The sequence below is a fragment of the Oreochromis aureus genome, linkage group 7 (genome assembly GCF_013358895.1).
Source record: "Oreochromis aureus strain Israel breed Guangdong linkage group 7, ZZ_aureus, whole genome shotgun sequence".
In the NCBI taxonomy this organism is placed as follows: domain Eukaryota; kingdom Metazoa; phylum Chordata; class Actinopteri; order Cichliformes; family Cichlidae; genus Oreochromis; species Oreochromis aureus.
This window is the reverse complement of record NC_052948.1, coordinates 51862162-51933969: the sequence shown is the minus strand read 5'-3', so window position 1 is coordinate 51933969 and position 71808 is coordinate 51862162. Positions and strand designations below refer to the sequence as shown.

Here is a 71808-nt window from a genome sequence, read left to right as displayed (position 1 = left end):
TTTCACGTGGTATTCTAATAAGATTGATTCATGTTTGTGGCTGTAATGTGACAAAATGTGGAAAAGTTCATACTTTTGCAAGAATACTTTTGCAAGCCATTGTATCTAATAAGCCAATACATTGCAGAGACTCTAGTCTATGTCTGGTCTAAGTAGATACAGTCTCATGCACGGATGTAGATGTTGACTCAAATCTGCAAAGTGCTGCTTTAAACATATATATTAAAACTTAATGTGTGTAATTTATTAGAATGCCATCCATTGCTCCTGTTTCTTCGTGCCCATGTGTGACCTTTTCTTGGGTGTAGTGGTGGGTGAGCTGATATACCAGTTAATAAATGAATACCATCTAGACAGAGAAGTGAAAGAGGAGCAGAGGGAAGAGAAAGAAAGTTCAAAGTTTCTAATAGCACAACCAATAAAGATGCCTGTGAGAATTTCGTTCTATAGTTATGTCGCTGTGCCTTTGGCCTTTTATGCATCACCATAACTAACCACACTTTTTTGTTATGTTAAAATCTAAGCCTTTGATCAGTGTTCATGACAGCATTTACCCTTGTGTCATCTTGTCACATATAGAAATTGTTTCTCCCAAAATTATAGCCATTGTTTTTCTTATTCATTTGACTGCACTTAGCCCTTTCATTTCTACTTGAAGCACAAAACTATTTCCTTCATGCTGTGGGTGACAAAACAAAAGTATCAGCTCACTGGAAAAAAATAAAAAGCAAAAGCAAAAGGCAGTCTGACATGAAGCAATACTTGAAAAGTCCCTTGTTTATTGCCATCTTAGGTAGAAGAAACCTTCAAATCAAACGTTAATACACACCCTTTTTTGCTGCAGTTTCTTTTTCCACGGAACTCTGTCACTTTTGTAAGGTTGCTGAGCTTTTTTCCTTTGCACACACAAAAACACACACATAAGCACACTTACAGCATTGTAAAATGTATTATTTGTGTACATTGCGAAACTGTCACTACTTGCCTACACATGTTAGCAACTCGATACCCTGTTACCTAATTAATAGACTATGTGTAAATAATTACAAAACGCAAAGATTTGGTTTGAAAGAGACACAAATTCAGAAAGAGACACAAATTCCTATGGGCTTGTATCAGGAACGGTATCCAGAGTTAAAAAATCTGGATGCCCTGACCTCCCTGCTGTGTGGTCCCGTGTGTGAATAAGGGAAGCAGCAGAAAGTACCTTTAAAAGACTATGTGGTAATATTAACTGTGGTATTCTGCTTTGACTTTCCAATATCCATGAGCACTCCTTTACCAAGTCTTTTATAGGTTCACTGATAGGTAGAACTTTTTGCAATTGGCAACCTAGAAATTGGATATACGATAGAAACATAGTCCAATAAGATCAGCCATTTGTGCCCAAATTAAATGATGCCTTATCAGTGTGTCAAACTCAAAAAGACATGGAGTGCCAATAAAATTTGGCTTGTGGCTAGACATGCATTTTGTCAGGGGTATATTGTTCCAGATTACAGGGTAGGCTGAACAGTTACTAGCTATTGTACTAACTAGGTTTAATACAAAAGTATAACTATATTAATACCAGTGTTGGGACTAACGCGTTATTAAGTAACGCGTTACAGTAACTACGTTATTATTGTGGTAACGAGCACGGTAACTAGTTATTATGCCAAAACCAGGAACGCGTTACTCGTTACTGGGATTTAGATAGGCTCGTTACTCGTTACTTCGTGTGGTGGATATCGCGGAGCTTCCACAGATTCAATAACATTAGCAAGTGGTGGAGGCCAGCAGGTGGATGAAGGAAAAGGGAGGCAAGAGGAGAGACCCGAAGCAGCCGCCGGTCCGCGTGTCAGGTGAACTGAACTTCAGGTAAGAAGTTATGACCTGCAGTCTATCTGGGTCAGATATAAACCAAGTTTAGGTGGAGTTTATTTTCGTTATGCTGACATTTTCGTACTGCGTGCTAGCTAGCATGACGGAGTTTCTATACAGCTGGGTGGGTGCTATGTTACTGATGTTGAACTTTATTTTGTTCATACGGTTAATTATTAGAGTTGCCAACCGTCCCGTAAAAAACAGAATCGTCTGGTATTCAGAGAAAATATTACGCGTTTCGTACTGAGGTGAAAAGGAACACAGTTTGTCCCGGACTTCAGCTACAATGAAAAAGACACAAAGCTGAAGCTGCACAGCTGCCTCTTCTTCTCTCATTCTCTCCTGTTTCTACTTCAATCACGAAACTGATCAATGATCAGCTGATCGGCTTTTCTCTCTTGTTTATTTATCGCCCACTTTGCGCCAGAAAGAGGAAACCAGCGGATGTCGCGTTAAACAACAGCAGCACGTTTAAGCTTGATCAGCTGTTGTTAGAATTTATTTAATATTAATTTCTAGTATCAGCTGATGTTTGCTGGAGCCACAGCTGTAAAGCTGCTGGTCATGATATCGGTTTGGTTATCTGGTGAGAGGGAAACATGAAGATGAGACCAGGAGATGTCCTTACTGAATCATCAGAGCTGAACAGGTGATGGAGAAACAGGTTTACCTTTTAGGTGACATGGATGAGTTGAAGGGAAGTTATGAACTGTTTCTGAGAGACAAATAACACCAGCATCCTTTTCTACGTAGCTGACAGCTGGTAACTGTGCAGGGGCGGATCTAGCAAAGTTATGCCAGGGGGCCAGGTAGGGCATTAACAGGGAAAGAGGGGCACAAGGAAATACTTTTCTTACTTATTCTCATTTAAAATGTCTTGCTTTTAAAAAAATAATTATCTGAGTCTTACAACAAACAATTGATAGATTGATACATATATACCATCAGAACAGTGTACATCACTGTCACAACAGTGTTTATTGTCATTCAAAGGCTTTATGATTTTTCCTATAATGGTGGGCCGGTCTCTAGTCAAAATGCCCGGGACGATTTTTTTGTCTCAGTCCAGCTCTGTATGCAGCTCATCTGCAGTCTGGTGTTACCTACATCTTCCTATTCAGAAGGCAGAATTTCTAAGTTCTGAGTACAATCAAAAGCACCACGACTGCAGTTTTTGTGTTGGATGTAAAAGCAGGCTAGAATCATGGCGGCGGTCAACGACGGTCCAGGCGTGATTTCTCTCGTGAAATGTGCACATTATTTTTCCTTTCTATTGGTAGGTGGCACAGTGCACGTGTGGCAAGTAAGCAAGCTAGAAGACTGGCAGTCTTGCTGGGTATCCAGTTACGGAAGCAACACATTAACAAGAGAATTCTGAGTAAAACCAAAGTTACTTTCCCTAGTAACTAGTTACTCTGAAAGTAACGAGTAACTTGAAGTAACTGAGTTACTTTTTTAGAGAAGTAACTAGTAATGTAACTAAGTTACTAATTTAAAGTAACTTACCCAACACTGATTAATACAGTTAATACAAATACAATAATTATTTCAGAGCTTTGCATATGTTGTTGATATTCATGAAATAGACATGCCATCTAAATTTACAATAAGTCTAAAACAAAGATGCTTTACCAAGGATCTGGAATTAAGAAATAGACATAATCCATCCATCTATTTATTTTCTTAAATGTGTATCCAGCCTATTCCAGGTGGCAATGGGCAAGAGCCAGTAAAACTCTTGACACATCCATTACAGGGCTAACACAGAGTACAGAGATAATGGATACTCCAGAATTTACAGGTAGATGTTTGGCTTAAGGAGAATACATATATACCCCAGCTACAACAAGAGCGTACAAAATCAAATGCTGATTAGTCACAAAGTTATCACATGGTTCACCTCAATGAGGAAGAAGCACAAAGGAAATATAGAAGATCAAAGGTGCACTCCTGAAAAGTGTAGACATTGGCTACAGTATACAGTTTTTAGCACTACAACAAGGATCTTTGTATGTTATGACTTCTGTCTTCTCCATGGTAGGGGCTTAACTGAAGGACCAACAACAACAGCAGAAACATAAAGAAGAGTAGTTCACAGCTGGCCCCCTGGTGAAAGCACACAGCTACATCATGAAAATATTGATCTGCAAAGCTCCACTAGTACCTATGGACCACCATCAAACCATAGCATACATTAACCATGCTCAAACTCAGAGTTCAACAACTAAGACAATGCAGAGGTTGAAAAATCCAAAGGACGGATGATGATTCCAGATGTTATCAGATTCTTTCTGACGTTAATAATAATTATATTAACGTTATGATAACATATAACGTTAATGATCTTAAAATCTGGATCCAAAATGGGTGACATTTACCCTTTTCTCATCACACAGTGACCACATTATAAAACCACTCTAGACTCAGTTGGGAATGCAAGTTCTCATCCACTGATTTTTTGAAATACAGTTGTATTTTATTTAAACTATTATTTTTAGATCTAAGAATGACTAACATCCAGACCTCTGTCACGTCACTGCTGGGTACAGTCAAGGCTTTAATTAAATGAAACATTTTCTCCTCTCTTAAGGAACATGAACACCCAGAGATTATTTTTCACTTTCAGTTTACACTCTTAGGCACAAAAGCAAACCCTTTTAGTCCACATGCCAACATGTTACAAAATGGTTTGGTATCTCAGTTTATAAAGTGTCTGTTTTTCTTTTGTAATTAGAAGCATAAACCTCATGTTATTTTTTAGGGTGTAAAGCCTCTCTGTTTTTAGGTTTTATATATTTTTGCTTGGTTTTATCATCTCAAAAAGATCAGCCCAAATAAAACTATTACTATGATGATCAGGATTTTACAATTAAACCCAGTAATGTCCTGTCACAGTGCAGTAAAGCCAATACGTGCTCCTTTTAAGTAACAATAATGTGCACATATAGCCACATGGCACAGCAGTTGTGACTTCATTATCACTGAATGAAATAGATAAGCGTCCTGTGTTCTTCTTCTAACACGTCAGCTGTTACACACAGATTTCAGGTTTATAGAGTAGAACTGTTTGTAGTAACAGAACCCTGAATCCTATGATCCATCAGATATATCAGTACTTTTTTTGTTATTAAGATGTCTGTGATTTACACACAAAAGTTAAGTTTTAGTATTAAAGAGGATATTTTAAGAGGATATTAAAAAAATTTACTTTTTAGGAGGCTATACAAGCTCTCTTCCTCAATGGTGTATTTTAAAGGTCGGTATGTCCTCGTTTTTCTCCTCTTGTAAGTTTATTTCTAGAAATAAGACAGAGAGGATTTTCTATCCAGTAAACGATGACTGTGAGTATCATGATGGACTGTTACCAGTCACACTACAGAAAACAGCTGTTAAAGATCGCAGCATAGTGATTTTCCACTTTCTTTTTTGAGAAATATCTCTGTCCACATGAAAAAACAATAAAACAAGGTCAGAGCCTGTCAAAAGCAGGGCAAAGGAATAGGTAACGTTATAATTTTAGCCATATAGAAATAATGGCCAAACAGAAGCACACATACAAAAATACCATGCACAGTCTGGAAAAAAAAAAGACTTTTAAGTTACAAGACACAACTTCCGTTTTCCTGAGTTTGTGAAAATTTTCACCTTGGAAGGAATTTATCACTTTTCAGTGACATGAAAAGCTTTTTCTCTGTGACATAAAAGCTTTTCACATGCTAAACAGCTTAGGAACAGCTACACTTACCATAATACCTGTGTATGAAAGAACAAGGCCTGTGTGGCCTTTTTTTTCTAACCATCAGTCTGTGATTGATTATGGTGATATGCTGTATATGTACACCACCTCCTCAGTTTTATGGTGTCTTGATTCATAGAGCTGTACCATGCATCCCTGTGTTTTATTACAAATGCAAAGCCTCTGACTCTCTGACTCACCATTGCATTCTTTATGACTTTGTGGGCTCGCTACGACTGACCACTTCCAGAACAGCACTGGTATATAATTCTTTATAAAGTGATAGTAGGTAAACTTCCAATTCACTTTAGTAACCTTTTCTGTTCTAGTACTAATGGTTACCAGATATGATCCTCATGCCTTTTGATGTGTCTAGTGTTCTAACAGATCTGGGGAAAACTAGTTTTTGTTACTATCCACTGTAAATATGTAAATTAAAACATGCTTTTATTTATTGTTGAAGTGAGTAGCACAGTAAAGTAGATGTTGTTGCTGTTTTTAAGAGATATCTTGAATTTGAATGGGTGCTACCTTGGTCAGGTCTCGCTTCTAAGAGAATTTTGATCTCAATGAGGCTTCCTGAATTCTTCTTCTTCTTCCTGGTCCCTTTAGGGTTACCACAGCAGATCATCTGTCTCCATCTCACCCTATCCCTAGCATCCTCTTCTGTCACATCAACCCTCTGCATTGCTTCCTTCACTACGTTCACGAATCTTCTTTGTGGTTTTCTTCTATTCCTCCTGCCTGGCAACTAAATCTTCAACATCCCTTGTCTGATAAATCTATCCCCATCCCTCCTCTACATATATTGTTTGTCTGCTTGCCTATTAATTCCTCTTATCAGTTCTCTTTGCACTTCCGCTACAATCAGCGAATTTCAGTTTGTGTGCTGGAGGAGAAAAATAGTGGCGCAGTCTGCAGCATGGATATGTACATTACTTTAATTTTTTTTATTGCACAAAAGGACAAGAGTGTGACGGTAAAATGCAAATTGCATCCACAACAGAAACAACAAAAACTAACACAATTTCTGCACTTTGCAAACATGCTAACACCTGCTAACGCTAAGTCTGCCAAGAACCCAGAGTTATGTTAAAGCTTAGTGACTGCTAACCCCAACACAGCAACCAGACCCTGAACTTCAACATGTAACAAAATTATGAGGAGTCAGTCTGTAGCCGCCATTTCTACCTGTTCATGTGTCTCCAGTGGAATCACTGTGCCAATTGCTCTGAAGCCTCTTTCACTGGTTTTCATCTTTGTTTTGCGCTCTTGGCTTTGTGTTCATGTCTAAATCCTAAGAGAAGGATCATATGTGTGTCCTCTTTATAATAGGGATTTGTATTGGTGTGTGGGACTGTATCCTATAGGTTTATATTATTAGCTGGTAATTATGAGACAATGTGTTTCAGGTCATTTTATGAAGAAATGTGAAAAGTAATGTAAAGAGTAGCAGGTCTACAACAAATTACTTTCTCCTGGGAGTAACTAAGTAACATATTGCACTACTTTAGGAAAGTGCTCTGTGTAATATGTGTAATACATAAAATATTTTGAGTAATGATGTCAACACTGATCACAACAAAGAGGGGAAATAACTCCAACATGGCCAAACATTTGATCATGGTACTGATAAGGGGAACTGGTGAGGAATCGAATCGATAAGTGATATTGATAATGGAATTCACTAAATGCTTATCAACTCCCATCCCTACTCATTCACCTTTACTACCTCTGCTCCTTGTAGTCTGTCTTGCTTCTACTGACTGCCATTCCTCTTTTCTCCAGACCACACCTCCACCTCTTCAGGCTCTCTTCCAACTCCTCCCACCACTCACTGCAGAATTTTCTGGTTAACTAAAGGTAGTAATAATAATAAGGCAATTTAATCTAACTGATTTAGATTTGACAGCTTTGCTCCAAAGGCTTTCCTTATCCTATTTTAGAGGCACCATCAAAAAGGGCACTGCAGAAAGCAGTAAAACACCTCTCCTGACTGCCTGCACCTCTCCCTCGGAGACACTAAGAAACCTGTATGGAAAAAAACAACAACAACAAAATGTTTATTTAAAGAAATGTTGTTAAAATGAACTCTATTTTTTCAGGTAAAACTTAGGGTAACAGGGTAACTTTAAATCTGATAATAATCTGAACGCAGACTACACAGAATCATTTAGCTAACCCTCTTGTCTGCTTTGGACTATTTGCCTCTCTTGATCTCCAGCATCTTGATGTCCCTGTTCACAGTTGCTTCATTCTCTTCTGCAACCACCCAAAACTTCCCTGCTCTTTGTTGTCCTAATTTAAGATTTGCTCCATCTGGCCCCTAGCTAGAATGACATCATCATAACAGATGGTTTAAAAATGAGTTAAGATGGTCAGCACCTTTTCATGTGTGTTTAGTCATCTGTTTCTTATGGATGCGACTGTATCATTACCCCAATTAGGCAAGCCCTTAGAGACAGATTACCAAAAATAGAAAAAGACTGATATCTGTTCAAATGAAAAGAGTTAGGAATTACTTTATTGGTGTGGTTGGTGGAAAGAACATTCCCATGAGATTCACTAAGATGCAGATAGTGGCATTGTTATATAAACCTTGTAATGTCTCAGGTGGTTACCATTGTGAGAATTTTCAGTTTGAAAGAACGCCAAGGACAATAAAGGTTAGAGCTATTTACTCAAAATAATACTCCTACAGCTGTTTCACAGATATGTGTATACTCAATGCACATGCTCAGGTTAAGTTGTTTAACCAGTGATGTCTATCAGTGCTCAATTACCACCGCTGAAAAAAAGAAAAGCATATTCTGCATCAAAATATTGGTAATGACATTTTTGAAGCCCGGAGAAGAATATCAGTGCATCAGATCTTACAAAGGCTTAAACTTCAGAGACGGGTGTTTGACATTTGGACTCCCTCTTTGGCATGACCTTTGCAGCAGTTCACCAAACATATCTAGTGTCAATCTAACCGGTTGCCTCTGAAATTTGAATTCACATTCCTGCTGACTAGCGTGACTGGGAGAAAAGCAGAGTGTTTTATAAAGGATGTGACAGCAGAACAAAAGCAAGGCTCATCAGTGTAAAAAGTTCAACTGTAGATATAGTCTACGATCTGATGTTATGAAATGGCATAACGCCAGAACAAAATGGAATTTTTCCTAAACATTGGTACCTGTCATCTGTAGATAATGAGAAAGAAACAACAGGCAGAAATGAAAGAAAAAAATGTTAATGATGATCTATAAGATCAGAAAAAGATAGATCCATCCATCTATTGGTGCATCTTAGATCTATCTATCTATGAGATCAGTAAAAGTAAGAACAAAGTGTAACAACACTCTCCATGCCCACAGCGACACAATACTAATAAAATGTTAAATATAACAAGCCCATACAAAGCAGGTAGAACTTTTTTTCCTGCAAGATTAAATGTATTCAATATTAAATGCTTTATTCCGCTGGTCACTTAATGTTGAACGACTGTTGCAGTGCAGAAAAGTGACATGAAATGTTAAGCCACAGCTCCACTGTGTGGTGAAGTAATAAACCTGTAGTTTTAACTATGTCTTGACAAGACTTCTGAGGAGTAAGCAAAATGCACAACATCTGAGAGAAAAAAAAGGTTGAGGTGGATAACAAGCCGGACTTTGCACTTCAGCTAAACTAAACTGTTTGTTAAAGAAGGTGAGAAGAAAAGAGCATTTAGCCTGATGTTCACATCACTTTCGAATCAACAGCTATCCAAACAAACATCTTTCATCGTTCAGAGCTATTTACCTTCAGATAAAATCATATTGCATTCTTGGGGAACAGGTTTGTTTGGAGTTATTCCAGCAGCCAAATGCATTGGCGGATGCTCAGACAGGTTAAACACCTGTATTCAAAAAATCTTACACAATGCCTCATTGTCTTCATATCACCATTCAATACGACTTTTAGTTGGCTTATGTCACCTCAGCTGCCTGCGCAATGTGATAGTTCTGTTGCATTGTCAGAGGCTAGTAGTAAACATGTTTTCATACCTTAACTGTACAACAAGGTCTTCGATTGGAATATTACTGCACTAAAAACATTACATGCACTGAGTAACTATGTGTTGAGTGCGCCTGATTATAATCCTCTGTGTTTCCTGTTTCATTGTCACACTCAATCATAACTCAGACAAATTCAATTTGTCGCACCTCTTTCGGCCCAGAGTGGCAGTCAACAACAGCATGAACTTTTCTTTTTTTAATTTCTACTATAATGATGGATTTTAATATGTCAGATCTTCTTAAATCTAACTCATTTTGACAATAGGGACATGTGTTTTTAAGTCCTTTGCTGCACACCAACATTCCAACTGTACTGTGCACAGCCCTATAGTCGTTTTCTGGTATTCCAGTTATCCGCAGGCCTTGCCAATATTCCGAAAATGCACCAGGAAGTAAGACTTTCAGTAAATCAAAATTTTAAGCACATCGTTAAAAACTCGTTAGACAATTACTACCTTCAGCATGTCTGCAAAGCTCAGGGTTTCTTAATTTTCTACTGAGTAATACCAAATGAAAATGAAAACAAAAACCTAATGTGGTTTCATGTTACAACTGTTTCGTTAGCAACGAGATTATACACAGATAAAAACAAGATTTGACTTCTCCCCTCAGCCCCACCCAGTCACAGTTGATAGCTGCCCTTTAGTAAGCCTGGTTATGCCACATGTTTCTTTCACTTAAAAGGGAGATTTCTCTCTCACTGTTGCCAAGTGCTTGCTCATAGGGTGTTATCTGAATGTTATAGTGTTATCTGCCCTGAGGTGACTGCTGTTGAGATTTGGCAACATGTAAATAAAATTGAATTAATTTGAATTGAGATACCCACATTTAACAACAGCAACACAAATCACCCCCAAAATATTTAAAAATCAAGCAGAAAATGCACAAGCCCGATTCTGAAAGGCCTGGAATGACATGTAAAATGTAAATAAAACAACTGATTGCTATGATTTGCAAATCTCTGGAGCCCATATTTTATTCACAAGAGAATACAGAAAAAACATATAAAATGTTTAAAATGAAAATGTTTTAATTTGATCGCAGCAATACATTTCAAAAAACGGTCATGTTTTCCACTCTGTAGCATTCCCTTTTCCTTAGACAACAGTCCATGAATATCTGGAGGAGGAAGTTGCTGGACTTTTAGCAGAGGAAAGTTCCCCCAGTCTCCCCATCCATCCAAATGTATAGAACTTTGGATGCTCTTTGTCATATTTTTTTTCTCGAGATGTGCCAAACTTGGTGAAAGGTCTATAGACTATGCAGGCCAGTTGAGCAACCGCTCAACAAAGAATCTGTGATGTTGTAATCAGTGTTGGGTAAGTTACTTTAAATTAGTAACTTAGTTACATTACTAGTTACTTCTATCAAAAGTAACTCAGTTACTTCAAGTTACTCGTTACTTTCAGAGTAACTAGTTACTAGGGAAAGTAACTTTGGTTTTACTCAGAATTCTCTTGTTAATGTGTTGCTTCCGTAACTGGATACCCAGCCAGATTGCCAGTCTTCTAGCTTGCTTACTTGCCACAAGTGCACTGTGCCACCTACCAATAGAAAGGAAAAAATAATGTGCACATTTCCACGAGAGAAATCCCACGCCTGGACCGTCGTTGACCGCCGCATGATTCTAGCCTGCTTTTTACATCCAACACAAAAACTGCAGTCGTGGTGCTTTCGATTGTACTCAGAACTCGGAAATTCTGCCTTCTGAATAGGAAGATGTAGGTAACACCAGACTGCAGATGAGCTGCATACAGAGCTGGACTGGGACAAAAAAATCGTCCCAGGCATTTTGACTAGAGACCGGCCCACCATTATAGGAAAAATCATAAAGCCTTTGAATGAAAATAAACACTGTTGTGACAGTGATGTACACTGTTCTGATGGTATATATGTATCAATCTATCAATTGTTTGTTGTAAGACTCAGATAATTATTTATTAAAAGCTAGACATTTTAAATGAGAATAAGAATGAAAAGTATTTCCTTGTGCCCCCCTTTCTCTGTTAATGCCCTACCTGGCCCCCTGGCAACACTTTGCTAGACCCGCCCCTGCACAATTACCAGCTGTCAGCTACTTAGAAAAGGATCCTGGTGTTATTTGTCTCTCAGAAACAATTCATAACTTCCCTTCAACTCATCCATGTCACCTAAAAGGTAAACCTGTTTCTCCATCACCTGTTCAGCTCTGATGATTCAGTAAGGACATCTCCTGGTTTCATCTGCATGTTTCCCTCTCACCAGATAACCAAACCGACATCATGACCAGCAGCTTTACAGCTGTGGCTCCAGCAAACAGGAGAGGGAGAGAATGAGAGATGAAGGCAGCTGTGCAGCGTAAACACAGAATAACTCCAGCTTTGTGTCTTTTTCATTGTAGCTGAATTACGGGACAAACTGTTCCTTTTCACCTCAATTCGAAACGCGTAATATTTTCTCTGAATACGAGACGATTCCGTTTTTTACAGGAAGGTTGGCAACTCTAATAATTAACCGTATGAATAAAATAAAGTTCAACATCAGTAACATAGCACCCACACAGCTGTATAGAAACTCCGTCATAGCTAGCACGCAAAACGAAAAAGTCAGCACAACGAAAATAAACTCCACCTAAACTTGGTTTATATCTGACCCAGATAGACTGCAGGTCATAACTTCTTACCTGAAGTTCAGTTCACCTGACACTCGGACCGCGGCCGCTTGGGGTCTCTCCTCTTGCCTCCTTTTCCTTCATCCACCTGCTGGCCTCCACCACTTGCTAATGTTACTGAATCTGTGGAAGCTCCGCGATATCCACCACACGAAGTAACGAATAACGAGCCTATCTAAATCCCAGTAACGAGTCACGCGTTCCTGGTTTTGGCATAATAACTAGTTACCGTGCTCGTTACCACAATAATAACGTAGTTACTGTAATGCGTTACTTAATAACGCGTTAGTCCCAACACTGGTTGTAATACATATTTCGGTTGTGCTTGTACTTCCCCACATGCATCCACACGCATTTAAAAATGACAACTATGCACTGTGACAAGTGTCATCTTTATTACAGGTCAAAAGGTTCAGGACACAATGAAAAACTGATAAGAGCAGGTTAAGAAGACAGAAATGACACAATCATGACACAGCAATATTTGAACATTGCTTGCAGGCATGCTTAAAGCATCATTGTTTTACGTGAGAACTTTTGGGGAAAAAAAGTTTCTCAGTAGAGCTGCAATTAGGTCAACAGGTTATCATTCCATTAGACACTGGGAAACTTTAGCTTTAGCAATCATCACAGCTCTCAGGGGTATCCTATGAAGAGACATGTCAGAGGAACAGGTAATAGAGATGTGGAAAGAACATAAAGACTGCATCAGCAAGATCTAATATCCCAAGTTACTACATTGCTTTGTTTCTTAGTTCATTCTTGATTCTGCAGTTTATTTCAGTTGCATTAGAGCTCTGAAGCTTTAAACTGGAAGACCTAAGGGGTATATCGTGAAGCATGATGATGAATGGATTAGTGAGAAATGCTGAGCTTAAAGTCCAGTTCATTCAGTTTTGTTTATGCTAAACCAATTCAGAATAGTCAAACTACAGGTCCCTCAGTATTAGAAAGAAACCCCCAACAATCAGGCAATTGCCTATGAGCAAGCACTTGGTGTCAGTGGGAAGGAAAAACTTCCTGTTAACAGAAAGAAACCAGCAGAACTAGGCTCAGGGAAAGGCAGCCATCTGGAATTGGTTGGGGGGAATGAGGGGAAAAAAAAAAATAAAAACAGGAGCATAGGGAGACTGGACAAAAAAAGGAGACACAATTTAATGACATGCAGTAGGACTATATAAGCACATGCGGAGTGAAAAGATGAGAGTGGATCATGGAAAGTTCTCCAGCGGCCTAGTCCTATTGCAGCATAACTAAGAGACAATTCAGGGTCACCTGATCCAGCACTAACTGCAAGCTTTATCACAAAGCAAGTTTTAAGCCTATAATCTTAAAGGTAGAGAGGGTGACTGCCTTCTGACTCAAAAGTAGTTCAACAGGAGATGGGCCAGATAGCTGAAAGTTCTCTCCCCTTTGTGCTAAGAGAAATTCCACAACTAAGGCTGAACTGCGAAGCACTGTACCGGGATGATGTGGTCCTATGAGGTCTCAAAAATATGATGGGGCCTGATTATTCAAGATCTTGCATGGGAGGAGAAGGAAGTTCAATTCAATTCTAAATTTGACAACAAGCCAGTGAAGAGAAGCTGATATGTGAGAATTATGGCCTCTCTTTCTAGTCTTAATACTACTAGTGTTGTGTTTTGGATCAGGTAACTATTAGGACATCCTGACAATATGAAATTGCAAAAATCCACCCTAGAAGTAATGACTGCACTCACTTCTCACTGAAACTCTTCAAATAAACTATTCCTCTGTAAATGATTTGAACCACTTTGTTGGGAAAATAAAAGGAATATTGTAAATTGGTATATAATCAGCTACAGCAGCTGGTTCAAGTAAAGACTGTTAAGGTAATGGTTTAATTACAGAAACCTTGAATCCTATTAACAAAGAAAAAGTGATGATCATATTTAAAATCAATAGTTTAAAGGAAAAAATGATTTTAACTTAGCCAATAGAGATCAATAGGAGAAAAGTCCAAATAATTATTATGCTCTATGTGATGACACACTCCAATGGTTAAATTTTTTTGTAACTACATTTGTTAAGTCCTTACTACTTTGAACTAAGGAGATACAAGTTTCAACAGAGCTGTGGTTCTTTGTCAGCTTGACTGCCGTGCTGAAAACAAGCCTAGGGTTATTTCTATGATTCCTTTTCTGTCTTTCATATTCTGGAATGCTATTCCCCTCCAGCCTATATGCTCTTTGCTTTAAGGTATATTATATTAGTGGTTCAAACTAGTCAGATTAGTTGCTCTCTTTTTCAGAGGAGCCAATTGTTCCTCTATGTTGTCCTATGCAGTGACCGCGCTGCACTATATGCTATATACTGCACCCTAACTAGATCAAGGATGTGATTACAACAGTTAGTACCCTCATTTACATTTTAAGACAAGCTACATTAATCTAACAATTAAATCAACGCACGGTTGAGGCTGTTGTTTTCAGCATCTACATGAATGTTAAAGTTGTTCACTATAATTATTTTATCTGAATTGAGCACAAAATCATATAACAAGTCTAAGAAAAACATCATCATAACAACAATAAAACAGTTTTTTTCCAGTTGGGCTGCAAATGGCCGCCAAAGTCTTTGGGTGACAATTAACATAGACAAGCCTAGAAAGACTGCTACCACTCCTCATCATCAGCCTGTGCTTTAGGGCTTTTACAGTTAGTATGACTTGAGGGGGTTAAACTAACTATTCAGGTTTCTGTAAGCCAAGGTACTAAATCAATATGTGAATTAATTGCAAAATCATTTACTAACATAGACGCAAACCTGGTCTTTAAGTGATGACGTGATAAACCCAGATCAAACTACTCTGGGTTTATTAAGGCTGTTGTCTTTTTAACACGTTTTAATGCTTTGTATCTTGTTCTATTTAATCTGAACAAGCCCCTAAAAAAGGCAGTGATCACTGTCGGCCTCAGTTTTTATTACCACTTTTCATTTTAAAGCTCAGTTTTTAAAACCTTACGATGTAACTACAGCTCAGATCATCAGCAATAAATGAATGATTAACCTCGTATTGCGGATTCATTTTCTCAGTTGTTCTCCTGATTGACGTTTGGTCTGTTTACAGCATCCTACCATACAATGGCATTTGTCCCTAACCATCGGGAACCCTCACGTTAACTTTTATCGAGTGGAGAAAAGTTAGCCATCCTCCAGCTTTACTGTGTGTTTTTATATTATGCTAACCATAGCTGTGTAGCTAGCCACCACGTAGCACATCATTATATACCAGCTAGCCCAACTTAAGTAACCCTACAAAGGTCATTACTATTTAGTTTTCTGTCTTCATTTATGTAGGAAGCATATCAGAGCTGTACATTTGAATTTTTTCAGAAATTCCTCAATCAGAACATGGTATATTTTTGGGGGTGTAGAAACTAGCGAGCTAACTTCATGCTAACTTCTAACTCCGTTAAATTTCATAAATTGTGTTTTCGTCTATGTTAAACTTAATTGTTACCCCCTGTAGAACAGCCACACCAATCATTTTATTAAAGATTAAAGAATTTAGATAGTTTTTAATTCTCAGTGATGCTGCAGTGTTCATTTGACTTACGTATATGTAGAGAGAGAGAGAGAGAGAGAGAGAGAGATTGAGAAAGGAGGCCGGGGACTGTCAGTACCACAGTCCAGGATGAGACAACAGAAAGGCTGGGGTCCACCACCAGGCAAGACCCCAGGTGCAGGTCCCCACCCCCCCAGGGTGGACGAGAATGACCGTGCAAAGATCCTATGGGACTTCCAGCCGATGAGCAAAATGGTGTTGGTTAACCAGCCAGATATAGTCGTGGTGGACAAGCAGAAGAAGACAGCCATAGTGATAGACGTAGCAAAACCGAATGACAGCAACATCAGGAAGACGGAACGTGAGAAGCTGGAGAAGTACCAAGGGCTCAGAGAAGAGCTCGAGAGGATGTGGAGGGTGAAGGTTACAGTGGTCCCAGTGGTAATCAGAACGCTAGGTGCAGTGACTCCCAAGCTAGGCGAGTGCCTCCAGCAGATCCCAGGAACAGCATCCGAGATCTCTGTCCAGAAGAGAGCAGTCTGTGCAGGACCCTCAAGCTCTCAGGCCCTCACCCTAACCCGCAGGAGTGACCGAAAAATTATATACATATACTGTATATATATATATATATTAGGGGTGCAACAATACTCATATCGATATTGAACCATTCGATAACCGTGTTTTCGGTTCGGTACGCATATGTATCGAACAATACAAAACGTTTAATTTATTTTGTCAACTTTTCTTCTGACGATGCTGTCTGTGTTGAGCGCTCAGTGGATCTGCGTTCGACTTCTCCGCCTAGGATGCACTGTCGAGTGCAGATCCACTGAGCGCAGCACAAGCTAGCAAGACAGAAGCTAAGCTCATTGCAACATGGCAATTGAGCCTCCCCCACCCTCATTCAGATCTGGCGTTTGGAACTATCTTGGTTTTCATGTGAAGCATGACCCTGATGGTAAGCGCGTCATGGACAAAAGTAAAACAGTATGTCGGATGTACCACGCAATGCTCAATTGGTGGGAACTAGTGCGTTAGCGCAGTTAGCTTGTTAACGTGTTGACACCGTCCAGCCCCACGCACGGGGCGATCCGTGGTAACTCGTTAACGGAGATTTGCCGCATTATGGCGTTAATGTCATTTTAACGAGATTAACACTGACAGCACTAGTGGGAACACAACAAATATGACTGCACATTTACGCCAACATCATCCTAGTGCAAAGACAAGTGGGAGCAGACAAAAACAACAAGCACGCATGCTACAAACTTTACCCGAGTCATTTAGACAGCCGTCAGCACATGATTCTCCGTATGGGGACCTGATATGTTTAATATGCTGCTGAGAATATAGCCCGGAAGAAGGGTATGGTATAGCTTTTATTTTGGAAAGAGCCATTTCTCTGTAATAAACTCTCTTTTCCAAAGATGAGTGATTTCTCAATCAGATAGATTTATTTTTTTAATTATTTTGTTGTTTCAGCAACATTAAATTTAAAAACTGTACTTTTGAAATAAAATATATATTTATAATTTTAATAAATGACAAATTAAAAAGGCATGAACATTTTTTGTATCGAAAAAATATCGAACCGTGACACCAAAGTATCGAACCGAACCGTGAATTTTGTGTATCGTTGCACCCCTAATATATATATATATATATATATGTGTGTGTGTGTGTGTGTGTTTGTATGTGTGTGCGTGTGGATGTGGATTCTCTACTGAAGAAATACATGCAACCTGGTGTGCTATATCTTACTAAAAACATGAAAGAAAACCCTTTAATGTTTCAGTCGATCCAGCTTATTGTTTAACAGAGCTAATGTGCAGCAGTGACATTATCAGCACTGAGGGTGCACCAAGCAGCAAAATAAATATTTTAACTCAAGTTAGCCTGATTATTTTATTTCTTCCTGTGATTAACAAGCTGTCCATTCATTCAGACTTCGAGGCAGCAGTTTATCTCGGCTTCAAGATCCTTTTGCGACAGCATGTGATAATTTCAGAGTTGCAAGAGTTGTTTTTCTTGCCATACAATGACTCATCATTGGTTGACGCAGTCATTTCCCCTGAAAAAAATCCCCAAGCGTTCCTTCTACACTCGCCAGATCTGGACAAGATCAAGACCAGAGGCAATAAGATTGCATTGTTGTACTATGTGAAAGGTGATAGAGACAAGTTCTTCAATGAAGGAGTTTCATAAAAGAAAAAAAAAAAAGAAATAATGTGTGCTATGCTTGCAGAAGGTAAGCATAGCACACATTATTGTCACAAAGACAACTGAAAGAAGAACCTATGATATGTCAGAATACATGGAAGCTATTTTAAGAAGAAATGAACAGTGGTGTTCTGTGCTGGCTTGCCTTTTGAATGTGCCACAAGCACAAAATGTTTAAAACCACTACTTGACTGAATTAAGGTTATGCAACTGTGGAGGGCATTTCAATAGCAATGGCATAGATTTTGGTGTGTAAAACAGCAAAAAGCATAAAAAGTACCTGTACAAGGCCACCTGCCCTTTTAATAAAAAAAAAAAAGATATGTAGGTGAATAATTACCTAATTCTTCTTTTCTTTTGTTGACTAATCAACTTTTCTGAAACACTGATTACTGAACAAATTGTTTACAAACACATGCATCTGCTTAGGGACATTGCCCATTTTACATCAAGAAGAAAACTTTGCTTTTAGTTTGCAATTAGTAATTACAAACAAATCAATGCATAATTTTTATGACCAAAATAAATGAAAATGACTTTAAAGTTCTGTGTGTAGGAAAACAGAAAGGAACGCTGGGACAAATGCAAGTGTATAAAATAACAAAGGTCTCAGTAGTACTGTTTCAAAACATGAGAATGTTTAGATACGATAAACAGGTTGGGGATAGGAAGGGTGATAGGATGTCAGCTTACGTGTCATTTGTGAAATTTAAATTAAAGCTAACTTGTAAGGTTTACTCCATATGTGGCCAGTCTCTACTCACATACATAAAACATGACTAGGCGAAAATGGCCACAGCAACATGGTGGCTTTCACAAACTGGTGCCCACTCCTGTGTATTTTAAATGTACTGCAGGTTTATGACATAGTATTAATTTGTTGAAAAATGTAATTGTGTAGAATTCTTTTTCTTCTATCAAATAACCTTAAAAATAAACAAATCAGTGCTATTTTTTCTCAAAAAACGACTTACTGTAGCTTTAAAGTTTTGTCCATGGGAAACCAGGAAGGAAAGCTTGAAAAAAATGCCAAGCATATAACTTAAGAACGGTCTCATTATTACTATTTCGAAACAGGAGAATGTTTAGATACGATAAACAAGCTGTCAAAAACACTTAGAAAGGAAGTGATAACCTGTCAGCTTGTGTGTAATTACGTAAGCTGACAGGTTATTTTGAATAGATATGAGGTGTTCCATGAAATTTTAGCTTGCACTTTAGTGAGAACACACTTCCCAGTGTGACAGCTCTAATTTTAAGACACACGAGAATTTTAGCCTAAATCTTTCACACTACATGAGCAAGTGAAGAATAAATAAAACCAGATATTAAACATCTACTTGCAAAAAGCTAAGTCTACATGCAAATTTGAAATAAGGTCAACCAAGCTCCAAGGTACTCTGTTTTTAGGATCATATGTTAACAGACCAATAAAACTGCTTGCAGCCAAAGGGGGACAAAAGCAAAGAATAACACATACAATGAGTTCTAAGTGATCTTGCAAGAATGCTGACATTAGAGAACTAATTGGTTAGTAGGCAGCTGGTTAGTATGTGATAACTTTGCATCGTGAGAATGACCTGCTCCAGTTTGCATGTAGTGTACCCCGGTAAGACAATAATCTCCTTCGTAACACTGTAAAGGGAGGGTCAACTATGACGTTAATTCGCTAAGCTGGAATTCTTGCTTCATACTACAAGCCTCTAGAGTCACCCTATGAATTCAGGTGTAAATTCATTATTAATCAATGTAATGTGTAAGTTAGGGTGACCATATTTTGATTTCCAAAAAAGAGGACACTTGGCCCAGTCATGAAGAATAATACAATAATACATACAGTTTGTTTGAAGAAAACTTGGACATATTTAAACAATGCCCTCTCTGTGAGGTTAATGAATGGTGAAATAAAAAATGTCATATAGGCTTTTACAAGTCAACCAGTGCAAAAAAAAACCCAGGACGCTTGGTCACCCTAGTGTAAGTTTCATATGAGGCATGTCTTCACTGTCATTTACGCTGCAGTGTTAAACTGCTCAGAGCACATTGTAATTGGGAAAACAGATAAACGTGTAAAAAAGCACTGTCTATTGACCAAACACTTCTCTTGGACAATAGCTTTGCCAATATTAAATGATCCCATTGAGCTCTATGACAGATCATTAGAGGGTTTTTAGTTTATAGAGACTGTCTAAACCTTTTGGCTTTCCCTAAAGACCATCATGAGAGAAACAGATTCTCAGAGCAGGACTCTTTGCTCAATCGTAACCATTTCATTATACCAAAACAATTCTTAAAATCCTAAATTTCACTATTACACTTTTTACCCCTAAATTAGTTTCTTTTCCTATTTCCAGGATCGTATAACATTGTCTGGGTTGGTGCTGTAAAAAATGAGGCTACAACACCCAGAAAGTTGATTCTATTCATTTATTCAGCGTTTTCAGTGGGAGAAACGTTTCATCACTCATTCAAGTTACTTCTTCAGTCCAAAGCAACACTGAATAACAGTGGGCCATGAGGTCAGTTTCTTGGTCATTAATATGCAAATTATCATGACCACTGATCAATGACCATGAATACCAAAGCTGGTATTTTAATAGTAGTCCCATCTACTTCTGTCCTAATGCAAGAACCTATTACACAGTGTACGTTCTTTTTTCCAGAACTTGCTATAGTAACAGTAGTACTTTTATATTGCTGATTTATTGGCTATTGTGTAGAAATGCATGCCTGGACTTGTTAATGTTTGTAATTGGTTATGTGTCGCCAATAACTCCTATTATATATGTGTGCACACCTCGTACTTTATTAGAGCAAGCCTAAATTCCAGTTGAGTTACCAACTAACATCTTACTCACGGTTTTGTCAGCATGCAGATTTGTGATCAGGTGAGGCAGGTATGGCAGGCTTGAGGCCTGAGACACTGGTTGCTTTCTTTCACTTGCATTTTCAAGTTATTGCAGGAGATGAGCCAATGGCAGAAATAGGGAGGCTGAATATTCTAAAGAGAAAGTTTTTCAATTCAATTCAATTCAATTCAATTTTATTTATATAGCGCCAAATCACAACAAAAGTCGCCTCAAGGCGCTTTATATTGTACACTAGATAGCCCAACAATCATATGACCCCCTATGAGCAAGCACTTTGGCGACAGTGGGAAGGAAAAACTCCCTTTTAACAGGAAGAAACCTCCGGCAGAACCAGGCTCAGGGAGGGGCGGCCATCTGCTGCGACCGGTTGGGGTGAAAGAAGGAAAACAGGATGAAAGACATGCTGTGGAAGAGAGACAGAGATTAATAACAGATATGAGTCGATGCAGAGAGGTCTATTAACACATAGTGAGTGAGAAAGGTGACTGGAAAGGAAAAACTCAATGCATCATGGGAATCCCCGGCAGCCTACGCCTATTGCAGCATAACTAAGGGAGGATTCAGGGTCACCTGGTCCAGCCCTAACTATATGCTTTAGCAAAAAGGAAAGTTTTAAGCCTAATCTTGAAAGTAGAGATCGTGTCTGTCTCCTGAATCCAAACTGGAAGCTGGTTCCACAGAAGAGGGGCCTGAAAACTGACGATATTACATCTGTGGGATGATTATTGGTAATTTTTTCTCTAATAATAAAAATTTTATTTGTGAAGAAGTTCATGAAGTCATTACTAGTTAACGTTAAAGGGATTGTTGGCTCAGTAGAGCTCTGACTTTTTGTCAGCCTGGCTACAGTGCTGAAGAGAAACCTGGGGTTGTTCTTATTTTCTTCAATCAGTGACGAATAGTAAGATGTTCTGGCTTTGCGGAGGGCTTTCTTATAAAGCAGCATGTGAGCCTGAAAGTGAGCCTTTATTACCTGAAAAAAGTCCAAAGGGGTAAATACGTAGAAATCCAACAGTCTGATAGAGCCTATCCCAGCTGTCTTAGGGCGAGAGGCAGGGTACACCCTGGACAGGTTGCTAGTCTGTCGAAGGGCTAACACACCAATCGCACTCACATTCATTCTCCCATTCACACCTATTGGCAATTTAGTGTTTCCAATTAACCTAACCCCACTAACTGCATGTCTTTGGACTGTGGGAGGAAGCTTGAGTACCTGAGGAGAACCCACACAAACATGGGGAGAACATGCAAACTCTACAGGTTATTGTAATAACATTAAATTTTTTGGTAACGCAGCAATGTCACACATTACTGTATTAAATCCAGTAAATACATTAAAGAGTACAATTATGTTATTACTTGCTTTGCAACATCTCTTCATCTGCACCTTAGGCAGTAGAAAAAAGGGAAATCATATTTTTATTCACACGTGTGCTATAATCAACTGATTTGGTGGCGTGGTCTCGGTTCTGAATAGGCTGGGTTTCCGCACTGATTTCTATAATTGATTCGATTCCAATTCATAAGGTCCCGTTTTGATTTGATCCATGATTTGATTAGATTCAGTATTAACTCAGACAGTCAGAAATATTATAATTCTGCTCATTTATCAGTACATATCCATATTTATACATCTATGTATGAAAACAAAGCTGACACCCGTGAGACTTCATCAGAGGTGCAACATGAAACATGAAGGCCTGGCTTTTGATAGCAGATAACCCCCTTAAAAATATTCTGCAGTAGATCAAAAACGGAAGAAAGGCATGATTCAACACATGAACATTACCTGTTCCTGCTGAAGTGAAGCAGAGCAAGGTTTTATTAGAGACACAGCAAAGCATCTAGCAATTTGGCATAATTTTAAAAAGTTTACATTTCTTTGGTATTGAACAGCAGAAATGAGGCTTTCTTGTTGGAAGTCATTTTTGAAAAAAAAAAACAGCGTACACAATGGTAGACTGGTGTGTAATAAGCAAGCGAATAATGCAAAAAACAGAGATTTGAGATGGGAAACTGTTCTTAAAGTACGCTGAGCGAGAGAGAGAGCTGTGTGGGAACTGTGATTTTATCGTGATGGAAACAAAACAGCAAAAGTAAGAGGAAATTAATGACAATGTTTATCAAACGTGTAGTATGAGGGGCCGTACAAGCCAAAATTCATTCTTTCACTCTCACACACATACAGTCTTCTTTCACACACATATATTTTCACTCTCACATACCATACATATATTCTTCTGTCAGACACACGTATTGTCACTCTCACATACATATATTCTTCTTTCACATACATATACTTTCACTCTCACATAGTTTTATTTAAATTTTTATATTTAAATATTTTTATTCTCATGTTTACACATATTTAACACACACATTGCAATATTGTGTTCTCTTATACATGTATTTTAATGTACATATTTCCAAATTCTCACTCTAACATACATGCATTTTCATTTATGCATTCCTACATTTTGCTCTCATTTACATGCATTCAATATGCATTTAATCTCACAAATAATATATGTATGTAAGAGGAGAATGCATACATGTCTGAAGAAAATATATGTATGCAAGAGAATAATGTATGTGAATGAAAGAGTATAGTGGAAACGGAAGGAGTTTAATGGAAACGGAAGGCTGGGTGTCTGTACCGCTGTGATTGGCTGAGAAGCACGCGCGGGTCACTTTCAAGTGTCTGACAGCATTGAGGGGGGAGAAGAAACTCGAGTTCTTCAGCAAGCTATCGGGGTGTTAAGAAATATTTTATCATCTCCTGAAACGGTCACATCTCCACAGAGAACATGCTAACGCAAAGCTAGCCAAGAAATCAGAATGATGGTAAAGCCAGTGCATGCAGACCCCAGTCCAGCAAAGACAGTGATGGGGAGTCGGGTTTGCTGTGCTTTAGGTTTCATTCCTATCTTTATATGTTTCTACAACAGTTGAACCACTATGGCAATTGCTTTAAAGTCTCTTTGGGCTGGTTTTATCGTTGCATTGTGTTGTTGGCTTTGTGTTCATATTTAAAAACTAAAAGAAAGATCATCTGTCATCATTAGGATAGGGATTTGTGGTATATGGACTGTAAGGTTTACCTTATTAATTGGCAGTTACATAGCAGGGTTTGTCCTCTTTGTATTCGTCCACATTTTGGACCGAGAACACAGATGGTTTGAAAGAGGCATAGAAGGCCATCTATGTCCACTGTGAACAGAGATGGTGGTTTATGACACCAATTATAAGCCACCTACAATGCAGTGTTGAAATTCTTTCGCAGGCACTTCATTCCCTGCTCACACCTTGCCTCACCTGAATTGGTCAGTGGGGTGGGGCAATGTCTCAGAGGTTTCACTCCGAAACGCCCAGCGATGGTAATGACCATTGCCTTTTTTCACATCTTGACGTACATGAAATATTTCGTAACATAGTAACATTTTGAATTACTTTCACAACACGTGTATGTATTACACATTACAAGTAATGTGTAATACATAGAATACAATAGTTCTTATGTGTAACAGCCTCAGGTGGTAACCAACGGCCGCAACATTGGTTACCAGGTGTAAATTATAAACATAACCTTTTTACATTTATTATTATTATTATTGATATTATTCTCTGCCAAGGAGGTAATATTTTTGGCCGTATTTGCACATTTACATATGTGTCATTCTGTCAATAGTTAAAAATCCATTTAGTACACGGGGATCTGCCAGGCCTGGGAGCCGTCGCCAGTCCCCTTCGAGGCCTTCCCCAAACCGCAGCTTAATTCATGTCCAAGCATTCACCTTTACCTGCTAGAATGCTGTCAAACCTAAAATGAGGACATGGGCCCAGCTAGTGAATTAAAAAGTACAGCATAAAATTTTAAAAATGATATCGCATTTGACGTCTGACCTCTCCTTTAATGTCAATAGATTGATCTGAAGATGTGATAATAATAAGTTGGATAATAAGTGAAAATAATGATATATTGACCTATTTAAAACTATATCTTATTTGTATTAACAACATATAGGCATTTAGGGAATGATGTATGGGGATTCTAAATATCACATTATAGTTTGCATCCAAATGGCAAGCCACAGTTAACCTGTGATCTCACTTTCACATTTTACATATGACTTTCCCGTTGACCCAAAATCTTTTATATCTACAGTGAAAGTGTCAAGACAAGGAGAACGAGCTGGTGAGAAGTTAGAAATATACAGTGGTATAGTGTTACATAATAACCTCAGGTTATTCATGTCCAGTTTTTTACAAATCAGCACCTCTTATCTATTATATGCTCCTTCATAATGATGTAATCAAAGTAAATATCTGTCATGCTACCATCACCTGTTTTTTACTGCACTACAAACATTTAAAATGCATTTAAAAACAACAATAAAAAAAAGAATATATACAAAATACAATACTATTCTATTTTAAGTAAATACTGCCCAAAGTGTGAGGTATATTGGCAGGAGCTTTGCGCTGTTTGAGTGCTTCGCTTTATTATCATTATTATTATTAATAAAGAAAGAAGACGAGAAGCCTAAAGTTGAGGCTTTAAAGTGCAAAGACACATCCACCCTTTATATACAAAATATAAAATAAAATAAAAATCCTCATGTACAAGAAATGTATAGAGAAATCGATATTACCCAACACCTTGAGATCTTGCTTAACTGCATTTACAGTTGAACAATTGTTATATGGCATAATTCTTTTAAATCTGCCAGATAATCATCTTTGGAGTATCTCCAACTGACCTTCTTTTACTTCTGCCCATCTTGACATGCCCTGGCAAAAAAAAGATTAAAAAAGATTAATTGCTGAAGCATATAGTTAAGGCTGGATCAGGTGACCCTGAATCCTCCCTTAGTTATGCCCCAATAGGTGTAGGCTGCTGGGGGATTCCCATGATGCACGAGTATTTCCTTTTCAGTGACCTTTCTTTCTCAACATGTGTTAACAGAGCTCTCTGCTGAATCACACGTTATTAATCTCTGGTCTACAGCATGTCTTTCATTCTGTCTTCCTTCTCTCACCCCAACCGGGAACGGCAGATGGCCGCCCCTCCCTGAGCCTGGTTCTGCCGGAGGTTTCTTCCTGTTAAAAGGGAGTTTTTCCTTCCCCCTGTCGCCAAAGTGCTTGCTTATAGGGGGTCATGTGATTGTTGGGATTTTTCTCTGTATGCATTATTGTCTACCTTACAATATAAAGCACCTAGAGACAACTGCTGTTGTGATTTGTTGCTATATAAATAAAATTGAATTGAATTAATTTACAGGTTGTGTTTAGGTGTTAAACTTTAAGGGTTAATTACATTTAGGGTGTAATCATAACATACTGTTCTTGCAGGAACAAGACAATATGAATATGCAGCTGAACCAGTATCTCTGGAAAAAATGTTCACTTGTTGGCTTTAAAGATAAAGGTCATTTTTTTTTTCTTGAATTTTTGTCCAATTTGTCTTTTTATAAACAAGTTCTAATAGTGTCAGACACCAAGGACTTTATACAACGGAGGAGATGTGAGGCATCTAATATTTAAGGCTTTTTCGAACAGCAATGTAAAACTGTGTACTTTTATTGAAAAACATTACATCAGGCTGTAGTCTTCCATTCTTTTACTTTGCATGGTATCGTGAAAATAGAAACTGTGATTCATTAGTAGGATTTAGACTGTGATAAAGGTTGTTTCAGGTGGATGACTGCTTATGTCAGTAATACTATAATGTCTTGGGCATTTGGTACAGGGTTCACGTGGTTATAAAGACCGGTTCTGCAAACATTTTTTAATTGTCTAATATCTGGTGGGCAGAATAGTTCTGCCCAGATAAAGTTGGACATTAATTGCTTGAACCTGAAATAAAAAGCAGCAGATAAAATAAACCACAGATATGTGTATATGAATGTACACAAAAGGTTTATTAATCTCTTTGGGATGGGCATAATGAGGCTGCTGCAATTATAGCAAGGATTATGGCCCAGTCTGGTTTCACAGCAGCACCACCTACATGACTAAAAAGCCTTCAAAAGGTTGTTGGTGATGTCTGCAGCTGAGCTGGAAAGCTGCAGCTGCAAATTGTGTGTACAGCAACCAAGCGCAAAAAAAAGATGCTGAAAAGCATGCAAACATTGTCAGGTCTATATACATATATAGGGCCTCAGATGTACATCAACTCCTAGATACATGCATGCACCTGCAGTTTCCCTGTTTTGTGTTTCTGGAACAAGTCCACTGTTGACAAATCCCTAATCTGTGAAGCACAATTTAAACAAATAATATTCTGAAGAGGAACTAAAAAGGATTAAAACTTTCACCCATATTCCTTCTTCCAGTATTGCTTCGTTATTTCATTTGTGCTTTGTGAAAGTTCAGTGTTTTGATAAGGGCAGTCGCCACACCCCAACGTTGAACAACGCACAAAGACTGGGAGGAGTCAATGCAGACAGATGATATAATGCTGCATTTCTCTGCTTAAATTACAAGAAGACATTAGTTATACCTTGTGTTATGCTACATATTTGATTTTAAAGCTCCACCCTTGAGTTCAATGGTCAATATCCATTTTTTACATTCACCCACATTCGCCTACATCTTTAGTTATTTTGAAAAGTAAATAACTTTTTTTATGATTTGGTAAGTTTCAATACTTGTCTCCTGTCAGCTTTAAACTGAGAATGAAAGAATTGTCCCTGAATTGAAACGAATGAGCTCTTCTTTTTCTATTCCAAATAGTATTCTTCTTTTTAAAAAAAAAAAAAAAAAAACTCTTGTAAATACTTACTTCTTTGAAAATATTTATGTTAAGCATATTCTGAATCATATCCACCACCTGCTATTGATCATTTTATTATTTTCGGACTTACTTTAATACTCCCACAAACTAAATAGAGGCCTGAGGGAGTTATTTTTTGTCAACTCAACCGGTTTAGACTACTTAGCCATATTTCACAACACCAAATATAAAATGGTGTGTTGAAATAGTATTTGAAAACCCTCCAAAAATCTCTGCCCTTCACTTATGTAGGAATACTGAAAAAAATAATGAAAGGGACACTTTTTATTCAGAGTACAGCATCGAGGCAGTTCAACTTCTGGAACACAGATCTGGTCAGTTAAGTAACACAGGGGGTTGTTAATCAGTTTCAGTTGCTTTGGTGTTAATGAAATTCACAACAGGTGCGCTAGAGGGGCAACAATGAGACCGTTCCCAAAAGCCGGAATGGTTTTACAGATGGTGGTCACTGATGTTTTTTTCCTCTTAATCTTTTCAAACTGTTTTTTTTAGTAGTTTTGCATTTGGCTAGGGTCAGTGGACGCTACAGAGGTTGCACAGGTAGTCCAACTCCTCCAAGATGCCACATCAATGTGTGGTATTACAAGTTTTGTAAGAGAGTTGGACAAGGACTGTAGAGGGTACTTAACCCATCTGCTCCCTTGTGCAAGAAGGAACAGGATGAGCTCTGTCAGAGCTACAAAATGATCTGATGAGCAGGACAGTGGTGTGAATCTCTGTGACAAAACAATCACAAACAGACTTCATGAGGGTGGCCTGAGAGCCCCCTTCCTCCGGACAGTAATTGTCTGGAGATTCTCTGGCTTTGCAAGCATTTTTTTTAAATGTCTAATATCTCCAGACAGAGTTGGATATTAATTACTTAAACCTGAAATTAAAAAGCAGCAGACAAAACAAACCACAGAAATTAATGTACACAAAAGGTTTATTCATCTCTTTGGGATGGGCATAATGAGGGTGCTGCAATCAGAGGCACGCACAGACCTTATTTCAAGATTAAATCCTTGAAGCCATTGTCAGTCCTTTTGTTGGGCAATGGGTCCTGGTTTCTTACTGGTGCACGACAATGAGGGTGAGGGAATTTACACAGCTGACTAGTCCCCACACTCATCTGGCCTAAATCCAGCAGAACACATCTGGGACACTATGTTTCGGCCCATCTGACGCTGCCACGTTACACCTCAGACTATCCAGGAGCTCAATGATGTCCTGGACAGACATGGGAGGAGATCCCCTGGGACACCATCGTCTTCTCATTAGGAGCATGCCCAAACATTATCTGACATGCACACAAGCACGTGGGGGCCAGAAAAACTACTGAATACCATTTTGAGTTGCTGCAATGAAATTTCTGCAAAACAGACTAGCCTGCTGCATCATTTTTTATTTTATTTTTGTGATAATTTTGATTTCCTTCAAAAGATGTGGCATCCTTATCCTAACACATTACCTATTGGGGATCAGTAAAGATATCCAGCATGATTCGCCCCACACCACCACCATTTTTTGTCTTTGTTTTTTTTTTAACTTTAACTTATTAATTTAGTTTCTTTAACTTTTTTGAGCAGTGTATTATCGTTCACTGAGCTTTTTATATATTATAATATGATCTGCAATAATTTCCACTGGTTTCCTCATTATTCTACCAATATGTGAAGCGTTTGACAGGAGTACACGGTTTTTGGGCGCATGCTGAAGAGCAAGTTGAACCAGTTTGGCGATAGAAATCTCAGCACGAAGACGTTAGAGTAAACACCCCCACTGCTAGTTTCTCACATTGTCACACAGACACTGGAGATAAGTTCATGACTGACACGACAAGAGAGCAGCAGCAGCGATCTTTGTTTGTTTCAAATCATCCGGAGAAAGTACAAACCACTGTATTAGAGTAGTAGCAGACAGCTTTTTCTCTGGTCTAATCGGGCAATGAAATAACCTTACCTATCCTTGTTCTCTCAATGGAAACACAGGTGAGTAACAGCATTTCTGATAGAATCCTAAAAATAGTCACCCTGTAACTGCATTTACTTATGATCATCAAAAAACTGTTTAAAAAGTATGAGGTGTTCATCATATTTCACACAAATAACACAAGTAACAAATGTTTAGTCATGATGCACAGCATAAAATAATTCTCCTTTTAACTGCATTCCCAGGTACAAGTGAACATGGCACACAATGAATTCAAAGAGCGACCCAAAGAACTGGTGGAGGAGATCACAGAGGAACAATTTCTCAAAGAACTCTACCTTTTTATGAAGAAGAGAGATACACCAATAGAAAGGATCCCACATCTGGGCTTCAAACAAAGTAAATATTATTTATTTCAAATTTCAGCACATTTGGATTCACAGTTTAAGGATGTGTTAATTCACAATTTTTTAATGTGGGGAAAAATTATGTATGAACACTTTAGAAAGTATAATTATAAAATATTCTCATTAGAAATATTATTCCTTTTTCAAAAATGAAATGTTTTGATGGTGAACCTACCAATAAATCAGTAGTATCGATAAGAGTAAAAGAAACAATTTGCATCTCTTTGCTAATTTCTTTAAATGCTATGAAGAACATATTCTTCTTGCTTCTTCATTCTGTTTCATGCTGTTGAATCAAGTTTTAAATGCTATCAGCTTCAGCTCTGAGAAACTGTGATATGTAGTTCTCAGTTATTTAATTATTTGAGAAAGTAATTTTTTAAAAATGGTTTCTAGTGAAATTAATATTCCTAAATTTGCACGGTCGAGTTTTAACATGTATGTCTCTCCATTTTTTCAGTTGATTTATTTGTGATGTTCAAAACTGTCAATGACTTGGGCGGCTACCACCAGGTAATGATCTAATAATCTCATTATTATGAGAATGATTATGATAATGACGGTTATTATTATAATTATTATTAAAAGTATTAGTATTAGTAAGAGTAGTATTAGTATTATTGTTATAGTAGTAATAGTTGTAGTAGTAAGTTAGTATTTCTGATATGAAAGGTCTTTTTAATTAAGCTTGCAGTAAAAAATACTATTACTAAGATGTCAAAACTCACAGTCACACTAATGCTACTTTCATGCCATTCATAGTCAGATGAAAGACATTGTTGTGGCTGATGATTAATTAACAGGCAGACAGTCTAGGAAGGTGCATTGCCAATTATCTTAAGATATGTATGCTGAAATATGTGATACTGATTGCGTTCCACACAGCATAAACAAACATTACATTTTGAGGTTTTTTTGTATTGCTCTAGGTGACTGCTCAGCAATTGTGGAAACAAGTTTACAATACACTTGGTGGAAACCCTCGAAGTACAAGTGCAGCCACCTGCACCCGCAGACACTATGAGAAGTAAGTTCATATTACGCCCATCCATCCGTCTGGCTGTGAATGGGAATTATATTGTCTTTATCTGATCCAATTTTTTTTATTTGTGTAGGCTGCTGCTGCCCTATGAATGCCACGTGAAAGGCATATCCATCAGGTCCATGCTGCCTCATCATCAGCCAAAGCCATTCCACTTTGTTGCCGGCTACAGTAAAGAAGAAGACGACGGTGACCAGAGACCAGCGAAACGCAGGCTGGTATCCGTACCAGTCTATCAGGTTGGTATTGTTTTTTTTTACTGACATTCACACAAAAAATATTATAATATTATATTAAATTATATTAAGTGAAAAATGATTCTATATTGAACAATTTACTCTTGTGGCTATTTAGAGAACCTGTCATTGTTAGTTTAAAATTTTATCTTTAAAACACAATAAATAAATCATTACATTAAAGGAAAGTTATGTTTTGTTTTGTTTTTTTGAAGAATGGGCAACATAGAAAGTTACCACCTTCATAGATTGTACTGAAAGTATGTAACAGGAGCCAAAGCCTTGTTAAAGCAAAGATATAAAGAAATTAACAACTATCAGGCTAACAGTAACACTATGTAAAGTTTATCAAGCAGCAATGAGAGTGGAATTACTTTCTTCTGTAGCCCCATAACTACTCTTCAAACACCTGATGAACCATTTGTGTTTCTTCAACAGAACCTTCATAACCTCCAGACAGACCGACATGGAAATCTCTTCCCTCTGTCTCTCCACTACCCTCCCTACTATCACTCAAGCCATAATGTTCTGCCCCCGTATATCCCTGTGCCCCCCTCAATATTGGCCACACAACACCCCCCTGCTCCCAAGCCCCAATTTCCTTACAGTCAGCCTTGTCTAAACTCAACAGAGAGGGTGAAGGAACCATTAGAGCACTTGCGTTACCTGGCAGAGCGGTACAAGACCACATCCGGGCTGGCTGAGCCCCTGAACCTCAGCGTTAAAGCATCACCCCAGGACATCAGCAACAACCCTGTTTCATCATTTGCTCCACCTTCAGCCAGCAAGAACCCAAAGTTTTTGAACAAACCATCCACACTATACGCCCATCATCATACCGGGACCCTGACAAATGAAGGCTCTGAGACACAAGATGGCGAGTCAAGTGATGGAGTTGCACCCTCTCCTTATACCATGAAAGCACAGGATGAACAAGTCGTTGATGTCAGTGTTACAGCACCCTCAAGCAGTCCCGTATATGACTCTGCTCTGCCACTGGGAACAAAGGCTGCTGCAGTGGCACCAAAACCCTGCTCTCCAAACACAGACCTTGCAGTCATGCCAAAAGAAGAGACAAAAGTGATTCCACAAGTGATGGGGCTCAATCTTAGTCAAATACTGCCCAGTCTCCCTCAAGAGAAGGATGGAAAAATGGAAATTGAGATACCCCTGTCAGTGTTTCATAAATTGCTCAAGATGTGCGAGTCCTCAACAATGATGCATGAAAGTAAGGCTCCTCAGCCTACTCAGGAAGGACACCCTACAGAAAGGAATTGGCCCAACACAAACACTTTCCCTACCAACCTGTCATTTCACACGAATCCCCAACGCCACAGTTCTGCTGAAGATCTAACCTTCAGAAATGTGCCAAACCTCACTCGCAACAATAAAAGCCAAAACCAATTCATGAGCTACAAGTTTTTGGCTTCAGGTGGCATTTTGAAAAATGCAGTCAGCCAGGATGTCTTGTCAACTGATCAGCAGGATATTAATAAGTCATACAACTCCAAGTCGCCCAGTTTCTGGGAAGCCCATAAGAGAGAGACCCAGTCATCCCCCATTGAAGTGGAAAGCGACTCTAGTCCCCCCAGGACTCAGCAAGACTTTGCTTATAAATTCTACTCAGACGTCCAGGGAGGGAAGCAGCAGACGAAGACGGAGTCTTCAGCTATGCTCACGGTCAATTCCAGCTCTGCTCCTCTCATTCAGCTCACCACTGAAGAAGTCATGAAGCTGAAAAAAATCATCTCAAGCTCATTGTGAAGGCCAGTTAAGACAATACCACAAGCACACCAACACCATGTCAAAGCTGACTCAAGCTCATGTACATACTGTATCATATTACAGCTCTATATTTTGCATATACTTCAGCTTTATTGCCAATCAATTTGTATCAGCTGAACACAAAAAAGGAATACAAGCAATCCTTCAAATCATTAAGCAGAGCTTGATTTAAAGATAATCTGCACTATTTTTGTGTGTTCTGCACTGAAATATTGATTGCATTTAACACTTCAGTCTCATTGTTGTGCAATCCTGTTTAAAGCACATGAAGAAAAATTTTCTATTTGTTGATAGAGTTTTTATTTTTATTTTTTTTTACACCAGTTATATTGTGAAATGAAACTGTTGAAAGAATAAATTCTTTTTGTAAACCTTTCCCAACTGGAGAAACAGTTTTATTTTGGAAGATCTGTAACTGTAACGCTGTGCTTTCAGATGGAAGAGATGAGAGGAGAATTACTCCCATTAAATATAAACATTTTTCCTTACTAGCTAAATGTCTACACATTTACATGTAGTGAACACTATTTTATTCTTCCTTTTTGTGAACCATTTCTCTTAATCCTCTTTTTTCAGTTGTTTTTAAAGCAAGACGCTATGCCTGAACTTTCCTATTCAAATGTTAGATTTACTTGTTCTTTTTTTAATCAACATTTTGCATAGTTGCAGTAGAATAACAGGCATATATTCACTTTAGTGAAAAGAAGATACGTCAGTCGTCCTTTAGTGACCATTGTTTTTATTTGTCATACCTGAATGTTACATAAGCAGCTTACTATCTATTTTTATTTGTATTTATGTAATTACTACTCTTTGATTGAAAACAACATATGGAATTTTAAGGTGTGACAGCCACATTGAAAAAGAAGGGACACTCCCACTGCAGTAGACGTTAATTTATTACGTGCAAATTGCTAATTAACATCACAAAGTCCTACAAAATCTATTATGATCCCATTTTCTTTTTGAATAGTGCTTTAAACCATTAACAGTGGGAACAATAGTGAGTAGATCAAAGTTGATCCTACTGTTTCCTGGGTTTGTTTTGTTTTTTCTTTTTATTTCCCCTAAATGCATTTTTGACATTTCAAAAAGCTTGAAAAAAACACTACAAACCAACAATGCCTGTGACATGTTCAGACAGGCATTTGACTGTAACTACACAGCACAGTATTGCTTAACTGGGGCCTCTGTATGGGTAGTCAAAGTTATAATCATATAATAGTCATGTGCTGTCTTTCCATTTATCCATTTTCTTCCGCTTATCCAGGGTCAGAGCTTAGCCCAGCTGTCACAGGGCAAGAGGCAGAGTACACCCTGGACAGGTTGATCAAAAATAGCGTAAAAATCAGTTGACAGGTTTACTAGCCCAGGAAACCCTCAGGCCTAACGTAATTTAGTGCTTCCGTGTTACACATAATCTATTTAAAGAGCGGAATGCAGTGTGCTTCACATCCTCAAACGTGCGCACTGGCATCAAGTCAAACTACTACAAACCTAAGTTATCGGAAAAGTTCACTTTCGGATGAATAATTTATAAGGAAATTTGTAATAATAAAAATAAAGCACACAATGTATTTTTTAGTTTTACATTTACAAATTGTTTAAAAGTCTTTTATAATAACATACAGAGCTCAACAAATGTATTAGACCACCATCCAGTGTAAAGTTAATGTCATAATTATTGCCATAAATTAAATTGATCAAAATAATGTCTTATCTCTAATTGTTGTCCACCAGTATGCTCAAGCTCTTAAATCAAAATTATATTTTTTAAGAATGAAATGTAATCTGTCATCCATGAATTTTCAAGTTTCTTTTTTCACAAAACAAGGCGAAAACAAAATACTAAAACATAATACTTAAGATAAGATTTTAGCAATTCCTAATTGTGACGTGAGGCCTCGAAGAATTCTGTGCATCCTTGATATCTCCGGGTACCAGATTAGATTAGATTAGTGCTAATTACTTATTGCATTCTCACACGTCCTCTTTACCAGTAAGGCATGCCCAGTGACGAACTTCTGAGAAACCTGTCAATGATTCCTACCCGAATTCTCCATAAATATGCTTTTTCTGGCTCCACAGGATGTTGACTGGAAGTGTAAAGTTTTATATGCTTCCAAGAGGTGTGGCCAAAACAAGCATAACATCAATGAAACTATTTGTAGACAATGCAAGGAGTGCTCTTGATTTACAGTAAAAAGATTTTCTTCCTTGAGTCTTGTCTTATGACTCAGTAGAAATATGGGAGACTGCTTCTGTTTTGTTCTTTAATAGCATAATGTTATGGTCAATCCACGTTGGCGTAACTAAAATTTAAAGCATGTGTTGCTGTGTAACAATGAAACCAGGCGAAAATATAAATGCACATGTTGCTGCACGTGGTACATAAAATAGCGACACGTGATTTTCTCCAACTGGGTTCCTAATAAATGGATGTTTTCATGTTTAGCACAGTAACTAAACTTAAGGGGTCAAGGTAAATGGAATCAAAATTACAACTCCAAATGAAATCTGATTATATTGCCTCCACTCCAAAAATTGCTAACCATTGTTGTTGGACAAACAGTTTGGATCCATTCAGGAGTAGCATGAAAAAAGTAAGCACAGTCGAGTAATTCTGGTGACCTTCCAAATCATGAAAGACCACCAATTATCAACTCCTTGACCGGCCATGGTAACCAGAAATGGACAGCTGAGGAGTGTGTGTCACATTTTCCCAGTGTATCCTTGGCAGGGTGATCAATAACTGTAAAAAAAAAAAAAGGGGACAACACAAAAAAAGAATAAATCAAAGAATCAAAGAAAACAAAACAGTGGCTTAAAATCTTATTAAATAAATCTTATCTTTACTGGGTAATATAGATGTCTGTAGATGAAAATCATCCTCCCTTTCCCTCACCCATTAACATTCCCATTATCTATAAAAGCATCACACCCTCTTGGCAGTTGAAGTTATTTCAGCAAATGGGCCTCAAAACCAGAACTCCAACTGTGAGTTTCTTATCTGATGATCTGTTGGTATGAGGATATGGTTGCTTTACTTACAAGAATAAGCGTATGTTATTTGCTAGATTACTGTCACAAGGATGTCAGTTTGTCTGTTTTCCAGGTAAGTCCAAGTGTTTTTTTTTTTTGTTGTTTTTTGTGTGTTTCTGTTTGTCTGTTCTTTTTACTTCCGCCAAGACAGTTACATTTTTGATATAGTTTGCATGCATGTCATTCTGTTTGCAAGCACAATACCTCGAAAAGCTTTGAAAGAATTCCGATCAAACTGATCAAACTTTAAAGGGGTGCAGAGTGGGGTCAGGTTAACGAGCCATTAAAATTTGCATTACATCCACCGAGTTCTACAAGGTTAACTTGTTGTGTATTGTTAACGCAATGCACAAATTTGCACACAAATCGCTGAAGTTGTATATTTGTGTTATTCTGATCGCGATGCAGTGCAGGTCTTTAAAGTTGTACATTTTGATGAAAAATGACAACAGCTTTTCATATTAAAAAGAACATGGGCTACTTTTTGAGTATAGTTCATAAATTTTACATTTGTTACGTACATTACAGTAACAGGTTATCACCGTTTAAAAACGTAACAAATTGAGTTCATGTTCCTGAATATCTATTTTTCTGGAAAACATAAACTTGCTTAAAGGCTTTTCTCATTTAATATGAGTTACGATTCTATTAAACAATGAAATGAATGTTACACATGTACGATAGACACAAAATAAATAAATAAAAATAATAATAATAAAGTATATTAAAATGGGTTTCAGTGGTGCAAAGTGTTATTTTGTATTTTTGTTTTTCTTTGTATTTTGTGTTTTGTTATTAAAGAATAAATCTACCTTATACATATATGAGCTAACTGATTAAACTGTTATGCAACCTCACTAGGTGCAGAACTTTGCAGAATTTGTCTTTGGCCATTGAAAGGACTCAAGCCCAAAATTTTATTACTTTTTGAGACATTATTTCTCCCTGCCAAACATTTTTCTCTTAAGACAAAGTTGGAAAACTGTCAGGTAGTTTCATATATGTAACTATTCTCTAACCCGCAGCTATGCACAGCATGTTTATGCATGCGGTGTAACAGTCTGACTCATTAGTGGTATTCTGTTAAAAGAAACACTGTTGAACCACGAACACAAAGTATCTGAAAACTAAACAAAGCCATCACTGTGAAAGTCTGTCTAGTCATCTTCTCTGCTTCTTACCTCACATATATCAACTATCAAACTGTAAAACCTGTTCTCTGAGATATGTTTTGACTGATCTCTGGCCTCTCTCTGTGCACAAATCACCACACTCCTGAACACAGTATGTTGCTTTTGACAAGGTGTATTATGTGCATACTTGAACTTGTAACTTTTATTTGCTAAGATCAGCTAGTGTTTGAAAAACACTGTCCAGATTACAAAAGAGAATGCTTGTATGACTTTAAGAGGTATTCATCTTGCTTAACTGTGACCTGCATTTCTGTGTCTCCTGCTGATCTCGATGAGCGCATGAAAGACACAATTGTAACCACTGGATTTGTGCACGCTTGTATATATGTACTTTTGCTGTAAACTTCAGTACAGAATGAAAATCACACCTTTCACTTTAATTATTCTTTAATTATTCTTATTCTTAAATCCAAGACAGTTGCCAATCAGATATTGTTGTCCAGATTGACTCAGTTTAATATCTCCAGTCAGGCTCTTCAGTGATACAGGGGTTCCTCAAGGATCTGTTCTTGGGCCCTTATTGTTCTCTCTTTTTATCAATAACTTACCTGAAGTCTGTCCAAATATATTTGCTCAAATGTATGCGGATGATGCAGTTATATATACGCAAGTAAATAGTGTCCAGCAGGTGGCAAAAGATCTTACAGCTGCTTTAGCATTAATGCATAGCTGGCTGGAGGACTCATGCCTAATGTTGAACACCTCAAAAACTGTCTGCATGTATTTTTCAAAACGCCCCTTAAACTTGAAGCAGTCAAACATATTCCTGGATGGAGTAGAGCTTGAATTAGCTCCAGAATTTAAATATCTTGGGGTCATTCTAGACCCAACATTATCCTTCAAGAGTCACATAAATAAAGTGTCCCAGGTACTTAAATTTAATAATCGAAATTTTAATCATATACGTAATAATTTAAATATGAATGTTGCAAAAACTTACTTTTACTCAATGATCATCTCTCATATGGACTATTGTTTGACATCCTGGTCACTTGCTTGTCCAACAACACTTAAAACTACTGAAAACATTTATAAAAGAAGTTTAAAACTACTTGACAAAAAACCAACTTCCCACCACCACTGTCATGTGTTAAAAAAAATAAATTACTGAACTTCAATAACTTAGTGAAACTTAAAAAAGTGTGTTTAATATATAAAGTCTTACACTCCCTTGCTCCACCACCACTAAAGCAGTTCATTAGGCATAAAGAAAGCTCAGACAGGACCACTCGAGCTACAATCCGAGGAGACTTGTTTATACCCCACAGACGGACAGCATTTGGGCAGAACGTCCTTTCTGTCAAGGGTGGCCATCAGTGGAACAGTCTTCCTCAACCCATTAGAGAATGCTCTACATGCAATTTGTTTAAGGCAAAGGTTAAAAACTGGTTATGGACAAATCAAGTGTGTGATCATGTATAAGTTGTATAGTTTTAATGTTTTATTTGGGGTGTATGTGTAAGTTTGGTGATGGAGTTTTTATTATGAATGAATGATGAATTTTTATGAATTATTATGTCTATTTTTTTTATGTTTAAGGACAACAGATGGAAATTAGCCCTTGGCTATAATCTGGTATGTTTACATTCATGTAATTTTTTTTTACATTTATGTTCATTAACATGCACTGTCCTAAATAAATCAATTAAATCCTCCCAGGAGCAGACATCCCAGCAAATTCACCACAATGTCAGACTGTGCAATGCTCAGAACGCAAGAGCTACATCTCAGGCTCTACAGGCCTCAGTTGGGATTTTAACTGTTTAAGTTAATGACAGTACAGTGAGACAAAGACATGTTTGGAAGATTTGCCAGAAGAAACTTACTTCTCATGCATTGCATTTAAACAAAGTGCTGGAACAATGTCTTTTAGACAGATGAGAGAGAAAAAGACAATTGTGACCTAATATACACAACTTTGTGCATGCATTATATATGACAGAGAATAAACTTGACTCACAAATAGGCTTAATGTGCAACTTGTGACTGTACGGTTCCGCTTACAGTCACAAGTTGCGGTGCTCACAGTAATTATTCTTACAACTCAAAGAGTTTAAGATAATCAAGACAGCTCTACATTATATGGGCCAGATGTCAGGCATATTAGGTATACTGTAGCCACATCTAGCCCACAAAATATACCTAAGTCATGGGCCTTGCCTACGGAAAACTTGCCAGGGTCATAATGAATAATAATTGCAAAGTGTAATGTTTCATTGCTTGTAGTTACAAGGTAAGCTGTGCTGGAATGTCATAATAAAACAAGTGATTATGCGTGTGGTGGTGAGCATTAGGAGTGGATTTACTATTTAACAGGACTAAAGAGAAAGCAAATCCTGCTGGCAAATACATGCAGGTGTATTTGACATGCTTTTAAAAAAACTGCACCCACATTGGTGTAGAAAACCTACCTTTCCTTGTAGTATGTAGAGAGCAAAGAGCGCATATCAGTATTTAAATCTGGAACCTCAGTTTGCTTTCTGGGCGAGGAGGGTGTTGCTGAAAATATTGAGGAAAGAAAGAAAGAATAGAAGGAGTAGAAGAAACAATCAGTTTTTCAGTTGTAAAACTCCAGATTGATTATCTTAAACAACTCAATTTCTTACTGGAGACGTTTCAAACTGATTAGCAGTTAACTAGGAGGAACTAAAAGACTCTTTTCCTCAACAGCATTTTTTTCCTTTTAGAGTCATTTTCTTTCCTTGTGACTTATTTTAGCAATAGAGACGTTTCGAACTAGTTTCGAAAAGAACATTTTGTTATTTAAACACACCCGGTGCTTCATTTATAACATGTTGTCATTCCGTCTGACTGACATGTTAGTCAGAAGGTGTCTGAGATAATGCGGCTATTCACGTCAACAGTATCAGATTTGTTCTTTTGTGTCATTGTTCCGTAGTGTTATTTGTCTCTTAGATCCTGCTATTTACTCAAACTCGTTTGTCAAGGTCTTACTCCAGCTTTTTACAGGTGAAGAATGTCTGAATTCCTGTTATGGAGAGACAAGCATGTATGCAGACAAAGACGAAAAAACTGTGTTCCCTAGTCTACAGCACATTTCCCTTCTGATTAGGGGAGATAGTGTTTCCCTGGTAATTCCACATGATCTGTAAATCACTTAAAAATGATTAGGTTTACACAGGTTGTGTAGTCTCATCGGTCATTATCCAGTTTTAAATGGATCCCACTCTTTCTACTTCAGGCAGCCGTGTGATCCATCTAAATATATGTGAGTATATTAAAGATAGATGTAATCTCACAATCTGTAAAATGAAGCCAAAGCAAGTCTCTCAAACATGCACGCTTTCTAATTACCAGCAAGGGCGACTCCTCTGGTTGCAAAAAAGAGATGAATGTATAGATTTCTGTGTAAATGATTCTCTTCTTCTTACTTGATTTAAATACATTAACACCTTTTATAGTTACAGTCTTATTCAATAAAGTATGATGATTTTCGAACTCCCAAAAAGTTGATTCTGTTCATCTGGACGTAGCATTTTCAAGTGGGAGAAACGTTTCATCACTCATCCAAGTGACTTCTTCAGTCTCAGCTGGCTGCAGGTTTCCCCAACCTTATAAACAGTACATCGCACAATTGAAACCAGCACCACTGAATGAACAATGGGCTGGGAGGTTAGTTCCTTGATCATTAATATACAAATTAACATGACCATTGATCAGCAACTACTGATCAAAGTAAAGTGATCAAAGACCATTGATCAATGGCCATGAGTACCATTCACAGAGACGTCGCTAAGTCAAGATGAACAGAATCAACCCTTTGGGATTTACTTACCTGGATGATTGAGCATGCATCAAGACATCGTTTTGTAAAGTAGAGTGACATTTGAGAGTTAAATGATAAAGCAGGATATGATCTGTCTAAGGCTATGTCCACACGTACACGGGTATTTTTGAAAACGGAGATTTTCCATTTTTAGTTTTAAAAAAGAATCCTGTCCACATGTAAACATCAAAAATGAAGGAAAACGCTGCCAGGAACATGCCAAAGCAACAGGTGGCGATATATTCCTAACTGTGTAGAAATGTTGGACAATCAGAAGTCTAGAAGCCTGGGTGGCAAAGAGTAAACAAAGATGGCGCATAGAAGCAAAACTGAGTCCTGTGTGTGGGAGGACAGTAACTGTGTGTGTATATGTAAGCATTTAAACACTGCAGAGAGTAAAATTAACAGTAACAGTACTTTATCTAAGTCTGCCATTGTAGAAATTCATTTCACCGAAACAATAACGTGGCGCACAGTGTGACGTCAAAAAAGGCGCATGCCTTTGACGCTTCGTTTTCTCCGTTTTCCTCGTCCACACATAAACGCAAAAACCGAGTTTTCGAAAATATCCACCCTGGCAGGAGTTTTTAAAAATCTCTGTTTTCAGTGACCGAAAACACCGTTTACGTGTGGACGAAAGGTGCAAACGCATATAAAAATCTGTGTTTTCAAAAATACCCGGGTACGTGTGGACGTAGCCTAAATCATTGAATCCAGGTGTTCCAATCACTTCCACGGCCACAAGTGTATAAACTCAAGCGCCTCGGCATGCAGACTGCTTCTGGGTGGGTCTCAGGAGCTCAGTGAATTCCAGCGTAGTACCATGACGGTTTGCTAGCTGTGCAGCAAATTCCGCAGCAAACTGTTAGTGCTAATATAACAAAGTTGAATAGACTGGGAAGATAGCAACTCAGCCACAAGGCAGTAGATCATGTCAAATAGAAAGTGGGGTCAGCAGATGCTGAGGCTCATAGTGAACAGACTGTTCTACAGAGCTCCAAACTCATGTGGCCTTGCCAGGAGAACCCTACTTGTGTGACTGCATTGTGCCAAGTGTAAAATTTGGTGGAGGGGCGATTATATTGTGGGGCTGTTTTTCAGGAGTTGGGCTCGACCTCTTAGTTCCAGAGAAAGGAACTTTCATTGCTTCACCATACCAAGACATTTGGACAACTTCATGCACCCAACTTTGTGGGAGCAGTTTGGGGATGGCCCCTTCTTGTTCCAACATGACTGCGCACCAGTGCACAAAGCAAGGTTATAGCTGGAAAGGGGTGGACTCATATTATATTAAACCCTATAGATTAAGAATCACGTTCATATGCATGTAATGACAGACAAGTGAATGCTTTTGACAATATAGTCTAAGTGTTATGTGACAGGGGCATTTGGCTTGGGCTGAGCTACTAAGCTTATTTGTTTTGCATCACTCTTATGCAACATCATTGTTTTTTAACCTCAACCCTCTGAACATGCTCTTCACAAATAGTAGCAAACCAAAGTCAGGAATAGATAAGATTGGAGTGGATCCTCAACTCTAGCAACAAAAATATTGACGCTAGCGATATTAAGAGACAAATATTTCACTTGCAAGTTGCCAATAAACCAAACGTTGGTAAGTAACAGTGCATACTTAATTTATACGTCAGGTGTGTAGAAATGTAAGTCTAAATGCTTATGTAGCTCAGCATCTGGAGGATGTGCAACCAGGCAACACCATCTCATGCTACTGCTAAGTTCCTCTTATGCCATGTGGTCAACAAAATTCAGTAAATGTAGCTTTCATCTATTTTTGATACTTGCAGATTGAGTCAAAGTGAAAAAGTCTATTTTAAAGTCAATTTGAAGTAAACAATGATAAAAATTAAAGCTGTCAGATGTAGAAATTAAAGTCAGTTACTTTTGTGGTTGTTGTTTAACCAGGAAGTGAAACACTTGAGAATAAGACTTTCCTTGGCCAAGTTAGGCAAACCAAATAACTGGTAAGATAGTTTAAGGTTTTAGTTGAACAGCGTTTCTGGGGCTGTGGCATAAGCAGGTATCACTCGGTCATCGCTCATGTTACTCTACCTATTTCATGGTATAGAGATCCCTGCTTCATCGTTATTGATTTCCTGGAGCTCGGCATTTGTATCTTCATGAGGTTGTCACAGCACTGTTTCCAATGGCCTGCAAAAATAATAATAAAAGTATTCCAATTATCAAGCAGATGAATAGAAAAAATTCAATCCAAAATTGACATCAGCAATTATCTTGTCAAATTATTTTGAAACTAGCTGGCAAGCATGTTTGGTATTGCCCTGAGTGGGTGTTTCAGTATTGACCAATATTAAACCACATTCACACTGTACAGTAATTTCAATATTCTTGAGCACGGAAAGACATTCCCACCTGATGACACAGTCTTGATTTACCTGCTGGACAAGAGGCAGGGCTGACTAAAACCACTGAAAAAACAAAAACTCTCAAAACTGGATGGCATCATGAATCGAGCTTATTTAATCTGCACTCACATTTGGCTTGTGTGCACACTGTTTGTATGCAGTTAGAATTAAACAAGCTTATGCTTCTTTTCCCTTTTTAACATGTTATTTATGTTCACGATTGTTTCATTTTCTTTATGTATTGCTTTAATAGATCTAATATGTAATTTAATCACAACAGATTCTTAGAAAATCTGAATGCAGGAATGACGAAATAACAGCCACTTATTTTCACATCTCAGTATACATTTTGCATTTTATAAAGACCAATGTGCTAATGAAAATTCAGCAAATGTACAAGGTGCTTTGCCGTTGCATCTTTTTTTGCATGTTGCAGCCCAAGGGACGGTTCTCTGAATACTTTCTTTCAAAAATCGATAAAATTTATAAATAAATCAAAACTGACAGATCACTGACAAACAAGGACTCCCTTGTTAACACTGACAAATTACGCAATGTCACATTCTCCTACTCACAATATCACTGTAGAAATATGTTCTGCAGTTGCCTTATTAAAAGAAGATTCCAATGAAGATTAACAGTAATAGCCCAGAGGTATGTAGATTCTATTTTTATTTAGAGACACACCTTCTTTTTTGTACAATCGTGATTTCTCCATGCATGACCTTTCCGAAGAAAGACAAACAGGAGTCTCCCTGTGTATGTGGGATTAGTAAAATAAATATGCTGATGACCCTCCCTGCTTGGTTAATCTGGGAACAAGGCCACACGGACACCTCTAGAAAACAACCCGGGTGACTCTAGGCCTCGTCATTTAATCCAATTAAGCCCTAGACACATCTCATGGAAAATCACCTGATCGCGTGTGGAGTTCAATGCAACACCTCTGTTTGGGCTCTTAATCATAATTGTAGAACAATTTAGCTGTCTTTTCAGTATAAGTATAGGTTATTGAGTGTACATAGATGCCAGTCGAAAATGAAACAACAGAACAAAGTATTTGAACTGTTGACTACCTCCTCTGTCTACTGGTGTGTGAAAGAGTCACATACCAAATGGTCTATAAACTTGGCTAACGCACTCACTTTACACGCGAACAAAATCCTTTCAGTTCAGAACCAGGAAGAGATACAAGATAAACAGGAGGGTTATGTCAAGAAGGGCATTTGGTGTAAAATTTGTCTCGATTCATTGTGGGGACCCGTTGGGAAATACGGGCGTAATCCATTTAACATCTCACGATGTGCAATATTACAAATACACATCAGCTGATCTGTTGATTTTCTATAATGTCACCAGCAGCATTGGGGATACAGGTGGAATGATATATTGATGCAGTAGATAACCCTTACATTCGTCCCCGTATATAGATAAATATTGCATTTTTTCCATGTTTGCCAGATGAGAAACAGACCGAAACACCTTATCAGATTTCAGTTCAACATTTGAGAGATTTTTTGTCTGTAACACAAAGTACAAAAACTGTCACGCAAGTTTATCTGATTCTATGAACAGCATTGATGAATGCAAAGTGTAGTTATTAGCATGTTATATAGAATAATGATATATATATAATATGTAGCCTCCATCCGTTCATAAGAATGGAAACTGAGTTTGATTCAATTTCACTTTGTTTTTCTAGCTCTATTGTATTAAAAGACAGGTGTGACTGTAACTATGCTAATCTGTATTTTTTTTGTCAGTCATGCAAAGAAATATCTAATGGTGGCATACCGAATGTGCTGCTTATTTACAGTTTGAATCTGCCCACTGATACAGCAAACCTTGTAATGTTTTAGTTAACCACCAACTTACTCTCAGCAGCTTCTGTGAGCTTTCATTAACTATACAGAAGACCAGGTGTAGTTTTTTATTTTTATTTTAAAGAAGCCATAGTGATCTTAAATACAGGAACAACTTTAGAAAGGAGCAAGTCAGGGAACTAGTATAGATCACTGGATTGAGAAGGTGTCCCATACACTGTAAGGCGAATGCAGAGGCCTGGCTTTGCCTTGAAGCAGCCATTTAGTTTTTCTCCCAGCTTTCCCAGAGCTTTCTTTTCACCATTGTTCTTTCAAAATAAAGGCTAAAACTCTAAAAACTAAAGCCCTAACCCCAACCCAAAATAAGAATGAAGTTAGAATGAAGCTAAATATGAGCTGGTACTTGATTTCTATGGTGCTACTTTCTGATTTGATTTTTTTTCTGTGCTCCTGGAACCTTATCAAAAACAAGATCATGCATCTTGAAGTAATACTTCTACGTTTTGGCAAAGGCCTACTAGGGTACTAGGTATGAAAACCAACGACATTCTCCGTAATCAGGGCTCAACATGATACTGCAAACAACTACCAACTATCTTATGTATGCAGAAGGAAAAAAGTGGGGAAAACAACTACCATGGCTCCGCCCAGAGACAATAAAAGTAAAGGAATTCCATATCATCACTTTTTCCGAACATCCGACTGAAACCAGACGTTTTTACGGCCGAGATAGACGTGAATGCTAATAAACTGATTGTGATACGAGGTTATGTCACCTACCAGTTGCACCTTCTTTGTTTAATGCCATCTTTTTGTTTTTAATCTCCTTATGTTTCAAGAAAGCATCATAAAAATTCCAAAGTTGCAACAGAACAACAAATCGTGTGATCAGTTTCGGATGTCTATGGGCTCGCGAACTGTGCTGCACGTGTGCTTTTTGGTGCATGCACATCTCCAAAACGTTTCATTAAAATCATCCTGCAAGTTTGATATCGTATTTTGTGGATTATGCAAGCTTGGCAGAAGTGTGAACTTTCTTTGTTCAAAGAGTGTTCACACTTGTTGGTTTAGTTCTGTGCACACCCTGTTCTTGTATAAACGTACTCATAATTTCGTTGAAGTAAAAACCGGACAGACAAAACTTCCCTGTGACGTCTCCCTTGCAAATCCAGCCTCATTCTGTGTAAAGATAGTGTAAGAAGTTCTGCTAGTAGATAATGACAGGGATTTGACTGTCAGTGCTTGTAAAGCTCAAAGAATTTAAAAAACAAACAAGCAAAAAAAAAAACAAAGAGTTCATTCAGGCCTCACTCATGCTATAGATGTGCTGACAGAGGGCCTTCCTCCAGCGCTGTGTGTCTTCAAGCATGTATGTGGTAAGCATGTAAGTTATGTCCTCCCCTTGATGTTCTGTATTGATGTAAATATTCTGGCAGTTGGCAGGATCTCTGTCAGACAAACAGACAACGGTATCCTGGGAGGAAAAACAAACAATAAGTTTTGATTTTATTATGAAAAAGTACAAAACGAGAGCTTTCCTGGAGGTATGCAAAAAACTGGGACACTGCAGGTAGCCTCAATGCTATAGCTGATCTACTGAAATACCTTTGTATTACCCAAATGGCGTCATCGCAGGCAATAAACTGCTCATCACTGCATGCATACTGCATGAAAAAGCTGAATGGTCATTGTTAACTAATAAAAACAAAATTCCATTGTATGTTTCCATGATGCTCACCTGCAAAACCTGCCAACAAACAGCTGCTCTGCACATACCCACAACATGAAGTCACCATTTAACTGTATCACATGGTAAAACTGAGCTCCTCAAAAACGAGGCTCCCTGAAAATCTTGCAACTAAAATCTCACACTTAAAGAGAAAAACTATACTCAAGTGTTTGCAGTTCTCATTTTCTTAAGTTTCTTAAGTTCTTAACTTTCTCTGTCTTGTGGCGAGTCTATCCTTCTATCTCAGTGTTGTTCCCTGCCTAAACAGAAAAGGTTGCATTTAAAAATGTGCCTGTCTGTGATTATTATTGGCTTTATAAAGGTAGAAATAAGAGGGGATTCAAGGAGATTTTTTTATCTCTAGCTTTGACATACATCACTGTTTTATTAATTAGAGCTATTAGAATATAATTTTTAAAAAACTGTTTTGAACTATGTGAAATATTTCAGTCTCCTCACCCTTACAACACTTTTCCTCTCCACTAAATAATTCATCAGTGCACTCTAGTGGCCTTGGCGTGTAATTATAATCAACACTGACAAAATGCTAAATGAATAACTTTCTTTATTCATCAGACTTTGCTTGTTTAGAACCAACCTTTCTGATTGGAATCTCAAGCAAGGGATTGTCCTGAGACTCCAGGTCTTCTTGACTTTGATAACAGAGAAGGGCTTGCCTCTTGAGGACACCATAGACAGTTTCAGGATAATTACAGTCCTCTTCTGAGCTGAGCTGAGCAACAGCAGTGAGAAAAGTCATAATGTGAACAATAATGATAAATGACTGAAAAAATAACAATTTTGAACAATAATAAAAAAAAATTGTCACCTTGATTTTGATTTGGCCACTTATCACTGGCTGAATCATGCACAGAGGCTGAGCAACTAAGCAACAGCACATACTTCCATACAAAGGCAACCAGAATGGATTATCCTCTGGCAAAACATTAAAAAGGATTAAGAATTTTAAAAAGATTCTTTTTTTATGTATATTTAGATTTCAAGGAGGAGACAGGAGATTAGAGGAGAGGACAGGAGACTCACCTGTTGCTGAAAGTGATAAATCGTGTGTCTTGAAACCTTCCCGGACATGTTCAATTCTCAGGGTTGTGTGAGCCAACAGGTTGTACTTAGGTCCCCTTCAGAAAGAAAGAACTTTGCACAATCATTCTTGGTTTTGTTGCTTTTTTCCAAGAAACACCATAAAATGTTTCCTTGTAGTGCTATGCTCACAGTGTCAACATGTCGGGTGATAATGCTGGTGGCACGCTTCCAGATCTTACATCTCCTCCACTGGAAATGGATCCGCAAACAGCTGCAGACTCGAATGCAGCACGGATCTTTTTCCCAGAGGAGCATCCCAAAGAGCCCCCTAGACGGCTCACTCTCCAGGATCCTATGGCCCCAGGGGAGAATTCATCGACCACGCAACTGCTGTACAGCTCAACACGAAGCTGAAACCCTGGACTTACCTCGCTGCTGCTCACACAGAGAAGATGCATCTACTTTTTTTTTCAACAAAAGCTTGCAAATGTCTTTTTAAGGCTTAAAACTTAGCTTTCAAACTCAAATAAAAAAAACAGTAAAAAACAGACTTACAATATTATAGTGTTTTCAAAACAGATGTCAGTCAAAGTCCTGTCTACCATCACCAGGTCAGTGTCATGGATCTCTGTGCCACACTGGATCAGGCAGAACACTGCACAGCGATGTAGTTCTACAAGTAAGGAGAACTTTAGGTAAATTAAAGTTGAAAAACAATTGTTATATATTGGGAATGAAGAATCTTTTGTGTGTTTGTGTGTGTTTAGCCAGTACATAGGGATTTAGTGCACATAGTGAAAATCACATGCCCTCTTTTTTTTTTATATTTTGACTTACCTCCTTTGTTTTTGAAGTACTCTGAGTCTTTCCACATGAGGGGGATTCGCAGGTCTAGAGAGTGCACACCATGGTGTTAGAAATGTAAAAGCCTAGTTGAAATACTTTTAGAAATCTTTTGAAACGCACCTGAAAGTGCTACTTTTCCTGTACATGGCACCAGATCATCAGATGGCCTGCAGTAAATTACGTAGTATGTCAATCAACCACTCAGAATGAGGTTAGGTTTGGGTTTGGGGTCAAATTAAAGAATTAGCTTGCCTGAACTCTAACTGCTACTAAGCGGCATGGATTTTTGCACAAATGTGATTTTTTTCTATTCTATGATAAAAGTGTATGTCATCTTTCTCAATCTATAATTCACTTATCTGACCTGCATCCCACACTTTGTAGGATTTGTACTTTCCTCATCCTCTGTAGTTGGCTGAGCAAGGCCAGAATGCGGGCATTGCAAGTTAGGAGGCTCTTGGAGGCCTCCAGGGCCTGCTCTCTTTGGGAACATGCTGCCAGTAGCTTGCAAGTTCCTTCACGCATGCGTACCTCCCTCTCAATGTGCTGAAGCACCGCAGTATCCTGCCACAGATTTGTGTAAAAGAAAAGACAATGACATCAGAATACAAAGGTCCAAAACATTGCATTTTTATTTACACTATCTAGATCTTACATCATTTTTGCTTTTGTGCTATTGTCAGCCCAGTAACTTTAATGTCGCTGGCTTTAATTACCAGCTGTTACATAAGAGCTCAGAAGATGTTGGTGCATCACTTTAATCCTTGGATATAGTTCAGGCATCAGACACCAAAGGATAAACTGATTTCAGGTGAGCTGAAAGCAGTGCCAAGGTACTTGTTAAAGGTTTGTGTTAACAAGGACGTTTTTGAGAAGTCTAAATATATTAGTGTGTCTCAAGCACAAAGTCCATGTGCAGCGGATTTAATTCCTTAAAGGAATTCTTGCACCATCCACTTGAAAGCAGATTTCCTAATGAGCTTTTCTCTGTTTGAGAGTACTGGTTGTTTTTTACTCAACAATATGGGCATTACAATGTAAAGATGCAAAGTGAGTGAGTAGACACACATCAGGTAGCTTGACTATCAACAGTAAATTTCCAATCATTATGCACTTATTGCTGTTAACTATCCAACCTGTTTGACAAAGAGCTCTTATTCACACTCCTCTGAAGTGATTAACAAGTCATCATTTGAGGTGAAGTACAGCTTTAGCGATCAGAGGACTGTTGCATAATTCAGTCATGTTTTCTGAGCCTAAGCCTTGTTGGTATGTGTAATTCACTATGAACAGAGCTCAAATAATTAAACAAACTCTAGTTTTGCAGTTGTTTTTCTCCCAGATCTAGAAATATGTTTTAGTAAATTAATTTTTCTTTCACATACAGTACTGTGCAAAAGTGTGCATGGAAAATGGGAAATAGGTTAAGCAATGTATTGAAACTTGCAAACATTAATTGAAATATATTATAAAGGCAAAATCATAGTTTGTGTAATTCTATTGAGCTTGAAAGTCAGTATTTGGTATGACCACATTTACCCTTCATCACAGCCTCAGTTTTCTTAGACAAGCTTTCTTGTAATGTCTTTAAGTAGTCTTCAGAAATAGCTCTCCAGGCTTCTTAATGGACATTCAAAGCTTTTCTTTGGATGTGGGCTTCCTTTTGCTCTGTTCTGTATCAAGATGATCCCACACTGCTTCACTGATCTTGAGGTCTGGGTTCGGGGGAAGCCAATCCATGACTGACAGCATATCACTATTTGTTTTTGTCCAGTTATGCTTTCACTGCATTGGCAATGTGTTCTCAATCCGACATTTTGATAAATGAAGCCTTTTTACAGATGGCTGCAGAAACTCACCGTTGTACATCTGTCCTGACTTCATCCATAAGCATTTGAACTAAAAATGTCAATAAAAATGTCAATGTCACAGCCAAGTTCTTGTGCTGTTTGGCATAGCTAGGGCTTTTCTTCCTGTATTCTCTTCCTTAAGAATTTCTGATTCTGATTCTTCATTTCTGATGAAGCTTCAGTGAACATTAGAAGGATCACCTGAAGGGCCAGATGCATGTCTCAGGTCCCGTGTCAAGTCTTTGCTGCATTTTATTCCCCCTTTCCTAATGAAATGGCTTATGCTGTAGATAGTTTTTAGGACTTCTTCTTTTATGCTCAGCTGGTCCAGTTTCCTCAATTTTTTTGAGGTCACACTGGACACCATGCTAGCTAAATAGCGTTGGCGATCGGATTTGTTTTGCAACAAGGTGCTAAAAATACCATTTAAAATTGTTTTTTTGATAAGATTTCTGTTATGCATGGACATCATCCCTTAACAAACACAGTACTTCTCTGAAAAAGGTCAGGTACAAGGACTGGACTGTAGTGGGGTAAAACAAAAAGGCAGCCAATGTTCTCCAACAGCCTGGAGAACTATTGCTCAAGACCACTTTAAAAAATTCAAACAAAGATGGCTCATAAGAAGCAATATATTTTAAAAAAAAAAGAAAAAAAAAGACTTCTGCTCATTACTGAATAGATTTCTACTGTCTTCAAGGAACTGATGGAAATGACATTTACAGATCTATTAATGTAACGATTAAGGTTACATTTAACACCTAGATTGTTAGATGTCATCAAAAGTAAGGTATCAAATCACTATTTACATGAATCTAAAAGTAAGCCAATATTTTAAATAATATGCTTTTACTAACCTGTGTATTATTATTCATCTTCCTTGTGTGCAGGAAGGATTGTTCCACCCACCGCTGAGTCAGGAAGTACACTGAGCAAACTGGATAATCTCACAGCTGAGTGAAACAGTGTTAAGAGTGGACCTGCAGACGGAGCAGTCAGTTGCTCAACAGAGAGATCAAAACAGTCTTAAGCCTCCCTACAAGAGGTTGCAGCATGAGGGATTAAAGTCTCAAACGTTTCAGTCTTTTATTCCATCAGCTCCAGCATAAGTACCACGAATGCCTAAATATAGAGCAATTCAAACACAGGTAAACCATAAAATATAAGATAACCAACTATTCTTCACAACAACAATAAACAAGGGAACATTGTAAATATGCATCCAGTGTCCAAAACTGCATGACATTTTTGCTAACCTGTTATAGATAATCATGAAATTAATAGAAACAATCAAAATTTAAAAAAAAACATGGCTTGTCAATTAAATACATTTTCATGCTACTTTGTGGCCAACTAGGAAGAATTACTGCATAGCAATGACGTGATCCTGAAGTAGTGTACAAGGTTTCACCTTTATTAAAATTTACACAGAACTGGTAAGTAATGGTGAAGTGGTACTTCAGTAATGAGGACAAACTAATAAGCAAAGGCAGTTTTAATGCCACAAATTATGAATACTTGGGTTTAGCAACTTGTCATTATCTGGTATAAGGTGCCTGGATAAGCAGTTGTTAGGGAAGAAGTGATGCTCTACATGTTAGCTTACAGTTAGGTCCCAACTCATTCTTAAGCATCTTCATTATTATTATTATTATTTGCTTTTTTGTTTCATCAGTAGGCTGTAAACCCATTTTCAACAGCAAACAAGCGTGTATGTACATTAAGACAACACAAATGTAGGTGTAATACTTTTTAATCGAATTACAGAATTACATCTTTCACTTTCAGTGAGCCAATGTAACCCTTAGGGTAGAAAACACAATGTGTTTCTATGAAACAAAAAGTCAAACGGTGCATAACTGTGCGGTACAGTCAGTGACTACTACTTCAACACTATATACAAACATATTAACAGCAGAAACTCTTTGATAGCTTGATTATTACGTTTTGAATGGGTTCCTTTTTTAAAACAGAATTTCTGTCTTTATTTTGCACATATGTGACATTTTTAAAGTACACAGAAGAGACATTAGAAAAGGCTATACACTGAAATGTACAACTGTACATGGTCTTAATCTACCGAACTGTGTTTTTCTTCCTGAGGTCAAAGTTATCTGAAAATTGATCAAGAATGGACAAAAAAAATTTTTAAAAAAATTGCTACCATGTACAGTATTTACAAATTCACAGCTGCATCAAAAAAAAAAATAGTTAAGACATCTGAGGTTTGAAGTATAATGAAAAATTCAGCAAAAGCTGCCACCACTTCAGTCAAACTATGAGTCACAAATGTTTTGTTATCCATTTGTACAGTGCTTTAATATTTGAACTAACGGAGGTTTAAAATGTCATTTCAACCAACTGATACTCTAGTAAATGCTTGCAAACGTGAAACTGTATTTATCAGTATGGTAAATAAAGAATTAAAACTAAAAGCAAACAAAAAAACAACAACAACAAACTCTTCAGTTATAAATTATTATTTACAGAAATAAAAATTTGAAAAGCCAACAGATTCCACTTCTTAATCCAACTACTTCGGTGGCTTTTACCCCTCATCCACCTCTGTGAAAATGTTGGTTAAGAAGTACTGAGACACACTGGTGGGCTCCTCTTCAAGAGCACAGCTGTCCACGCAGTCATTCTGCTAAGAGGGAACAAAATAAAGAGCACACCTCCATGTGAGCGTGTATGAATTAAAAACAGCTTCAATCCACCTGTACCTTTCTTACCTCTGTGCACTGTGAAGTGCTTGGATCTGGGCTCCTGGGACTTCGATCACAGGTCTCTCTGATGTTCACTGCTGTTTGTGTTAGGAGTGTAATCGATGTTGAACGGGTTTCCTTTACTGGCTGTGTCAAACTTCGTGTGGAAGGGACATCATGTGATGTGGAGGCTACAGGCTCTGGCAAAGATTGTTGTCCTTCAGTCACTGGTGTTTTAAGCTTAGATCGCTTGGAAACTGGTTTGCTAGGTGGAAGATTTTGTGGAGGGCTGGTTTTCTTTGTTACAGAAAGCGAGGAAAGACAGCCTCTGGGTTTTCTGTTAGATATTAGAAAAAATTAAACATTTCTCAATAATTGATAGAAGCCAACATGAAATCAGAGCAAATTTTTCAAAATGAAACCGTTCTTCACCCACCTCACACACCTCTGTGAAGTTTGAGCTTCTAAGCTGCTGTTAGTGCCTTTTCCGTCTGTCACAATCCCCTCATCATGGCTGCAACTTCCCCTTTTTGCTTCTGTGACAGCATCACTGGCTTTTGGCTCCAGGGTGGTGTGTGTTTGGATAGGCGCTGACTCCGCTGCTTTCACCGACTGGGTCTTGCTGGTTTGTTTTCTCCTCGCTGCATTGGGTTTAACCTGCAGCTTGACTGTCATTCATACAAATTGAAAAAGATGTGTGAACATTTTTTAAAGTGCATTTGGTGAGTATGTATTTATCTTCTGCATACCTCTTCTTCCGATACTTGTTTGTCTCTGCTTGTTAAGGGCTGCTTCGGTCTCATTATTGTCCACTGCATCTGGAAACTTTGGTGGATTGTCTGTAGTATGTTCTGCTCAATTAAAGCACAAAATTAAAGTTACACAGCACGAATCAGCATGAAAATCATTAGCTTGAAAGTGACAGAATAATGCAGTCACTCTACCCTGTGGATCCACTGTTTTCTGGATGTTATGACCCTGATGGATGAAAAAAAAACAAAAAAACACGTGTGAAAAAAAATAAAAAAAATAAATCACATTCTGACCGCCAACAGTTCTTTACAGCTTCACTTACGATCAGTGTAGATGGGCCCGGCTCAGTCTCTTTCACATTGATGAGGCCTGTCACACTCTTTATCTCTTTGAACATGGGCATGGGGACATTAGACAGAGACCCCTCTCCTGCTGCTGCCACGCTCTCTCCAGAAACACCACTAAAGGATGAAGTATGGTACAGAATTAGACACCAAACAGACTACACGCCTGCTCACACAGCTAGTTGATTAAAAGCAGAAACTAACCTTGGTTGAGGTATTGATGACTCTGTTACAGAAAGACAAGAGGGGTTCTCAGTTGCACTGTTCACCACCTCCCCTGATGAGGACAGCGGGATCTCAGTCAGAGAGAGGATGAAAAATGGTTCGTCGGGATCTGAAGGCACCTTCTCTGGCAGCACTGAAATTAAAAAACAAAAAAGCAAATAAATAAATAAATAAATCAAGAAGAACATTATGTAAACTTTACAGAAAATTTAAGTGATATGACTGGAACACAATATATGATTGACTTACTCTGTTGAAATATTGGAAAACTTTGGATGTCGTTTGTACTTAACGTTGATGTATTCTAGGATTAGGAGAATTGGAGAAACATTTAAGGAAACTCAAAAGAGGCTTTTTCACTATACAACTCCTGCTACCAGAGAATACCTCTAACTACCCCTGTTAGGATTGGATATATAATATTAACTTACACTAATTAGCAAGTCTTTACACAACATTAACAGATTTGATTGCAAAGCTGGTAAAAGGTTTAAAGAACAGACAAAACAGAGTCATTATTGATCTTACCTGGGTAGAAGACACTTGGGTCACAGGAACCAGAGGGACTTCAGAATTACTTGAAGGGTGGTCATGTTCACTTTGTTGTTCATTAACTTGTGCCAAGCATCCAAGAGGAGAGCTGGGATCATTTGGATGGGGATCTTTACTGTCTAAGGTGCCCAGTGCTTTCTCCGAGTCTACAGGTTGAGACGTTACTGAACAGACTTCTACATTTAATGAACAATGTCCTGATGTTAGGTTTTTCTCTGACATTTTCACAGATTTCTGTGCATCATTATTGTCCTCAGGGTCTTGTGCTGATGCTATATTTGAGACTGTATCAACATGTTCTGCAGGTTTACTGACATCAGCTGGCTGTAGTTTTGTCTGTGTAATTCTAGAGGATGATCCCAAATTAGGTTTTGGTTTGACCTTGGGAAACCGCCGCAATCTTTGTGGGATATTTTGTTCCAAGCTCACTGAGCTTGACATTGATCCACATACAGCATCTGTCTTTTCCTTCTCTGCTGAAGATATTTCCTTTCGGCATTTATTAGAAGAGCCGGATTTTGGTGATGGTTCAGAAACTGAATAAGTATCAGGACTTTTAAATTCATTTGATTTTTCTGGCGAGGTAGGACTGCAAGATGGCTGTGCTTCTGCATCTTTCATTCTGTAGTCACTTGATTCAGACACACAAGTCTGGCTACGGGTTTTTTCCACAGCCTGCGTGTGTATAACAGGGTCTTTTGTGGATTGCGAGTTAGACTGCATAGTTCTTGGTGTTTGTGGCAGGTTTGGTTTGGGTTTGACTTTTTGCAATCGACTCCTCAACTGAGAAGCAGCTTCAGCTTCACGTTTTTCTTGATTAAGCGGTGACTGTTGAACAGGTGCAACAGGAACAGCCTGGTGGACGCTGCTGACTTGGAGTGAGGCTGATTCTGCATCATCTGCTTCCCCAGCTTGTGAGACTGCGACTGCTGAGTCAGGTGTTACCACATTTTTACAACTACTCATAGATGTTGTAATACAAGGCATATTTTTTTCAGGATCAGATGCTGACTTTGTCTCATAGCTGACCTGATCCCTGCTGAGTTCAAACTGTGATGCAGAGAGGTTCAGGTTTTCTGGGGAACTCTGATCTGTAGTTGCTGCACCCAAGTCAAGTCTAACATTTGTTAAACTAGACTCCTCATTTGTTGATAGTTCCTCTGAGAGTGTAGATGATGAAACTATATTTATTGATGGTTTTAAAACTGAAGCAGGGTCAGTGTTTTCACTCAGTTTTTCAGAGGACGGGGTGCATGCTGGTTGTGGTTCCACCTCTGCTGTTGTTTTTTCAGGTGATCTCATGTTTGAAGTTGGGCTTAAGTCCTTCTCTAAAGCCGGTTTTACGGTTTGAGGTTTACACCTTGAAATTCTTGAGGACTGTGCTAAATTTGGTTTAGGTTTGACCTTTTGCATTCGACTCCTTCTAGATTGTGAAGTAGTTATGTCTTTGTTCACTTCTTTTTGCCTGACAGGTAAATCTTCTGGATGTGAAACACATGGAGGTTTTTCGGCGCTCTGTTGACGTGGTTCTGATTCTGTGCATGGCTCCTGTTCAACTTTTGAGATTGCCAAGTCTGATGTTGCTGAATTATTGAAAACACTCTTGGCTGTTTCAACACAGGACTGAACTTTTTCCTCTGTGGGCTCAGATGACGACTTTGTATCATTAGTGACTTGATTCTCTTTGAGATCAAACTCAGATTCCGAGTTCTGGTATTGTGAGGGACCGCAATCCGTTATTACTGCACCTAAGTCTGGTCTACCATCTGTGGTTGTTGGTAAAACAGGATCTACACTTTCTACATGTTTTTCAGGAGAAGCGGAGAATGATGGTCGTGTTCGTTCATCCTCTGTGGTTAAGCATCTTGATTGTTTGTGGGATTTGGGGTCTTGCATTGGGATGGGGTCTCTCTCTTCAGGCTGCTTTGTGGTTTGGGGTTTAGATCTTGCAGTTCTTGATGTCTGTAGCAGATTTGGCTTGGGCTTGAATTTTGGTAATCGAGTCTTTCTCAACTGAGATGTAGATGCTTCACCCTGAACTTCACCCTCTTTTTGAATTATTGGTTGCTCTTCCGCAGATGTGGTAAACACAGGAGGCTGGTCACTACCTTCTTGGACTGGGGCTGAATCCACATTAGTCCCTTGTCCAACTTGCGACACTGTAAGTGCCGAGTGAGTTGTCACCACCTTATCACAACTACTCTTAGTAGTTTCAACATGGGATGTCATTTTTTCAAGAGTGAACTCAGAAGTTGACCCCTTGTCACTGCTAGGTTGCTTGCCATGTTCAAACTGGGATTCAGAGTTCTGGTTTTCCTGGGTACTCTGTTGTGATTCAGCATCTGACTTTTTCTCCTTATTTGTGGACAGTTGTCCACAAATTGTTGGTGTAGGAGCAGAGCCTATATTCAATAACGGTTTTGCTGAATCCAGGTCTGGGCTTTGAACCTGCTCTTCAGACGTGGTGCATGACGGTTCAGCTTTTCTGTGGAATGTAGGGTCTGAAATTGAGCCTCTCTCTTCAACATGTATTGTGATTTGAGGTTTAGACCTCACAGTCCTTGAGGTCTGTGACAGGTTTGGTTTAGGTTTGACTTTTTGCAATCGACTCCTTCTAGATTGGCAAGTATTTGTGACTTCACTTTCTCCTTTTTCAGTGACAGATAATTCTCCAGCGTGTGTTTCACCCATAGGAGGTCGATCACTGCTCTCCTTGGCTGGGGACACAATTGAAGACAACTCCTCTTCAACCTCTGTGATAAATGACTCAGAGATTGGTGGATCCTTAAAACCAGTCTCAAAAGGTTCAACATGGGAAGTAAGTTTTTCATCTGTGGGCTCAGATAATGACTTTGTCTCTCTTGTGGCCTGATCCCTACGTGGTTCAAATGTAGATTCAGAAAAGCTGCGACTCTGGAACTGGACTTCTGCACCTGATTCAACGCCAACAATATCTGGTTGACTCTCAGATGGCTCTGCTGTTAGTTTAACTTCAGCAGAGGAAATGTCAGCTTTTAGCAATGCTGGAGAACAATCTTTAATGTTAGGAGACTCTGTGTGGCTTTCTTCAGCTGCCCCTGCTGCAGATATCTGTGGTTGGGATTTTGATTGTGCAGTCCTAGAGGCTCGGCCAAGGTTAGGTTTAGGTTTTATTTTGGAAACGTGACCTCTCTTGGTTTGTGGAGTACTTTTGTTTGAACTCTCTGGATGTGGCTCATCACTGGTTTTAACTGCCATTTCATCACTGACTGTTTTGCTAACTTGTTGTTCCACAGTGGCCGTAGTCTCCAATGTCTGTGTGACTTCCTGATCAAATGTAGACACGGAAGGAGTGGCACTTTCCTCCTGTACAGCAGCATCTGAAACAAGCTCTTTTTCTAGGTGGGTGGTTTCATTCACATCAGCTGATGTCATCCCTGCAGTTAAATATAATGGCACATTTTACATTGTTGCTCAGTCTAACAACAAATGAAACTGTCCAATATAAGGACTGTTTTCTGTCTTTCTAACCTGTTACATGATCTAGTATGTCTACTTGATTCTGTTCCGACTGAGAGACATGAGTCAGGTTTCCGATGGTCAGGAGGGTTTGAGCAGCCTCGTTGTAGCTCTGATCTTCAGACACTGAAATAAAAAGACAAACAAAAAATATGAACTTTAAATCTAAAACTGTATATAAAATTCATAAGCAGATAATCACAATACATCTTCAACATACCTTCTGCATGTTCTGAAGAAATAAATTCTATAACATCCTGCAAAGCAAACACACATATCATAAATAACACCAAAAGCTCTGAAAAGCTGTTTTACAAAAACATGAAGTACAGTACATTATGTTTCATTTACATTTTCTTTTCCACATCTGTACATCTACAGCGGACTGTATAGCAAATACAGATGTCATTTTATAGCACCTTTCTAATCTTATTGCTCACTGAACTGGTTCACTACAAACCACACTGTGATTTATGCATGTTATAATTTTCACCGATCAGGCATAACATTATGACCACAGGCCTAATATTGTGTTAATCCTGCTTTTGCTGCTAAAACAGCCCTGCTCAGTGCTCCATGGTTCAGTTCTGATGCCCAAATGGCACTTTTGGTGAAGGACAGGGGTCAGTATGGGCACCCTGACTTGTCTGTGGCATGCACCTCCATACATTGTGATGCACTGTTTATTCTGACACCTTTCAATCAGAACCAGCATTAACTTATTGATATGAGATACTGTAGCTCATCTGTCGGATCGGACCACACAGGCCAGCCTTGGTCATGGGTGGCCAAGGCTCACTGATGCACGTTCCCCACATGCATCAGTGAGCCCATCATGACCCTAACGCTGGTTCACCACTCTTCCTTCCTTGATAGATACTGCAGACTGAGAACATCCCAAAAGAGTCATCTAGCAATCACACTTTAGGCCTTATCAAACTCAAATCCTTCTACATTTTGCCCTCAAATTTACTTTGAGGACAAAATGTTCACTTACTGGTTAACATAGCCCACCCAGTAACAGGTGCAATGATGATGAGATAATGAATGTTATTTACTTCACCCGTCTGTGGTCATAATGTTTTGCCTGATCGTTGTATAAGTAATTCAACCACATACTGAATACATGTATTCAAAACAAAAATGGAAAGACACTGCAGAAAAAAATAAAAAATAAAAATAAAAGTTTGAACTTACTCAGTGTTGATCCTTTAATAATAGATAAAACTGTGTTTTCATGATTAGTACTCTGGAATGATAATCATTAACCCCACATCTGTTATTAGGGGTTAATGATTTAATTAACTTGGTACTACTTCTTAAGCATAGGTCACTTACAATCAACAGGTCCAACTGATGTTCACATGGTTCAGCTGACCCTGTCTCATGTTGTGCCTGCTCACAAGCAGAATCAGGGCAAAGTGCATCTTGGGAAATGCCCAAAACATCAGGCATAGTGGCCAAGATATCAAGCTACAGGTGGCATAGGAGGAGTCAGAGGAAAATTGGAATGTAAAACCATGCGCAAATAAAAAGTAAAGCAAAACATAAAAATGTTTGTCACGGGAATTATTTCAAAATAAAAAGAATGATTGGTGTTTTAATGAGGCATGTGATGAAGAAAGTGTTTATCATACCTCAGCAATTGTCTCATCCACTTCTTTAATCTCAGGACGAGGAGTGTGCAGGCCGGCAGGCACAAACACAGGTGCACTGCTGTCTTTACTGGGGCTACCTGCCAGTTCCACCTCCTCGACTTCTTCATCCTGCCATTGATGGCTGTCCTCGTCACTAAATTCTGTCTGAGAAGCCGTGAGAGTGACAAGTTTACACTTTTTGGATTTCGGGGCCAAATCTGGCTGTGGTAGGATTCTCTTCTTGGCTGCCTGTTTGGATTTAGGTTTAGCAGCAGAGGCAGTGGACCCAGCTGCTGAGGCTGGTGTACTTTCAGATGCAGAGGAGTGTACTTCGTCTTTGGCTGGATAAGTCAAGGGCTTGATGGGTTTAGGCACTCTACCACATCTACAAAACAAAACGAAACACTAATGAAAACACTTTATTTATGATGAATAGGAATATTGTTCTTAAATCTATCAGCCAGACAGACAATGTAAGATGACAGAGCCACCCTGTATTAACAGTATTGATAATTACAAAAAACATTTTCATATGTTTCTGTAATGGTTAATCCATCAGTATGTGTAAACTCTTTAATCAAAGTCATATTTTTAATGCCAAGGTATAATTTTTATTGTAATCAATCAATTTTCCAATTTACCATCTTACAAAAATGCTGAAAAAAACAGTAAAGCACATTATTATTTTTTGATTAAGATGGTAAATGGCCTGTATTTGTATAGCGCTTTACTAGTCCCTAAGGACCCCAAAGCGCTTTACACATTCAGTCATCCACCCATTCACACACTGGTGATGGCAAGCTACATTGAAGCCACAGCCACCCTGGGGCGCACTGACAGAGGCGAGGCTGCCGAACACTGGCACCACCGGGCCCTCTGACCACCACCAGTAGGCAACAGGTGAAGTGTCTCGCCCAAGGACACAGCGACCGAGACTGTCCAAGCCGGGGCTCGAACCGGCAACCTTCCGATTACAAGGCGAACTCCCAACTCTTGAGCCACGATCGCCCAAGATGTCAAATTACAGCTATTTACTTGCTTCGTGAACAAAAACAATTGTTTGATTGAATGTTATCCTTGATTAATTGCTAATTTCTCAGAGAAGTCTAGTGTGCCGGCTGAAATCTGGGTATACAGAGGGTACATTCAGTTTGAAATCCTTCACTCCTGGACAAATATGCTGAACAAATATTTAATTTTTAGTTTTAAAAAAAGTTTATGACAGATTTCTAAAATATTTGTATTTTCTTATTTTTATGAAAGCTGGTCTAACAAATTTGTTAAGCGCTGTATTTGGATACAGTGTCAGAATGAGAGTTTTTCAGTAAATTCAGTTCATGTACCTGGTAGGTCTTGGAGGTTTAACGATGGCATCCTCCTCCTCTTCTGAGGAAATATCATCACCGACTGGCTCCCTGCTAGCTTGGCTTAAAGATGATGCATCTTTATTTACCTACAGTAAGTTTCAGTAAAGCAAAGCCAGTACTTATAAACAAGGTTTCAATGCTTATAAACAGAAAATAAAATAACCTTATTACAATTTCAACCACTTACACTCTCATCTTCTTCATCCAATGAAGTACTTTTAGCTGCCGTACAAGGTGAAGGCTTTTTACCCCATTTGCGGCCTAAAGGCAGTAGTGGTTTTGATGCTCTGCCTCGTGAGAGTTTAGCTGGCTTGATTGCAGTGTCCTTCGCTGTATTTGCATTCTGAGTTTTCTCCGACCTAAACATTTGAAAGAAACTGATTTTAATCACAGAGATATGTACAAAAAAATAATATTTACAGCAATATGATTTTAGTGTCATTACGTGTCTGAATCTTTGTGGTTGTCAGGCAGCTCTGCCTCAGGATCTTCATGTACGCCGTCCTCACCTGAGAATTTAAAAGCAAAATAAAAATGGCGTGGCACTTTAACAAAAGCCAAGAAAACATGGAGAAACGTGTACTGATTTGAGGGAAAACAAAGTTACTATCCTTAATTTTCAGGAAATAGAAAAACCAGTTAGACAAAAATAGTTACCACGAAATCACCACATACCTATATGTTTTGTAACAATGGAATCTCTCACAGTCCCCATACCTTGCTCAGTGCTCACTTGTTTGGTTCTCTTGTCATTTGGTTCCTCATCCAGAGCAATTTGTCTTTTCTTTCTCTTGCCTCTTTTTGTCTTAGCGTCAGAAACAGGAATTTCTCCATCATTACAGAGATCCTCATTCTCTTTCTCCCCTTCCTCTTCCTCCTCTTCCAAGCCCAGGACCTCTTTCCCATCCTCATCCTCCTCATCTTCCTCCTCCACATCACTTAGTTTCTTTCCAGATTTTTTGGCTGTAGAAGGAATAAGAGCACAAAGACTTTTGAATTGAGAAAAGCTAAAGGAGAATTCCCAAATATTCACATACAATCAACAATGATGCACATGAGAAAAGAAATCATGTATCTTACCTTTTGTCTTTCTCTTGCCCTTTTGGGACGATTTCTTCTCAGCCACTGATCTCAGTTTCTTCTTACTTTTCTGATATTCCAAAATCTTCTCTAACAGCTTAGAGAAGTACTCTATGTCCAGTTTGCGCCTCTCTCCTGCAAAACAATCATCAGCCAACTTAAATTAAATTTAGAATGAACGTTAATCATTCTGTTATTTTGATTCCAAAATGTTTGGCAACTGTGTAAAATGGCAGGAAAAACATACAATACTGTGAACACTTTGGATTCTATTATTAACTAAACAAAAACACAGAACTTTGTGCGCGAGTGTATTTCCCACTATGCTGCATAATCTCCTTTCTCTCTAGTTATGTTACTAATTTATATTATATTACCTTTAATGCTTCTCCAGGTGTTAACATTTCTTTTTTTGAAATTTGATATATTGTCTTTTTACCAATTTAAATTAAATATAACCTTTAAATTACATACGTAAATAATAACATTTGAAGATTATTCAAACTTTACACAGCATAGAGCTACATAGTTAACCTAACAAAACATCTAACTAAATACTTACTGATAGCTTTGTCAATCCTCCAAGCATTCTCTCGTTCTTCTTTCTTGAATTTGTTCTGAAAGATCAAATTCAAAACTGCAGTTCTGTGTATTCTGTGTATTTAGTTCAACTTTAAACTCTTTCTTCTTATCATGCATATTTGTATTTATCGCTGACCTTTATCTCTGATCGAGCTCTGTGTGGAAACAGTTGACAAATCATAGAAAAATCTGTCCCCACCATGCTAAGTGCCAGGAAGAACATGTCTGTCTCTGATGAAAACAAATTTAAGAAGAAAAGTCACAAAAAAGGCATCAAAACAAAATAATAAAAACACTTATATGTGGCTTATCTTACCTGATAAGCCACTGCATTATAACCATTCACATGTGAAATGCACAGAATCGACTGTGTGGTTATAATGTTGTAATTTTCTGCATTCACATGCAAGTGAATGAACCTGCAGACACATGCCACACTCCTAAATATTATTGCAGTCTGTATATAAAAGATGGCTTCAGGACCTGAAAAGATAGGTCAGTGCAGACGACCCTTTACCTGCAATATTTCTAATAGCAAGTAAATTATAATGGAAATTATAAAGGATACAGCAAGCTAGTTTAGTGCAGGCAAACTTGTAATTAACCAGTCATTACCATATAAACATGGCGTGTCTCAGATTAACTTTGCTTATCACGTTTGGTGAAAATGCTCTGCATGAGGCTTCAAAACAGGACTTTGCTAATCACCAAATTATATACAGTATCTATGTTGCAACAGTCCCTAATGGCTTTAGCCTCCTCAGAAGAACAATGCTGCCCGCAACACAACAAAAACTGCTCAAGCAGGAGTCAAGGAGAATAACAAAGAGCACAATGAATTGGCCCAACCTAAGAACTCCTGAGATCCCAATCTGATAAAGTATCCGTGGGATGGGGAAACGAGACCCATCACACAACCCACGGATTTGCTTCCAATGTCTTGTGCTTTTGCTCTGCAAGGCTAGTGCTGCTTTGCATAAGGTTACTTTAATATTGTGGCTGTTTCACCTTCGCTGGTCCAGCGTTTTCCATGGTTCAGTTTCCTGAAACTTGAGTAAGTTGTAGTGGAGCCTCGTTCAAAGATGGGGTCTCGATTCTCTGCTGGGTTTGGCCCTTTGGCTCGCTGGACTTCCACAGTTAAGCTGAGAGATAAGATGAAAGGGTTTTAAAAAGCCTATAAATGGTTCAAACGTTCTACAATATCACAACAAGAAAGCAATTATTTTATATGGAGGGGGGGAAAATATCACATGGTCTACAAATCTCTACTAACCTCTCTTCGTCAATAATCAGTGAGCCATCTTCTGCAACTTTGACTTGAGGAACCATAAGTGCTTCTTCCTGCTCTTCCTCTGCCTCCTCTTCTTCTTCCTCTGTGTTGCCCATGGTGTTAGGGAGGACTTCAGGTTCCTGTGCCTGCTCTGGAGACCTTCAAACATTAAAAAAGAAGAAGAAAGAAAATAAAAAGAATAATCAATTTGATTACAAGCAACTGGTATACAAACTTTCTACACATTATGAAATACGCAGCAAGCCACAGTTTTTGAAAGACAAACTGGTTAAAATGCACTGCTGCCATAACAATTATGTGTGCCAAAAAGTTCAAACACTTAAACCAAGTTCTCTGTTGTATCAGATGTGCAGTCACTTTGCAGTGATTCAAACAGATTGTGAATTAACACATTAAAAGAACAATGTTTGGCTTGAGAATGTGTGAAACTCAATTCTAGTGTTCAACTTTGTTTTGTTTGATGTTTTTTTTCCATAATACTTTTTTGTGATGAAAAACTGCTTATGACTCTTTCTTTGAGGAACAACAGATGATCAGCAATTGCACACAGTGAGAACATGATTCATGTGTGTTCTTCTGTAGCATTAAAAAAAAGCATATAAAGCAATATAAAGCAATAAAATAACTTTTTTAACTTATATATTATAAGAAAATGTGACAGAAAAGCATTTCAAACATTGGATTAATTCCCATTAGAATTACAGGGCTTAACATAGAAAAACCATTTAAAAAAACAAAACATGATTTAAGAATTTGAAAGGACAGTCATACGCTTCTCTTCCCGGTGAAGGTGGGAGCACAGTCTCATTCTCTTGAGTCAATTCTTCTACACCAGATCTGGAAGAATTTCAAAATTCAGTTTTCTCAAGTAAAATCAGTGGTCATCAATATAAAACATCATGACTGAAATAAATGGTACATGGACTGGACTGTTCTACAGGAGTGCACTTTATGCAACATATTTAATTCACCCATTTACACACACATTCATAAAAGCACATTTTTACATCTAAGTGCTTTCTACCTAACATTAACACCGATGAACACATCGGAAGCAACTTGTAGTTCAGTATCTTGCCGAGGATATTTTGGCGTGCACAACGGAGCAGTCGAGCGTCAAACCACCAACCTTCTGATTAGTAGACAACCTGCTCTGCCTCGTGAACAATGACCTCCCCTACACTTTAACATCACATAATTACATGAGTTTCACAACTTTGCAAGATACTCACGTCATGGGGTTAGACGTTGGAAGATAATGGATAAGGTCCCGCATGGTCATTTTGGCAGGATCTAAATTAAATACCTTCGGACAGGCCTTAGCTTTCTTAAGTTTCTGCAGAATCAAATGACATCACAACTTTCAGTTAACAAATCATGATAAAGCTGACAGTTTATATCTGATTAATACATCATTTAACTCAGACAGCTGAGAAAAGGTGGATAAAAATGCTTAGTTAATGACGAGGACTCACCTTTTCTTTACGGCTCTCCTCTCTGAGCAAATCTCTGAGCTTCTGAGCCTTCACAAGCCTTTGTACGTCTGATGGGTCATTCAGAAGTCTACTCAGGGAGAGTGCCGATGGTGTCAGTGAAGGCACAGTCTTTGATGATACAAGTGTTTTGGCTTTCTCTGATAGTTCAGTACATTCTTTGCCCGGTATGGAGGGTCTATCTGGTGGTCTGGGAGGAGCTTCCTTAACTTGTCTGTCTGAAATGTTTTCTGACTGTTTGCTACTGTCTGCTGGAAGATGGGTTTGTTCTACTGAGTGTATAGCTGGGGAAACAGCTGAAGGTTCTGAAGAGTCCAAAGAAATGGAGGTGGGTTTAGGTTGAATTTTAGGCAGCTTGCTGTCTTCTGAAGGCCTGCGTCGCCTTGGAGACTGGAGTCCCTTCGGAGTTGCTGTTGTTCCCGTTTGGCTGGATGCTGTTGGCTTGTCAAGGCCCACACAAGAGCAATCAACAGATGTTTGAGAGACTGCTTTGACGGGAGATTTTGGTGTCCGAGAGAGAGCGGAGGGGCGGCCAGGGGCCACTTTAGGCTTAACAGAAAATCGTTTCCTTCTTTGGACAGCCGCTGAAGAGCTGGTACCATCCACATTTTGCTCACTGCAATCCGTAAACGGTAGTAAGAAAAGTTATTGTTGTCAAACATAACAAATAGTCTTAAGGCTTCTAAAATAATTCAAAGACAATTTACTTTAAACTCACCCTGAAGTTGCAGCTTTTTCTGACAGGGTAATGTCGGGCTTATCCGTCAGAGCACTAGCATTGTTGCTGTCCCCGGCCTCTCTCAGGGCCTCACTGGCCTCCTGATTTGCTGGAGTCGCTTCCTGAGGTGTTGATGCTGATCGCCCTGCTGTACTTACATTGGGACGCACACTAAATCTTGACCGACGGAACATTTTGACCTGAAAGCAAAGCTGCATCAGTACTGAACAAATGGCCATGACATCAATCTGCAAATGAAATACTGCTAAACTCCATCTAACGCCCTAATACGCCATCAAAATTTATTCAGGTATTGTAAAGGTGCTCTGGAAATCAACCAAGAAAAGATGCCTCTACAGAACAGCAGTCACAGGTGGGGATCTTTTTCTGCACCAAATCTCGTCTTTACATAAACTTTTTCAGGACATTATTTGCGGAATAGAAATGAACACAAACATCTCTCCATGGATGGACACTAATATGCATTTGCTTCGTCTCAGTGTTGACAAAAAGCTACTTACTCTGCTGCAGCTTACCAAATTCCGCCTACAAAACAATAAACTTCGCCTGCACAGAAAGTATTTAAATGATCTCTTCTTTTACTGAAAAATGCTAAACTCAGCTACTTTGTTGACAGGGCTGGTGACGATGACAGTGGAGAGGCCGTTAAGTTTGATGACAAACGCTTTAAAATCAATCGGAAACACCGCCAGACGCGGAATAAGCCAACAAAACACAATTTAAACCAGTAAAAATTACGCAAAATGCAATCTTAATGGTGGAGAAAGACTGGGAAAGTGCACGAGCTGGACTCAAACTCGGGTAAAAACAGTTTTAAGCGTGTCGCTCTGCATGGGTTGGGTCGCCTTTTTCATGAAGTTTTGCAGCTAAGACCGCTTCACTGACATTTTTATCACGTCCACATCTTTTACTTTACTTGTAATAACGTACCTGGCTAAGAATATGTCGTTTTGTGGAAGAAATAAGCCTTCATTTACCGACGAGGAGTGGTAAGTAGCGGACCCAATGCACACGCTAATCCGCCATGTTTTTGTGACGTAATATTTCCCTGAGTGAAGGGGTTTATGGGAAATGTAGTTGGGTTCAAAAGAGTTGGATGAGGTAAGACCGCGCTCTCTGTAAGCAATCTTGTCTGCGCATTACTGTTTAACATTTACGATACTACTACTACTACTACTACTAATAATAATAATAATAATAATACCAACAACAACAAAGAAAGAATAAAAACGCTTTAGTGTAAAATATAAAAAAGTAAATAAAGTATATGTAAGTATAAAATGTAAGTGTAAAAAAATATGTGATTGTAAATTGTGCCTTTCCTCAACCGTGTTTTATCTCCTGAAAATAACCCATGTTTTATTTCCGGAAAATAACTATACATATTTAAGTAGCACGAATATATTTATTTTTTTATGGTGGTTTGTCAGATTAAGTTTACATGTAAATTTAGTCTTAAAACAAAGAAACCAAGATTCCAGAGTACTAACTATTATATAACTATAACTATTAACTGGTTTATCGCTACCCATTACTATAAACTAATTGAACCAATAGGATAATAATTGGTCATTCACCTAATGTATATATTATATATAATGTTCTCCCCCCCCACCCCTTTTTTTTGCACAAGTCGAGGAGCGTGTCAGGTTGCATTTCACTGTGTGTTATACCTGTATAACTATACATGTGACGAATAAAGAACCTTGGACCTTGAACCTTGAACCCCATGACTGACTCTAAATCTGTGTAGGATTTATCTGTTTGGTTTAGGTAAACAGGACCTCACACACAGTGCCCAGCAATTTCTATCAAAAATATATTGATTCTCATTCAGCTTCCTCTGATTAATCTGATTTACCTCACTGTTTTCAGAAAGATCTTCTTTTGGTGACTCCCTTTAGCGGTCACTAAAGCAGATTATCCACCTCCACTTTACCCTAGCATCCTCTTCTGCCACACTAACCTTCTGCATGTCCTCCTTCACCGCATTCATCAATCTTCTCTTTGTTCTTCCTCTTTTCCTCCTGACTGCTAGCTCCATATTCAACATCTTTTGTTATTCCTCCTCTGCACATGTCCAAATCACTTCAATCTTGTCTCTAAGCTGTCCCTCCGATGTTCTCCTTTCGAATGCTGTCCACTCATGTCTCTCCCAGTGAAAATCTTAAGATCTTCAGCTCTGTCACCTCAGCTCTGTGTCCTGTCTTTTTTTTTTAGTACCACTGTATCCAAACCATACATCATGGGTCTCACCACCATCTTAATTGCCCTTTGGGGATAAATAAAGTCTCTCTGATTCTGAACCTTTCTCGTTCACTTTCTGTCCTTCTGTCACAAATCACCACTTAGTTCCACCCACACCACCCTAACGGCACTCTCTTCTTCAACCCTTTTGTGCAAGGCTCATTGCTTTGCATGCTTGACGCTAAGTATTTAAACTCATTTACCTTCACTACCTCTGCTCCTCCTTCACCTTCTGACTTTCATTCTATACCTCCACCCAGGAAGGTAAAATTAAAGTGGTAAGAAAATAGAAGGAGTGACATAATTAGGAAGGGAGAGCTTCAGAGATTCGGGTAAAGCAATGGCTACTTTGACCATGAGTCATTGTTTAGTGCTAATAGCTAAAGTGTAGCTTTAGCTTTAGCCACGTGGACCAAAAATGCCAGGGCCATTTTTTTTTTCCCATGCAGTGCAGCCCTGCCTCCATCTCTCCCTTCCACCTGCTCTCAATACAGAGCACAATGTTGTCTGCAAACATAGTCCAGAGACTCCTGCCTGAACTCATCTGTCAGCCTGTCCACTGCAAACAAGAAGGGGCTCAGAGTGGATCCCTGATTTAATCCCCCCAACTTTGAATGCATCTGTCACTCCAGCTGCAAACCTCACCTCTGTCTTGCTGTCTCCATACATCTCCTGCACCACCTTCACTTCACTTCCTTATGCAGAAGTGAAACACCACAGTGTTTTCTCTAGACCTATAAAGACACAGTGCAACATCTTCCGACCTTCACTATCAAGACTCTGAAAGCTGTAATTCTCTTTCTCGGCATGACGGTATACCACTGCTTGCTGATCGTCACCTGTCTTTTTAACAATTCTTTCCCATAGCTTTATTTTATGACCTATTAAGGTTATCCTTCTTAAAACTGGTACCAGTACGCTTCCTCTCACTCTTCAGGATTGTGTAAAACAATTTATTCAATGAGTCCACAGTTCTCTCAAGTAGGCATCTCCATACCTCCACAGGTAGGTCATCTGGACCACCTGCCTTTCAAATCTTCATCCATTTCATAGCTGCCCTCATATTAAGGCTAAAAATAATATTTTGCCTTTTAAGTTACATAGATTATTTTTAATGTGTTCGGGGGGAGAAGACAGCAGAAGGAAATTTTATTTTAAGCATCAGCTAGCTAGGACTACACAAAGATTAATGAGTCCAACGGTTAGGGGTATACGACTGTGGAACTCTCTTCATTATAATTTAAAGAATTGTATAAATTTACATTGTTTTAAAAAGTGTTACATGTCTAAAATGATAACTCAATATGAACGAAATTGGAGTTAATTGAAAAAGGATCCATTATTTTTTGCCTCATTTTATTTTATTTACTTATCTTTTCTCCTTGTTACTATGTGGAGTGGTATATTCTGATTGTAAATTTGTTGTTTGGTTTGCGTTAGGACCGGAGATAAATGTTAGTTTGTTCCTTCATTTTTGGTGCCCACTTGCAATATAAGTTGGATTGTAGATAGGGGGCAGGGTTTAATAAGAATATTTTCTTCTTCCTGCTCCTTTTCACACATGGTTGCAGTGCTTTACCGATAGAAAGTGTGGTTGGTTTGTCTGAAAGAACTAACTGTGGAAACTGTTGTACCAAGTGTGTACAAAAGGCCCCGTAGTTGTGAGTTTTATTCTGTTCAGTTGTTCACCTGTAGTTTCTTAGAGTGGCCAGTAGAGGTCACCCCACCGCTTTGTATGAGAGAGGATTCGGGCAGGGAGATACGTGGGTGAGATATATGAGCGTTTCCGCTCCCGATTACCGGCGGAGAAGTGGTCATTTCGTGAGAAGTGTGCGTTACTGAGCAACGTAAGTCTGTGATGTGTGAGGATGTGGGGATAAGATGCGTTTGTGACTGTAATCGAAGTTAGAGGGGAAATGACTATGTTTCTGTCCGTGTCGCTAGCGAGTGCTAAGCGGAGCTAAGCTAAGCTAGGCTAGCTCTCCTGCCGTGTGATTGGGGATAACTGTGTGCTGGATTAGCTCGGTGGGTTTATATGTGAGATGTGGGCAATAGATGGCTTATGGTAGCAAAGGGGATGTTAGTTTATTTCCCACCTGTGTTTCTGTTGATGTACTCTGAGTTACTATTGTGAACATTTCAGTGATGTACTATTTTCTTTCTGTTCATTCCAGAGACCACACACACACACACATACACCGCACCTAAACCTGTATGTAACACCTGCTCCTCTGACAAGCCTGTTACCTCTGACCGTGTGAAGGCAATACAAGCGTCTAAACCATCCTCAGTGTCCTCATTGTCTCCTTCCTGAATATCCATCCGGGCCTAGAGTAGTGTTCTGGCCGACACTCCGGGGAGTGGTGGCTGCAAACCCGAATCAACACCTTACAGTCCTCCCATTCCGGGTTATCTACCCAACATTAGTGGTCCTTCGAGCCGGATGTAAGCTGCTTCTACCCTACCAAGATGGATGATATTCAGAACTTCTCAGCCCTTGGTGCGCGCC

The 71808-nt window shown here is 38.5% G+C and overlaps 3 protein-coding genes and 1 long non-coding RNA gene across 8 annotated transcripts; 2 read left to right on the top strand and 2 right to left on the bottom strand.

The window, feature by feature from the left end:
• Positions 1-29475: 29475 nt before the first annotated feature.
• On the top strand, positions 29476-33579 carry arid6 (AT-rich interaction domain 6). The gene is made up of 6 exons (XM_031734681.2): positions 29476-29677; positions 29864-30017; positions 30486-30538; positions 30955-31052; positions 31141-31306; positions 31742-33579. The coding sequence occupies exons 1-6, from the start codon at positions 29666-29668 to the stop codon at positions 33065-33067; spliced, it is 1809 nt and encodes a 602-aa protein (XP_031590541.1). The 5' UTR covers positions 29476-29665; the 3' UTR covers positions 33068-33579.
• Positions 33580-34390: 811 nt separating this feature from the next.
• Positions 34391-51682, bottom strand: LOC116316029 (rhotekin-like). Its single transcript, XM_039615719.1, has 13 exons — positions 51644-51682; positions 49301-49500; positions 49057-49103; positions 48928-48981; positions 48646-48763; positions 48280-48525; positions 48091-48185; positions 47876-47982; positions 47645-47779; positions 46629-46791; positions 43181-43279; positions 39735-39822; positions 34391-35840 (listed from the first exon to the last, which is right to left on the bottom strand). Exons 1-13 carry the CDS (start codon positions 51659-51661, stop codon positions 35834-35836), a joined length of 1377 nt encoding a protein of 458 aa, XP_039471653.1. The 5' UTR covers positions 51662-51682; the 3' UTR covers positions 34391-35833.
• An 839-nt stretch (positions 51683-52521) lies between these two features.
• zgc:162472 (uncharacterized protein LOC553495 homolog) lies at positions 52522-68102 on the bottom strand. Of its 5 annotated transcripts, none has more exons than XM_039614874.1 (27): positions 68030-68102; positions 67032-67231; positions 66296-66929; positions 66053-66156; positions 65592-65657; positions 64803-64958; positions 64538-64671; positions 63666-63760; positions 63510-63564; positions 62948-63082; positions 62585-62830; positions 62313-62376; positions 62055-62226; positions 61844-61953; positions 60501-60885; positions 60202-60336; positions 59084-59120; positions 58876-58989; positions 55342-58781; positions 55063-55117; positions 54793-54946; positions 54567-54705; positions 54436-54469; positions 54241-54342; positions 53928-54159; positions 53519-53828; positions 52522-53433 (listed from the first exon to the last, which is right to left on the bottom strand). In XM_039614874.1, exons 2-27 carry the CDS (start codon positions 67223-67225, stop codon positions 53335-53337), a joined length of 7401 nt encoding a protein of 2466 aa, XP_039470808.1. In that variant the 5' UTR covers positions 67226-67231; positions 68030-68102; the 3' UTR covers positions 52522-53334. The 5 variants fall into 5 exon arrangements, with proteins under 5 accessions (XP_039470808.1, XP_031590446.1, XP_031590447.1 ...); XM_031734586.2 differs by having other exon boundaries at positions 67983-68087; XM_031734587.2 differs by having other exon boundaries at positions 52522-53430; positions 67983-68087.
• Positions 68103-70966: 2864 nt separating this feature from the next.
• Positions 70967-71584, top strand: LOC120440910. The gene is made up of 2 exons (XR_005613616.1): positions 70967-71146; positions 71474-71584. It is a non-coding gene; the product is annotated as an uncharacterized LOC120440910 (long non-coding RNA).
• Positions 71585-71808: the final 224 nt, after the last annotated feature.

Excerpts from the sequence above, each read along its gene's own strand:
- zgc:162472 (XM_039614874.1), bottom strand. The coding sequence starts at position 67,225 with ATGTTCCGTCGGTCAAGATTTAGTGTGCGTCCCAATGTAAGTACAGCA. Across the intron at positions 64,959-65,591 it reads CCTTCACCGGGAAGAGAAGC|GTCTCCAGAGCAGGCACAGG; the intron begins GTATGACTGTCC and ends TAATGTTTGAAG. Across the intron at positions 64,672-64,802 it reads CTGATTATTGACGAAGAGAG|CTTAACTGTGGAAGTCCAGC; the intron begins GTTAGTAGAGAT and ends CTTATCTCTCAG.
- arid6 (XM_031734681.2), top strand. Across the intron at positions 30,539-30,954 it reads ACTTGGGCGGCTACCACCAG|GTGACTGCTCAGCAATTGTG; the intron begins GTAATGATCTAA and ends GTATTGCTCTAG. Across the intron at positions 31,053-31,140 it reads ACCCGCAGACACTATGAGAA|GCTGCTGCTGCCCTATGAAT; the intron begins GTAAGTTCATAT and ends TTATTTGTGTAG.
- LOC116316029 (XM_039615719.1), bottom strand. Across the intron at positions 48,982-49,056 it reads AGGAAAAGTAGCACTTTCAG|ACCTGCGAATCCCCCTCATG; the intron begins GTGCGTTTCAAA and ends TGCACTCTCTAG. Across the intron at positions 43,280-46,628 it reads TCAGCACATCTATAGCATGA|GCCATTGGAAACAGTGCTGT; the intron begins GTGAGGCCTGAA and ends TTATTTTTGCAG.